Source organism: Mercenaria mercenaria, chromosome 5 (assembly GCF_021730395.1).
Source record: "Mercenaria mercenaria strain notata chromosome 5, MADL_Memer_1, whole genome shotgun sequence".
NCBI classification, from domain to species: domain Eukaryota; kingdom Metazoa; phylum Mollusca; class Bivalvia; order Venerida; family Veneridae; genus Mercenaria; species Mercenaria mercenaria.
The window spans coordinates 56,851,164-56,912,257 of record NC_069365.1 but is presented as its reverse complement, the minus strand read 5'-3'; the positions used below and the strand labels follow the sequence as shown (position 1 = coordinate 56,912,257).

General features: G+C 34.8%; 1 protein-coding gene across 1 annotated transcript; it reads left to right on the top strand.

Moving 5' to 3' along the window:
- The first annotated feature begins 12,080 nt into the window (after positions 1-12,080).
- LOC123559049 (uncharacterized) lies at positions 12,081-17,769 on the top strand. The gene is made up of 10 exons (XM_045350869.2): positions 12,081-12,237; positions 12,620-12,711; positions 13,342-13,444; positions 13,822-13,927; positions 14,302-14,415; positions 14,799-14,906; positions 15,203-15,288; positions 15,566-15,641; positions 16,267-16,347; positions 17,615-17,769. Exons 1-10 carry the CDS (start codon positions 12,185-12,187, stop codon positions 17,657-17,659), a joined length of 864 nt encoding a protein of 287 aa, XP_045206804.2. The 5' UTR covers positions 12,081-12,184; the 3' UTR covers positions 17,660-17,769.
- The last annotated feature ends 43,325 nt before the right edge of the window (positions 17,770-61,094 follow it).

Below are 61,094 nucleotides of genomic sequence, written 5' to 3'. Positions count from 1 at the left end.
AACAATTTCAAAAATATTCCATTAGCACCTCTATAAAAATCTCTTACACTATACGATATACAAGATTTGAAACAAACACAATTCTTCTGTGTGTGTGTGTGTGTGTGTCTGTGTGTGTGTGTGTGTGTGAGGGAGAGAGGGTTAGGGACTACAGAACTTCGAACATCGGTGGTATTAAATAATTTCTTATATAAATATAATAATTTTGACTTTTGAGTTATTTTTTCAGATTTTATCCAGATTTTTCCAAACATTGCTATTTGCATAATATTAAAATTATGAAAAAATATTTGACTGTAGTGAGCATACATATAACATCTTGTAAAATTAATGACAAAGTTTGAAGACAATACCGCTTATAAAGTAATGTTTACAATAATCACACATGTACATGTCAACTCATTCATTTCTATAGAATACTAGTCAGTTAGGTGTTTATCCGTCACGCAATTTCGTGTAAGTTAGGTTTTTATCCATTCCTCGTGTAAACTGAGTTCGGTTTTTATCAACTCAAAGTTAGGTTTTTATCCCTTTTCTCGCTGTCAGTACATTTGAACATGTATTGTGTCAACATGTAGTGGGTTAACAACACAGTGTAAACGGGCCTATAAAGCAGCATATCTTTGCTTTCAAACAACAAAATAGTCGAGGCATCAAAAGCATAGAAGTATTTTTAAAGATTTTTTGTAAAAGTTTTCATTGAAAAAGTTGCCTTGTTTGTCGTTTTTACACCTGAAAACACAAGGGCTGATATATTTAACATGATGCATTTTGAAATAAACATACACTTGATCAATGGAGATAGATATAACAACAGAAACATTCCTTTATACATCGTAATTACACAGAAAACAAAGTTGTATCGGCTTTACATCCGCCATGTTGGCACTGAGTTAGGGTCGCTGAACAGAGTTAAGATTATCCGGGTACATGGCGTGCTGGAAATATCGAAAAAACAAGACTATCCAGCTGACATTAGCCGATCGAAGTCGGCCGTTTCAGGTTGTTATGGACACATGTTTTATTTATGCATTTCCAGGGCATACAGAAACAGTGCGTATTTTGTCGAACGGACATTCTTGTTGTGGTAATTTCTTTAATATTAAATATATGTAAAATAAGCATGACTTCCCCTTTTTCCGATATATCGGTAGGAACTTTAGCTTTAGAGGCTCGGAATTATGAGAAAAGGGCATACACGGCATCCTGTCTTTACACAATTTGCAGGTGAGGTGCCGACAGAACACAATTCTGCTTGGTTTAAATTAAAGGTCCAATACTAAGGAAAGTGAACATTTTAATTTCTTTTAAAAAGCACAGAAACTATTTCATTTTATTGGAAAATGAAAGTTGGTATGTAGAAATTCGAAATCATGAAATCGCAGTACAGTATATGTACAATTATTTTTCTATGAAGTATGAAGAAAGTTAAAAAGACCTGGGGGGTCATTCTGTTGATTCATTGAAATTTCAACATAATACACATACATTTCTTTGAGTTCCAAAGACCTTCTGTAAATTTTGACCTGCCAATCTTCATTATTTAGTGTCTTGCAGAAGTCTATGCACTGACTATGAAAAAAATTGCCAACTCACTTTCCCTTAGTAATGGACCTTTAAATGTAAATATTATCGTTTAATAGAAACTGGTATCAATACCTATATTCTTCATGTCGTTAAGAATGAAATCTCTAGGCCTATAACTAGAAAATTTTGCTTTGCACCCCACCCCATCGCGATCAAAGACAAAGTTTGATAAACACAAAAATTTGAATTTTTCAAACATCGATATAATCAACTTAGATTGGATTTATAAACTCAAACATGGTTGGTGAGATCTACAAATAAATAAATACTTTCTGTTCATCAAATGTTCATTAACTGTGGAAAAATCCTTCAAACTTTACGCTTCATCATGTTTATGCTTTACATTACACACCATCACTGCATCAGTAGACTGCATAGATGTGTAAAGTAGACAAAAACATTTTTTAAAAGTTTTAGTGTAAGATTTAAAGTTAGCATGTCAACTTTCTCGACTCAAATTAATTTGGAAAACGAAATTGTATTTTTGTAAATTGTTGTTTGCCTATCATTTTCAGGGATTAAATCGCGGCGTGTAAACTTACTTTGAGTCTAATACGCGTAATAATACAATAATAAGGAACGTCAATTCAGTCCCGTATCAAGAGAGGTAGCGCTTATGCACCTGTCAATATTTTGCCCGCCCAGGGGGGGGGGGGGGGGGGGGGGGGGGCGGCGGGCCGACCCGGGGGAATTTGACATTTCAAAAAATTTGTTGTCTAAATCCCCACCCTAGGGACAACCTTTTTTGTCTAAATCCCACCCTAGAGCCTGGTTGGTACATCAAATGTTTGTCAAATTCCCGCCTGTCGGGAATGATCTTCTGTCTAAAGTCCCGTGTATGCCCGCCGCTCCCCCGGGCGGGCAAAATATTGACAGGTGCATTATTACAAGTTAAAGTAAAGGATATTTTTAATAAATATGCAGATGAAAAGATTTCATAAATCTCGGACCTTTCGACTTCGGCCAGAATTGATTCGGGATCCATAATTTGCTTACGTTGGACCCACAACAGCATATTCAAAACGTTCACCAACAGCGCGTGCTCACGAGAATCTCCTTGTTTGTACACGTTTTTTCCCTGTTTGTGCATGCCCAAAATCGGCAAAAAACAAAGGTTTTATGCAAGAATCAGCGTTTCTTCGTTATGTTTTGTTTTAAACGGAGGTGTCATGAAATGAAATAAAAATTAAAATTACCATGTACTCTTATTGTTAACAAAAAATGAGTAATTTATATTTCGTAAATATGAAGTTTCATTCAGTAAAACCGACATAAAGTCACATCCGACACTTTCATGCTTGACATTACAGTCTTCCTTTTATTTCGTAAAAAACCGAAATAAGAACTCGTAATTACGAAATATTGTTTCGTTTTTACGAAATAAAATAGCGTGTAATATGTACAAAAGGGGTTGTTGAATATGCTCTTCTAAATGCCTATTTCATATTAAATTTTGGCCTGCGATGCGTCTGCGGAGCCCATAGACTGTCCGTATCCTTCTTTCCGTGCAGCCTCCGTGCGGAGGCATGAGGCGGCAGTGCGATTTTCGTACGGATTCATGGGCTCCACAGCCTCTACGATTTTGTTTAACGAAAAGTTATACAAATTAGAAAAAATCATAAGCCTGTAGCCCGTAGACATGTCGTAGGTGGCATTGCACAATCCCCGCACGGGCATCGTTAGAAGGCCAGGCGCTGATCTTGCAGCCAACGCACGATTTTCCATGGACATGGTGCCCAAAAGAAATCGTACGGAGATTGTAGACTCGTGGGACGTTTGCACGGCCCTCCCACAGCTGCCGCAAGGTTGCCGCTCGCTGCCCGTGCAGTACCCGTGAAATCAGACGGATATTGAGCAATCATCGCGCGGCAACCCTACAGCGGCCGCACCATTGCCCGTTGGCGGTCTTGAGATGGGCAAGACATTTTTCAGATGGTTATATATATTGGTACGACTTCCGTGGGAAGGTTGCGGAGACTGCACGGCAACTGTACTGAAATTGTACGATTTCCGTATAATCTCAGAGCAGCGTCCGTACGGATTTCTCCCGGCCTTCCCCCGAAAGCCTGTACAAAAAGAAAATGGCACGATGCTCGTTTATAATGTGAACACATACGCCGTAGCCCGTAGCCACCTACGATGAAGGAAAATCGTAAACTAATTTATCGCACGGCGCCCGGGTCAAATATGAATTAGGCAAAAGTAACTGTTTTTATAGTGGTTGCAATGTCAAGGCGTCACATGATATACTTTGCAGAAATTGTCGGTGGAATGATTTGATATGATGATATATTATAGTGGTCCCTGTCCAAAAACTTTCCCTCTGCGCCATCGTCGCATTTTCTCTGATGATGTTACTGCAATCTGACGGAGGGGGAGAGACAGAGAGAGAGAGAGATGTCGCTTGAAGTCTGAAATATTATAAGAAATATGCCTTTACATGCATGAAATTGAAACGTTTCAAAAAATCGAAAACCAGTGGGGCAATTTTGAATTTTAAAGGGAAACAATATTATTTTTTTTAATAATGTTTTTCTTACAATGAATATACGTTTAGTAATAAACACAAATGTTTTCTGTTCAGTAAGGTAGATTCTATAACATTTAAAACGCAAAACATACGTTTACCTGAATGACGCCCACAGTATAGAAACTGCTGAAATGAGGGGTGTTTTGGAATCGACCCCGAGAAAAATAGACGTGATAATGAGAATGTTTACGATCGGCTGGTGGTTATAAATGTGGCTTTCATGTAAGAGTATGGCATTTTAAATGAGTCATTTTACTTCTTTTGTAGGTCCTATAGTTACACACAAAGTAGAAATACAATGACTTATACAAATTGTAGATTGATTATAACATGAATAATCAGTACAAAAATATGAGTTTGCATATACCTCGTCACCTAACGTACATAATACAAGGATAGCTTTTTAAAAAAAACTAGAAAGTGGCTCGCTTAGCTCTTGTTATTTGAGGGCAGGGATGGAGCTCAAAGTGATATGCCATTGAAAAGGTGTCTATGAACGTTTACAGTTTCGCCTCGGTACCTCAGTGGTAGAGCCACCACTTTGAATGTGCAAGGTCATGGGTTTAATACCAAAGACGTAAGAATGGTACCAGAAATTCCCTTGCTTGGCGTTCAGCATTAAAAAGGAAAGAAACAGGTTTCCCCTCTCTCAGACACTTAACGGCTATGGATATCATCAGGAATGATGTGCCGAAGCAATCTGAATCATTCTGCCTAAAAATGAATATAAACTTGCATCCAGTCCCTGATATATCTCCAGTGTTGAGATCCTAATGGCATTTGTTTCAAATACGCAAGCTTCTAAGTGCTCACCCAAAGTTTCCCTGATGTTAAGCTCATTTCTGCAATTAGGGAGACGCGATTGATGCAATATTCTACTAGCAATAGACTGGTCATTTGCATGTCATTGAGCTCTTTTTGTTCATTAAAGATGACCGCGGTCTTATGGGGCAATATGACTTTTGTAAGCCAGCTTTCGACTGGTCGCTTTTCATAAACGAAATGCCATTTTGTTTTAGATTGCTGGCTTGCTATTGAAAAGCTGGGAGCCAGGAATTGGAGATGTTCGGCGTTTTAGGTAGTTTTCATAGTAAAATCCTGTCGTAACAAGTGAATGAAGTATTGCCATGCAATACAAAGTCCCCTACTGGAAGGTACCTAATTTTCTCTACTGCACTATAACATTATGAATGATATCTGTCAATGATGTATAAACAATATTGTACTATATATACATTATGTTATAACAAAGCCGATTATAAAAAAAGTTATCATATAAGTTATTCATATGGGAAAATTAGACCCATCGTGAAAATCACCACAAAAGCCGATAATACGTTTGGCCAGGTAAATCGGCTGTCGAGACTGTTCGCTAGTTTTCGGCCTACTCCGTATTTCAGACCGATGTCTAACACTCCGTTACATTAATAGATTTAGGAATTTACAGTGATTGCAAAGAGAGATTAGAAAATAGAAACCTAAATGGCTGTTGGTGGTTTAATCAGAATACCATTTATAACGGTATTCTCAACAAACACATTATTATAAAACCAAACAATGACTTTCCAAAAGTAATTTCTACTTTCTTACAATCAGATGGAAACCGCTTTTATAATACTTTCTTTGATGTTCATGATTATGAAATAAAGATTTTAAGTAGTTTTTTTATGTAATCAAATAACTGCATATTTATTATTATGTCGTGAGCGGTGTCCAACTAGATTAGAATTTTATGCCAGCTCGAAGATCGAAATTCAACTTCATAACTTATCGAATTTTGAGCCTAAGCTACACCTGAAGATTGAAAAACGTCAAATTTCAAAATAGCTTTTAATTTCGGGTCAGCTCAATGATCGAAATTTATAATATTCCAAAAGCCAAATTTCGATCTCGTATTGAATGAACAGCCTGTTCCAAGGTTGATATTGTCAAAAGTCGAATATCGAGCAAGCAGTTAGTGTCGAACCATCTCGAAAATCGTACTTCAAATTTTGAAAAGCTGAATTTCAGTATAATACTGAAACTGCGATCTGCTGAAGACTGAAAGATTAAAAATCGTGCAAGATCGGATATATCGAAATTCAAGTTTTTATGCCCCCAGCATCTACTGATGCGGGAGGCATATAGTGATTGTCCTGTCCGTCCGTTCGTTCATTCGTTCGTCCGTCCATCCGTACGAGGTTAACCAAATGGGACCGTTTCGTCTAGCATCAATACCCCTTACTAGAATGACTTGATACTAATGCAGATGTAACCTGTGACCATTCCTCATCTTCAGACATCACCTGACCTCAGTTTGACATTGACTTTGAACTTGACCTCGTTTTGGACTTAGGTTGCTTTGTATCGGCAAGGATGCCACCGGGGGCATCAGGCGTTTATTGAACACAGCTCCTTGTTAAAAATCTAAATAGATTATTTTCGGTATTATATTTCAAGCATGCTCGAATTTTCAAAGCAATCGAATTTAAAACTGGTATTGAATGTGAAACTATCTTTTAAACAGCCAGCTTCCGGGAAAACCCAGTACGGGTGTCATGTGAGAAGTCATGGTCGTTACCCCTTTCACGGATGCTCGAACCCACAACCCCTGGGTTGAGCGGCCGACACATTATTCACTGGACGACCGCTCCCCTCAAAATATTTGAATTTCGGTCATCCTGCTGGATCTAATTTCAATTCTGCCTCGGAATTCGACGAATTTTTTTTATTTTAATTTCGATTTCCAAGTCTGTGCGAAATTCAATGTAAGCGAAATTCAACATCACCCTTTCAAAATTTGAATTTTGATTTTCTACTTTTAACTTGCCCAAAATATGCCGCCTAAAATTTCAACGTTTCTTTTTTAAATTTTGAACTTCGATCCTCAAGCTGTTTAAAATTGACTTTTGGCTGTAAACAAATCATATTATGAAGCGTCCACTAATTTATAAATCTGGACATGTGTGCTGTTTAGCGGGTGAGAAGATATCAGTCTTTACCGTTAAGGAGCTTAAATTCCGTAATAATTGACGGAAACATACGAGAATGTTCGAGTCTTTCCGATAAGGAAAAAAAACCTTTACTCATCTACAAAATGCTCAAAAAAGACCATTTTCTTCTTCACCTAGAAAACTGAAATTCGTATGAAACAATAGCTAAATGAATATAGATTACTAAGTCGTTTGCAAAGGTCTTTAAGCACACATAAGAATCTATTTATTCTTTGTTAAACAGAAGAAATTTCAACAAATTATCCATATTTTACTATATTCTAATTGTAGATAGACAGACATAAAGTATACGCAAAAAGACCATTTTCTTTTAAATTCATTTTTAAAATAAAATATTCATAAGAAAGACAATGCATTGAATATTATCACATCGTTTGCAAAGCTAAAATACCTATAATACTTTTTCCATGAATTTAAATAAAGTAAAGGGCTCCTTTTTTGCGCTATATAAAATATTTTCACTCGTGTGAAAAATCGATGGGTCTAATTTTCCCATATGCATAGTAACAACAAAGGGAAATTAATCCTTAAAAATCTATACAATATAAGTCCACAAGAAACTCTTTACCAGGTAGAGATAGGTCAAAATACACCTTAAAATTGGATGTAACATGCATGCTGTACCACAGAAAAGTGGTCTCGATTTTTCTCTACCGCCAGTAATAAAACAGTTACAATAAAATCTATTTATAGTAATAACAAAGGGACGTAATTCTAAAAACAAGGGTACCTCATGGTGGTGAACATTTGGTCCAAGTTACATCAAAATCCCTCCATGCATGAAGAAGAAATGCTCCGTACAAAGTCATTCCTGAATTTGATCTTTGACCTCTAAATATGACCTTGACCTTAGACCTAGGGACCTGGTTCTTGCGCATGACAATCCGTCTTATGTTGGTGAACATTTGTGCCAAGTTACATCAAAATCCCTCCATGCTTGAAGAAGAAATGCTTGTGTCTGACCTTTGGTCTTTAAGTGTGACCTTGACATTAGACCTTTGGCCTGGGTTTTGCGCCTGACACGTTGTCTCACTCAGGGGAATATTTGTGCCAACTGATATCTAAATCCTGTTTTGCATGACAAAGTTATAGACCGGACAGGAAAAAACTCCTATTGACCTTTGATCTCAAAGTGTGACCCTGACCTTTAAGCAAGGGTACAGGGTTTTGCGCATGACACGTCGTCTCATCATGGGGAACATTTATGCCGAGTAATATTGTAATCCCTTGATGAATGACAGAGTTCTGGATCGGACAGGAAAAAAACCTTATTGACCTTTGACCTCCAATTGTGACCTTGACCTTTGAGCTAAGGGTCCGTGTTTTGCGCATGACATGTTGTCTCATCATGGGGAACATTTGTGCCAAGTAATATTAAAATCCCTTCATGGATGGCAGAGTTATTGACGGGACAGGAAAAAAACCCTGTTGACCTTTGACCCCCAATTGTGGCCTTGACCTTTGAGCTAGGGGTCCGGGATTTGCGCACGACATGTCGTCTCATTATGGGGAACACTTATGCCTAGTGATATTAAAATCCCTTAATGAATGTCAGAGTTATGGACCGGACACGAAACAGACCCTGTTCATGCTATGTTAACATTTGACTGCTAAGTGTGACCTTGATCTTTAAGCTAGGGGTCTGAAAGTTGTGCATGACACATCGTCTTATTATGAGGTACATTTGTGCCAAGTAATATTAAAATCCCTTCATGGATGGGAGAGTTATGGACCGGACAGGGAAAAGCCATGTTGACCTTTGACCTCCAATTGTGACCTTGACATTTAAGCCAAGGGTCAAGGTTTTGCGCATGACACGTCGTCTCATCATGGGGAACATTTGTGCCAAGTAATATTAAAATCCCTTCATGGATGGGAGAGTTATGGACCGGACAGGAAAAAAAGCCCTGTTGACCTTTGACCTCCAATTGTGACATTGACCTTTGAGCTAGGGGTCCGGGTTTTGCGCATGACATGTCGTCTCATCATGGGGAACATTTGTGACAAGTAATACTAAAATCCCTTCATGGATGGGAGAGTTTATGGACCGGACCGGAAAAAAGCCCTTTGTGACCTTTGACCTCAAATGTGACCTTGACCTTTGAGCTAGGGGTCCAGGTTTTGCGCAAGACACGTCGTCTCATCATGGGGAAAATTTGTGCCAAGTAATATTAAAATCCCTTCATGGATGACAGAGTTATGGACCGGACACGAAATTGCGGACGGACAGAAGGACGAAAAAGCGCATTCCTATAGTCCCCGAAACTGGTTTTCAACCAGTAGGGGGCTAATAATAGACCGCCGAGTCGAGCCAGCATGATAGGTGTAGGACAGTTCCCCTCCCCCAACCCACTCCCGACTAAAAATTTGAAATTGGGACCATTTGAACATATGCGTTGGTTCTCAACTTTTTTGCACCAAAGCTTCATTTTCACAGTAAAGAAAGCACAATTAAGCCTATTTACGTTAAACATGTACATTTATGACAAGCTATTGACAAATATAGGATTGGAACGTTAGAATCACTTAAAATATTACATCTCCTTACAGAAAAGCCCATTTCAAGAGTAGATAGAAATAACAGTACACGGTTTTGACTATAATTGTCTAAAGTGCAATGGGTAGACTATTTTTTATTGTTCGATTGCAAATTTGGTTTGACGTTCCTTACGCCAGTGACAATATTGTACGGGCAATTTCTGTCTATTTCCGTAAATGTTTATTTTTTCTTTATCATCAATCACTATATAGGTGAACAGTTTATTGAAATCTGGATGAACAGTTTTCGGAAATCCAAGAACTACAATTAACATGTCATGTTATATATTTTAAAATAAACAGTAACTCGCTTTCATGTTTTCCGTTGTTGGCACCTGTTGTCTTAAAATTGTTAGGTCGTCCCGTATCTGCAATGTTTGTTTCATTTAAAGACCCGTCATAACCTAGAAACCTACTCCCCACTTCCCCCACCGCACCCCCAACAAGAACTTCATGGAAATAATTCTGATAATACTGTAAAGAATGTGTTGTCTTGGTAATTTTAAATCCTTTTTGATAATACTGTTGTAATACAGCTATACTACAAAATGACAGACAATAATTATATTACTGTGTTTTCTCAATATGACCTACTAATATTGATTAGATTTGTTTTATTCAGTCAGTCTTTATTTCAGCAAATTTCAAAGCTTTAAAACACAGCCTAATAAATACATTACACTGTAGAAATAAAGTATGGTATAAACTTTACTGGATATATCATGTATTCTGCACACTACTATATTGATTAAATAACATGTCGGAAGATATTGTGAACACTTTGTCTTACTAACTTTGTAGATATAAAAACAATGCGGATACTTGTATTTTTGATGCAACTCATGTGTAATTACTATAATGGAAACAAGTACAATTATGCTATGGCGGGTCTTTAAAGTTTTAGCAAGGTGCGCTTCGAACAGCGAAAATTCTCTATGAGATACCAAAAATTTAGATTTCAATCAGCAGCAAAATTGTATTTTCATTTTCTAAATATTTGTATCTAAAGTGACGGACTTTCAAAATTATGTTGAAACCTGTATAATACTGTACTGAATTCCATTGTATCCCCGTGAACACCCTAAAGCAAGATTTACATACAAATAAATGAGAATATCTTTCATCGTGGAAAATTTCTCCGTAAGTGCATAATAAAACGTTTCGACGAACGATAAGAAAAATATTAAAAAAGGCTATAAAATCAGCCGTAAAGGACTTAAAAAATAATCAATGTTAGCCGTGTCATGGATACCAACATAGTGGGTAATGGACCTGCATGGATCAGACCCAGTGGCGCTCGCGCAGTCTGGTCCAGGACCCTGCTGTCCGCTTTCAAAGCCTATTCAATTATGCGTTAGCGAACAGTCTCAATTCCTGCTTAACTGCGACGCATGAGCGCAGGGCTGGCTGGATCTGCTGGTCGCATACCATATGTTTGGTTTCCATGGCACGGCTATGTTATATTTGTCAAAAAGTTATATAAACACTAACTAAATCGGTTTTTAATGTAAAAAAATTAAAAACAAATTACCACTATTTCTCTGCGGAAAGTCAAAACAGTCTCCGTATATAAACCCTTTTCAAAAGCTGTCTCAAACACTGTTGACTGATGACCTGTCCCTAAGACAAGTAAGTTAGCAAATTATCTCCTATTTTATCTCCCCCTTTTCGTTAGAGTAGGGGACTTAACTGTGAAGCGTGTATGTGGTCGCACGGTCACATTTTTTTTCTATGTTGTTACCCTTTATATTTCTAAGCATTATTCAGTGGTATGTGTTCAATGAACATTGCTCACTGAATAGTGAGTACTTGTCACTGAGTAGTGTTCACAAAGTTGTGAGTACTACTCACTGAGTAGTGTTCACAGAATATTGCTTAATGAGTAATGTTTTCACATCGCGGTAAGTATTACTTACTGAAAATATACTACTTTCTGGTCTTTTTTAAACAAATCTGAAATTTTTAGTTTGTACATATCCGTCGACCATAACCAAAGTATGATCTTTAGTTCTGTGAAAAGGAGCTGGACCTATGGTTAAAATACTTTTGTGGTTATTAACTGCGCTCACTACCCATAATTATTATTGTTATTATTTAATATTATTGTTATTATTATTATTATTATTACTGTATAGTATAAATTGAAAGAAATGAAATACAACCAAAACACCGTTTACAAGGAATAATCCCGTCAGGCAATTGTGACTACGTTATGACGTCGATGCCGTCACGTTTAGACAACGACATCACGTCGTATTTGTTTCTTTAAACGAATGGAATGCAAAAACCTTTCTTTTTCTTTCAGTTTTCTTTGAATACATATTTGAAGGAGAATTATTTAATTAAAATTCCACGTCATTACGTTTCAAAACGTTTGACAATGCTCATAACCAAGTCACGTTTGCCGAGACTTGAAACGATACTTCACCCGACGTTGACGTCGTGTCTTAGCGACGTTTCATTGACGTTAGCCTCAACTAGCGAGTACATCTACACAAGCGAATTTTAAGCGATATTTTAGCGATTTATTCGAGATATGGAGATAATTTTCATTCCAGGAATATCTATATTGACGAAAGATATGGAAGTGTAAATGAATTTATTTAAATGTATCGATATTTTCATCTAAAAGTTTATTTATACTCAATTTAAACAGTTGAATATCTTCGAAAACATTGCAAATAAAAGCAATATGTTTTCTCTGAATTTTTATTTTGTTGAAGAATGTAAAAGATTCAGCAGTTGACATCCTTCTAAAGTAAATAACTGCAAATGTGTATTTTTTCCATTTCATAAACATTTTGTACAGAAATCATAAAATCAGTATTTTACAGACATTTCAACTGAAATGTTTGCCATGTTCATATTTCTTGAAGGTAGATCAAATACTAGGAAATAAATTAAAGAAAATCGACAATAAGTATACACACCAAAAAGATATATTCATTCTATTGTTTTATACATTTTTCAGATTTTCCGATCTTGCAAAATTTTCTGCCGTGACTGGTTATGTTCCAAGTGATATCCCGACATCAACTTTTGAGAACTATCCAAAAAAGAGTGGTATGTACATCATAAAACTGCATCTATTTTACTGACAGTATAAACAAAGTTTTGTTTTATTTTTCATTTAAATAAGTTCTATGTTTAGCTTTTTAGACTCCTTCCACCAAGATTTCTACACCTTCCCCCACCTTCCTCGGCTTTTCTCTCCTCCCTTTAAGCTAAGCCCCACCTCTCCCACTCCTTCCTCAGCTTTTCCCTCTTCCCTTCAAGCTAAGCCCCACCTCCCCCACTCCTTCCTTAGCTTTTCCCTCTGCCCTTCAAGCTAAGCCACACCACCCCCCCCCCGCCCCCAACTCCTACGCTTATTTCCATTTCTCAAATTTTCTGAACGCCGCATACGATTTTATACTTCATTATTTAGTCTCGTTCTCTCTATGTTCCCTACTGATTTGATTTCTTTTTTTTTCTCTTCATGTCTTGTAACTGTTTCAATTCCTCCTCTGACACGCTGTCGTTCTAAAATCCTATTTCCCATTCTTCTTCTTCTTGTTTTTATTATTCTTCTTTACATAATGTTCTATCTATATAATTTGTCCTTTCCTTTATGTCTTAAAATTGTTCCCTGTCTGAATTCTTTTCATTTTCTTTGTCTTAGAATTCTTCTCTCGTTTCTCTCTGTGTCTCTAGACAACCGACTGACAAGTTTCCTAAGTTCTTTGAGAAACTCAGTACTCAAGAAGTCAAGAGCAGACTATGAAACCATTAGCAATGACGAATTCAAATACACATTGTAAGGATCATTTCTACAACTTCAATCTTTCGTTAACTTATATCATGCTCTTCTAGAGAAAATTTAATGGTGTTTGCCTCCAGACTTATAAGATTTTCTCGAGATTTCGATTTGTCAGAAACAAAAACAATGTGATTCATAACCACTTGTATGGTCAGTACAGTTTGTAGCGTTATTTGCACAATAATTCTGATTTATAGTTTAACAACATTGCCTTTTTTATATAGACATTTTTTTTTATACTGCGATATGCCCCTTTGGAAATAATGCCTTATTTAAAAAGCTCTTCACCTCTTAAACCTGAGTGCTTTGTCATACGAATGTATTTCTTTCTGAGCATGATAGTCGGTAAAAATACATTTTATATATTTGAGCAGGTTTTCACCAGAGACGAGATCAGAGTTAAGAGAGCGCAAGAAAGCATTAGTTCAATTGGTTAAGAAACATGAGGCAGCGCTGTTAGCTTTGAGAGAAGCTAGAATGGTATGTTCTTTCATTTATGTATTGTAACAGTTGTGTAGTCGTGCACATTTACTGCACCCAATCGTAATTTCTCGACAATTTTCGTCAAACTCCGATAAATGTCGATTATCGATTACCGCTCGATGCACCTGACCACTTCGGTCTACGTATATTACTGAGGATACGGAAATAATCGATGTTTAACGATTTAGTAAACTAATGTGAGAATGTATTTCAAATAATTTTGGGCTTTTATGTCAATCATATTAGATCTTGACATGTTAAATGTATATCATTTTCTCAACTGATGTAGACCGAAGCCAGAAATATCTTTATTATTCGCACGAGTTTCTTGATAAGTTAGAGGATGTAGTCTCATTCAAAATTATTTACAGAAATGTTGGAAATCAAAGGATAAGATTGAGAAGTACAGATTGATATTAGAGACGCAGAGATCTGCATTGAAATACAACCAAGATGAACTGAAAATAAGAACAGCTGCTATAAAGGTCATTGTTGTGTTATGCTCCATTCAAAACAGTTTTTGTTCATCCCGTTTGCAAATCTTTCGAGTAAGACCTAAATCACGATATTAAATTGACTTGTTTAAAGTGTATTCTGAATTAAGAAAATGTAATCTAACAATATGATGTTAGGTAAAGTAAAGCAAAATCTTACTGAGCGCCAAGCATAGCTAAATTTGAAGTTGCGGTCGTTGTTTTCAGCTACCAGGCTCTTATCCGCGGCACATTAACACTTTTTTTTCCGCAACACAAACACTTTTTATTCGCGACACATTAACGCCTTATATCCGCGACACATGGACACTTCTTATCAGCGGCAAACACTCTTTATATATTTTGATAATAAACTTATATTCGCAATGTTTTAGGACATGGAAATTATGCTTGACAAATGGATGGCTATTCACGAAAAGGATCATATTGGATTTGAGACAAAATTCCTTGAAGAAATAAAATACAGAGAGAAAATACAGAGGGTATGTTTATTTTTCTTTATTTTTCATGATAAAAATTATTATGTTGTCACGTTTGCTCTTAATGATGCCCAAAAAGATAAAAGTTTACATTTCTTTTAAAGCTATTTTTCTCAATGCCCAATGGATCTGTGTAAATCTGATAAAACCCTAGCTTAATAGATTTCTTTTGCTTTTCGCCACACGTACTCAACATCTTAAAATACTTGTCTCATTCAAACACATTTTACACGGCGTAGATTTCTAAGCTGTAATTGTCGCCAAAATACTGTCAAACCTGAAATGTTTTTGCTCTGTAGATTTCCAAAGACATTGCAATTGACATACTTGAGATGTTGACAGAAGCAATCCGAATCATGTTGAATAATAACAAACAGCGTATAAGGTGAGAAATCTGGACTTACAGTGTCATTTTAAAGACGTGAGAAGTATCAGCTATTAGTTTTTGCTGACATTTTCTGAATCAGAAGAAACGCTAGGCCTGCATTTAAGTTTATAAAAGTATACAGTCTTTAACTTCGAATAAGACTAACTGTATTATTGGTGAGTGTCTTAAAAAGCATAAAACGGCATGAGGATACCAATATTTTCATAAAACATGTACTCACCAGGACCTCTTACTCATGTTAAAGTTATAGTAAAACAGTCTTTTTTATTTACAGTGAGACAGATATCAGAAAACTTTCCCAACAACTATACAGTCAGACAAGCCGTTCTTACAAGTTCACAGTAGCCCAGGTTTGTTTGTTCAAACATAATGTATATAGTCTTGGAAACAATTCAGAATGAGTTCAATTTATCGTTGTTAGGCAGTGATTGTAGAGCTGTTTCGTCTTCTGTTTTTTTAAAGTTTAAATTCGAGACTGTTGCCCATTTAGCTTCGTGTTTTCTTGTTTATATAATAGAGTTTTCATTGTTGGACGATAAAATCAGCGTTTTAAAATATGTAGCATTCAATAATCTATGTAGAAGTTGTTGTTGTACAATTAATGGTTGGATAGCAATTTATTACAGAAGGCCTCAATATTGATAAAGTGTGGTAAAATGAGGCATTTTCCGCCATATGTTGTTCTGTAAATTTCTATTCATTTATCATTTTACGTTCACTGAACATATTATCTATGTTTCCAGAATATAATCTTCTAGAGATTATGGTATGTCCCGTTAACTGTTCTGTGTAAAGGCCTATGTTTTTCGATTGACATGCTTAAGAATCAAGAAAGTTTCTGTTCTTGGAGACTCTGTACCTGAACTATCCCCAACTCAATTCAGTATCATTTTTAGGGGCCGCCAAAGTCAGTATAACAATATTCCATTAAACGCTTTAAGGTTATAAAATAAATGACTTGTCGTATTATTCCAGAACATACCATGTCAGAAAGTCTGGATTGAGAAATCACAATACGAAAACAGAAGTCTGAGTGCAGAAGATATAAAAAGAAAGGTAACAAATTAAATTATCTAACAAGGTTTATATCAAGTGCAGATTCCCAACTTGGTAGATATTTTTATTTTAATTGAGAATTGAATTTAAGGGACTTGTATATTACATAGTGGCTTGACAAACACCCTGACCTTAATATCAAGAAATGGTGAGCAGCGATAAAATGTTGCTTCTTTAAGGTAATGGACCAGTACTTTCAGTGTGATTTCGTATCCTGCGTTCTTCACTTATTACGGAAATAACCGGAGAATGCCGAAATCGCATATGGACAATACGTAAACGAACGGAAATTGTCGATTGTCATTACAGGTTCACTATCTTAATAACTGCATACCGAAATTTTCGTTTGTTTCCGGCTAGGTCCATAGTTCCCAGATGTTTTTTATGCCCCCGAAGGTGGGCATATTAAAATCGCACTGTCCGTCCCGTGTGTGTGTCCGTGCGTGAGTCCGTGTACATTCTTGTCCGGGCTGTATCTCTGCCATCCGTGAATGGATTTTGAAATAACTTGGCATAAATGTTCACCATAATAAGACGGCATGTCATGCGCAAGACCCAGACCCCTAACTCCAAGGTCAAGGTCACACTTAGAGAAACAGGATCTGTTTCGTGTCCAGTCCATAACTCTGCCATCCGTGAAGGGATTTTGAAATAACTTGGCTTAAATGTTAACCATAATGAGACAATGTGTCATGCACAAGACCCAGACCCCTAGCTCCAAGGTCAAGGTCAAAATTAGAAGTCAAAGGTTAATATGGTCTGTTTCGTGTCTCTGCCATTCATCAAGGGATTTTGAAATTACTTGGCATAAATGTTCACCATAAAAAGACGACGATCCAGATTCCTAGCTCTAAGGCGAAGGTCACACTTAGAGGTTAAAGGTTAACATGGTCTGTTTCTTGTCTGGTCCATAACTCTGCTATTTATCAAGGGATTTGAAAATAATTTTATTCAAATGTTAACCATATTGTGAAGGTATGTCGCGCTAATGACCCGGGTCTCTCAGGTCAAGGTCAAGGTCACAAAATGGTTCATACCTAAACTATTCTGGCATATTTTGCGCAGACAACTGTAGCATTCTTGTTCGCGCTTCGGGGGCATTTGTCACTAATAGTGACAGCTCTTGTTGTCATTTTAAATAACTCATTCTCAAGTATACATATAGAAAACAGTTTATCTGCAGATCCAAATGCCTTTATCAAACTTTTACAAAACTTTTAGCATTTATAGAAATACAATAATGAGCATGATTTCCCTTTTTTTTCAGATAAAACATCCATGTCAAACTGTTCCGGAAAAGAGGATAGATTGAAGACCGCCTGTGATCTAATTGTTTGTTACAGAATCTATTTGTAGTTTATATTTATTATTCTACTGACACAAAAAGAGAAAATAGACATAGATATTAAATATGTCTTTGGCTCAGAAGTTTGTTTTGTCTTATGAACTGATTCCTGAAGTTGTGTAATAGTTTAGCTTGATAACTTTTAAGACATGTATGTGCGCGTCTGCGTCAATACGTGTGATAAACCCCGTACTTGCACCAAATGAAAAGGAAATATTTTGATAGGCTTTTTTTTTACGTTTTATGTTAATATCCTGTCTTTAGGTAAGTGTAGATCTACTTGTAGTTTTTACCAGGGCGATTCCTGCAGAAGAATGTTAACCATTTTAAGTTTATGATGATCGGGCAAGATACAGAAGCTGCTCTTATTTCAGAAATTCCGTCCTTGTTCTTTAAGGTGTAAATCATCCTACACATGGCCTCGAATTCAAGCTAGAAAGGCTATTTTAATGGCCCCAAAGGGCGGCATAGAGTAATCGAACCGTTTGTCTGTCCGTCAATCCACCCGTCCCCACTTTGTTTGCCCGAAGTATACATTGAAAAGAGTGCAAAGGATTGACTTCTAACCCGGGCCCGTATTCATCAAAGTTCAAAATCAGATATTTAGACTAAGACTTTAGAATGCTAAATTTTCTTTTTGCACCGTCATGTGTTATGAAACCTTATGAAAGTGAAATCAATAGAAAAAATATCTTAGCCAAATTCCATTTCTGTCATTTTTTCTATTAAAAAAGTTATAGCAAATTGAACATTTCCCGTCTCATGTTTTTAAAGTTGATGAATATTGGCAATGGCAATAAGGATGTGTTCAGTTCAGTGCTTAATAACCGTAACACTAGCATCAGTATTTTTAAGATTTGTTCCTTTTGCATGGACTTTGATAGGTAGATTGCAATGAGAAGAGTGAAGTGCACGATAATCATTTATCACATATTTGACGTCGCGGGAGTGTAATAAAGCCATTACATAAAAATGATAATACACTAGACTATAGTGTAATAAAGCTTTGACGTCGACGTCGTTTATATAAGTATATACTTGTTTACATAGTAAAAGAAAGAAGATATTTTATGTTTCGACAGGAAAGCCTAACATGTGATAAAAAGAATACTACATTTGTGACTTTCCACATTGAATTTATTAAACTCGTTGAATAAAATTGATAAAATGCTCGGCAGAGCCTCGCATTTTATTATTTTATTCAACTCATTTAATAAATTCAATATGAAAAGACACTCCTGTAATATTCTCTATAACTCAAATGTTTATAAAAGGTGTTGCATGTCGTGTAAAAACATTAAATATGTATGGTATAAAAGTTTTGATTATCAATAACGAGTTTTAATACATTTCGAGTGAAGTCATTTTTTTCAACCATTTTGAACATTTCATTTGTTTATCAAAGGGTATCGTAAAATATTTAAACACAGTTTTCTCTAAGTTGTAAAGACAAATTAGCAAAGAAATAAAGTTTCAAGCTACTGAATAAACGATTCTAACACTTTTAAGATTTTCTTTTATGTAAACGAAAAAGGACTTTTCCATGTATTGGCTTGTCGATTAGAACACGTTTCGCAAAATGACCTACTCTTGGCAATTCCGGTTTACTCCATCGTATTTAAATCCGCATTTTATTCCTCCTGGTGTAATTCGAACGTGTTAGAATGGAAATAGATTTTGGTTTTGCGTGCTTTGTTGGCCAGTAAAACACGCTTTTTCGTTCAGATGCGTGGTAATTAATCACTCAGGCCTTCGGCCTTCGTGATTAGATTACTACGCATCTGTACTCAAAACCGTGTCTTATTTGCCAACAAAGCACGCAAAACCAAAATCTATTTCACAATTAAAAACTTAAACAATAAAGTTATTGCACACTTTTGATTTTTTTTTTTCGAAATGTCATTATAATTATATTTTCGTTCAATATACTTCTATTTATCTTAAAAGTTCGATGCTCGAAACGAAGTTTCCTCCTATTTAAAAAGCCTTTAAAGAGCTTTTCATTTTTGTTCTGCTATATTCTCCGTATAAAATATGTCTATTGCGTAGCTTAAAAGCTAAGGTGAAGTCCGTTCTCCCCGGAAATTCGGCGAAAGGCATCCGCATTTCGACTCTATTGAGAAGAAGCGCACACATTTTAAAGAAATTCTGCTAGGAATTAAGAAATAATTATAGCAAATCCGTGTTTTAACACTACTATAAAGTTTATACACGACAGACGGTTATACGTCGGGCGCATTAATTTCACGAGCGCGCAGTGTATAAATAGTGTTCAAACACGGATTTGCTATAAATAGACCATTTCACGAAGTATATGCGCATGCGCAAACTGATTACCGTTAATCCGTGAATTAACGTGATTAAACGATAAGAAAAAAACTGGGGGCTAAGAGATAGATAGATAGGTTATGTACAGCGTGTTTAGTTTGAGACAGTTTTCTTCAATTTTGAATCGAACTACGTTGAGAATAAACAATGAAATAGTCTGTAATAGATGAACGCTTAACTTAAATGTCTTACGATAGCTGACCAACCGCTGCGTCTATAGTTTGTTGACAGGTGTAATGAGCGGGAATTTCAAACACAAGTTGTGTCCTTAATACTTTATGCAAAGACTATTCCAAAATCTTTCTACGAAATCATTATTTTCGAACGGAATGACTAAGTAATGTGTAAAAAAAACTAAACTCATAATACAAATTTATTTTACTGTAAAATTAGAAATAAAATGCGGGGTCTCCGACTTTGTTTTCGCTGTATTGTCTTCAATTTTCCCCTACAGTCCTTTTCACGCGAGATTTAGGGAAAAATACAAACAACAACATGAATTGCATTTTAAGCGTACTTCAATTTTGTTAACAATTCTCCGATTTCTTTCTGATTTTTATTGTCACACTTGTATGCCTGAATGCATGTTACACACACAATAAAGCGTAATGAAAAAATGATACATTTTATTAAACGTTTTACTGCTCGTTCTCTCCTCCATAGTTTTTTAGAAATTTTCTGAAAAAGATCCCGAGATGTTTTTGAATAGAATAAGATAACAAAACTCCTTGACTACCGGGTTTATTTTCACTCTACAGTGCTATGAAAATTAGGAAGTTTAAGGAACTTTAAACATGTCTTTTCCCGCATTTTCCAACCAAGTTCACATTTTCTGTTTGTGGAATTTATTAATTTATTTGCAGCCATTATTTTACGGCTTGTAAGGTTATTAAATAGTTTTTTTGTTTTGTTTTTTTTTTCGTATAAAGTTTGTCCGTTTCAGCTGTTTCATAAATAAATAAATGCGGTTTTCTCCGGAATCTGGAGATGTTAGTTCGGGCCCGACCTCCTACAGCACTGCATGAAGTGGGGAAGATGTAAATTTCTTACGGAGAGTACCTACTGGTTAGAAAGTATAAAACAGGTTATGTAAGCAAACCGCCGTGACAAGGTTGTTGAGAAACGGCGTAAACCCAACACAAATAATGGACATCAAATGGGTAAGTACAATAATCTATTTAGTTCATGTCCGTAAATTTTTACGTCTGACATTAGCTTCATGTCGTTTTGATTGTGCATATTTCGACCAACTTATAAGGGAAAAAATATTGTTTGTTTAGGGTTATACACCCGTTTTCTTCAACATATTAATTTTTTATTTATTTTTTGCAAGCACTATACTATTTCCACAGTAACTTAAACTTGTCTCATTGATAAATAATACTTACGGATAGAACAGAACAGAACAGAACAGATAATTTATTCAGACTTGTACATGTGTACATCGTCAAATATACATTGAACATAATAAAACATCAATAAATAAAATCACAATGATCGAAGTTATACAGGATGTTCACATTTAACAGATACAGAGGATGAATTATTCTGTAATAATTGCTGATAAAGATAATCTATGTGACAATGCAGTTCTAAGATATAGACATAGATTAATTAACATCTATTCTATTTTCTGTCTTTAACATCTCAATAAACTTATACATACTGGGTCTTATGTAATAACATCGTTTTATATATTTTTTCTTATATCAGTGTAACAGGGACATATTAAAATAAAATGATACTCGTCCTCAACGTCATGGAGATAGAGTGGCCGTATCAGACACCAAACATGTGATAGCTCGATTGACGGGCGAACGATCCAACAAGTGTGTAATTCGTTCCGGGCGGGGGTAATTTTTGACTGGATGAATTAGACAAAGACTATTTTTAAGAGTCGTTTGTATTTGATGTTTCAAAACTGGAATTATTTTAAAATCTGAATTGCACGTATTTGTTAACAATGGTTTAAGATGTTCATTTAAAAAGATGAATGTTAAATTGTGGGAAGGACTTATATACCGGTCATTTGAAATAACTTGTAGCCTGACCCGTTTTTTTTGTTTGTTTTTGTTTTTGTTTCATTTTGTTATGTGTTAAAATGATATGCTTGTATTATTTTATGTATGAAACAAAAAGCAATCAAATATAATGATTAAAATAAGAAAATGAAATGAGCATGTAATTGTTTAAACGCGAAAGTCCATTGTCGTTTTTCTTTGCCTTTTTTTCCTTTTTGTTAGTGCTTCTTAAAAACAGACTCTTAGTGGTGACACGGGTTCTTAATTTTTGCATAATATTCACGTTATTCAAATTTGATAAAAAAGAAATACACATACTGATAAAAACGGTGGAAGGTTTTATCTAAGTGTTCGATAAGAATACGGTCAAATGCTGACAAAATCATAACCATATTTTTACTCTAAACAGTCAAATAAGACTTCAGTTTTCCTATGTCAATATCAGCCGAATCAATAAACCACCGAAGTGAAAAACCTTTTTCACCAATTTATGCATCAGGAAACTTCGTTGCAAAAATCGATAAATAACTGAAGAGGCCCCAGTTTCTCAAATCTCGTTGCGTCTCGAGAATTCTCGCTTAGAATGCGTCTACCGATCAAGACTTTTCCAATACTTAGACGCTTGCCGTGAAATGGTCTATTACTTCTAGATCAAATACACATATAATAGAACTGTTTCTTCGCGCTTGCATGGCGCCAAATGGTAGGTCGTCACGCTCCTTTGTTTGGAAACCTGATAACCACAACAAAATTTTGATAATCTCTCAATGATTAAAAAAAATTAAAGGTCGTATTTAAAACGGTTATACTCGGATCATGGAAAACAGGCGTGAATAATGCACCGCATGCAGTAAAGAAATCAGCATTATATACTGTCATTATCATTAAGCAACGAACTTTTAACATCATCGTGGCTACAATACTGTGCAGCTAGACTTTCAAAGTCAAAATTTCAGCCCGATTTCAGTAAGAAAAAATACGTACATTTATTTTTGAAATATAAAATTTACAAAACTGAAATATTTTTCTTATCGTATTGTTTGGTGAATAAACATTAGTTGACAATGTGTTTTAAAAAAAACTGCGAAATAAAACAAAAATGATTTTCTTTTGTAGAAAATAATACTACGATTGTCGAAATTCAATTAAACAAAGTTGGTGATTGAAAATTGGTAATAAAAAAAGAATTGGTAATAAAAAAAGAAAATCTTGCCTTTTCTCACAAAGTTTACTTCCACAGCCAAACTGTATTTTACATTATTTCTGTCGCTTTGTAAAGTGACAAAATTTCGAATCAATCATTTTATTGCACCAATAGTTTCTGTCAAACCTACAATAAAATTGCTCATTTTTGCACTTCAACTGTCATAAAATTTGAATTGTCTCTGATCTTACCAATAAAAAGACATTTCTCAACCTTTTAACAATGTAAAACATTTTATAGTTAACAAACATTATGAAAGAAGAAAGGTATGGAAGCCCTGGAGAGAATTCAAATTTCTGTACTTTTAACTTCCAACTTCCTTCCTTTTAATTTCCAAATTGCTTAATTTTAACTTTCAACTTCTTTACTTCTGATATAGTTTCCAGCTCATTGTGCCCGTGTCCGTTTTTTCACCTTAGTTACAATCGTATGCAAATTTGTTAGCATTTGTCTGTTGTTAAGGCACTTGCCTCGGTCAAGCTTTCTCCCGCCTTTGCCTCCTGAATTGCCTCGTTTTCTCTTTCTTAAAAGCATCTTTAAAAGTACTTTTATGCAAAAACAATGCGCCACAGTGCATTATTTCAGTTAGCATTAAAGGCAGATACTCACTGCGGCGGCAGTACTTTTACTTCGGAGGTTTCACGATGCCCAAAATTTACAAGTTACACCGACCGCTGTGCGCAACTGCCTTTTAATTACTTACCGACGGCCTTTAATGTTAACGCATTATTTCATGTCTAATTCTATTTTTTCCGCAATCCCACCGACGAGGAGACGCAATCATATTCTGACTTTCGTTGGCGCATAGCTCCGAAATGAATGCTTCTGGTATTCAAATAACTCTAAAGACTACAAAACAATGCCTTTCTGATTTGCCTCGGTCAAATTAAGCATCTTGTTATGGCCCTAACTATGTCCCCCTTCAAAGAAGGAGGGGAATATTGTCGGTCGGTAGGTATGTCGGTCGGTCCCATAGACCAATCGGTTTTCGGATGATAAATCAAGAACTATTGGTCCTAGTATCATGAAAGCTGATAAGGAGGTTGGTCATGGCCAGCAGATGACCCCTATTGATTTTAAGATCAGTAGGTCAAAGGTCAAGGACAAAGTGACCCGGAACAGTTAAAACATTTCCGGACGATAACTTGAGAACACTTGGGCCTAGGATCACGAAACTTAATAGGGAGGTTGATTTTAATGATACTAGTACCTGAAATAATGGGGCTTTTTATCAGTCCTTGCAAATCGAGTGTAGGAATAGTCCCTCTCGAATTTATCAGCGGGGTATAACGAGGAAGACACTGTTCATTTTGAAAACGATATTTGTTTTTGTGTTAGAGATTTTCAGAAACTGATCGGCATTCCTCATTGACAATAACGATATTGTCTTTTGGAAGTCTCCTATACAAATAATTGAATTGACTTCGTGATGCCAAAGGACGAGAAAAATACTCGAGACCAAATACAGAAGATATTTTACGGCCGCCACACGACAGTTAAAGACATTATTATTATTATTATTATTATTATCATTATTATTAAAAGTGAGCAGTCCACCAGACGATTAAATATTTTAAGGTTAAAATTTGATCTTGAGGAAGCCTTTAAAACATTACAGTAGAACTGACATAAACATGTTTTAACGTTCAAGCAGAAATTAGGTTCTATTCATACGTATCTTAAATATTCATGCAAAAGTCAGGTTTGTGCAAGGACAAATAATAAAGCATAGCCTCTAAATACAATCTACATTATTTGTGCAACAATATCTCGTTACTGTATTTCATTAAAAGTGGAAAATAGCCTATTTAAAACAATGTCGACATGGAGGTGTCTATTTAGCGACACGAAATATAAATGAATACCACACAGCTTGTTTCTTTCTCGCAGACTCTACGGTACCATTTTTAGCTCGACTAAACGAAGTATGGAGAGCTGTCCCACTCGACCCGGCGTCGGCGTCCTTCCTTGTCCGCACTTTGCATGCCATGAATATGCTACCACTTTAGATTCCCTACAGTTTGTTAAGCTACAGTCACACATACGGATATGTCCATGCGTTGAGGCACGGTGCGGATGGGATTGGTCTGATGGGGGCGGACACGGACAAGTACGGAGAGCAGTACGTCTTAGTACGGGAAAAGTGGTAGGAAACGAGGGACGCAAGTAAGTACTACGTTGAACTACGTTTTACTGCGCCTGGCAATTAAAGTAGTTTTCTATATCATCTCCTACATCTTATGGCACAAGGCCCATAACTCTGGTACCAATATTTAATGAGTTATCTCCCTTTTACTTAGAATTTCAGGTTAAAGTTCGATGCACTTTCACTATATCTTAGTTTTTACTAAATGGATTTGATTCAAACTTAAAATAGTTCTTCCACCTTATCACCCACATCATTTGACACAAGGTGCACGACTCTTGCATCAATATTTTATGAATTATGCCCCCTTTTTGCTTAGAATTATACTTATGTAGTGTTAGTTTAAGAATATTTTATTGCAAATGTTACACAAGATACATTCATACACATACAGACAGACATAACAACACAAGCAATAGGATATTGACGGAAGTAATGAAATACTTATCGAGTCAACCTCCGGAAAGATAATATTTACAATACTATGAATGGCTGTTAAACTAATGTGTAACACATTCTTAGTTATTCATGAAAAGGAAAAAAAAAGCAAAATGAAAAACCAAAAAGAAAAAGGAAAAACAACAAAATGCTCAGAAATGGAAGGTAAAGATGAAATAAAAGTATTAGTACATCGCTTTTTTAATATTTAGAATATTTTAGCAAAATTAGGTAACCATAATGGTTAAAGTATGAAATAGTACATAGAAGAACTATATTCTCTAGAATGAAAAGGGAAGGAAGAAAATATGTAGAGAAAATGTTCAGCTGCCCCAAACCACTCCTAGCTTTATATACTTAACAGTCTTGTTGTCTGGAGATAATGACAGTGTGAAACAGTATAGGGGTCAGATCACAAGTCAAGCGAACCTATGGCTTCCAAGGATAAATTGTTGGACAGCTGTGAAGATTTGTCTGTTGTCAGTATCAGACAGAGAAGTAGTGTTTATGTAGTGTTTTGATACACTTTATCTTTACCTCTTTTATTACTTTATATTTTTGACAAAGACTCAAGGTATTGTGCAATATCTTTATCGACCATTGGAGTCATTAAACACTCCAGCGACAGCTCCAGTTTCCTCAGATGTGCCCGGTTTCACTATCCAGCATCGAAATGGCCGAGCGCGCTGTGCGCTGTGACAGCTCTTGTTAGTAATCGTGTAGTTGAAATTACCTCGAGCGGCCCCAAATATAATCCAAGCCTTTCTATTCTAGTAATGTAGGCTTCGTGGTAATATCTCAATCTTATTGAGAGGTATTGAACTGAATTTTTTTTTCTGTTTTAAATATTACTATGTTAGTGGAGTTTATATCATACCATGAATATACTGATATACATTTGTACTGTGTTCAAGTCAACTTTATTTAATAATCTTTTTTTTATTGAATAACCTTCTGTTCTGTTCTATTTTAAGTATTGGCGACATTGACATTGACCCACTAGCTTCTACAGCAGCTTGCTATATACATAGTTTGGTGACAATTTGTCAATTCGAACTTAAGCTTTAGACTGGAAACCATCTGCTCTGCTTGATGATTCAATTATTGAGCGATTTTCTTCTATTTTTAGTGTGACATTTTGACTTTGACAGCATTTATCCTAATGCTATCAACACTGCCAAAACAAAGTAAATTTCCGATCAGGATTTTAGCAACTACTCTTCAAAATTTCTAAACGTAGAAATTTTCTCTAGAACAGCGCCTTAGATCCCTGCACACAGTGGAGTTTTTCAAGCACAGCACATTTAGTAATGAACCTTCTGGCTGCAAACACAATTCGAGCTTTGGTTTATCTTGAAGCTACCTGTAGGCAAGGTGTCTTTCTAATAGACATTCATTGAGAGGACACATTTAAAAAAAAGTTTTTAGCAATAGTGATATTGACATTGAATCTAGCGCCCAAACACGATCGCAAGCTAGGTCTCCAAATGCATTTGCTGTATATACCACTAATCGTGCAAATTTGCCAATCTGAAAAGTTGTTGACCAGAACCACCTTACCCCAAGCATGTTCCTATAACGCAACTATTCCTGTCATCTTGTGCGGCATGCAACCTTACTGGGATAAACATAGTTTCATTAAAATGCATTTTAATATGTAATTATATTTTTTTAAAAAATGGCTTAAATTATTGCAGTGCAAGAAAGGGGATAAAATCAAAATTGAGATATTGTTACCATTTAATAACTATGACTGTAGCACTAATGACGTCACAAGATTTTATAAAAAGTGCATAATGCATAGTAGTACTGTTTTCCTAAACTAAAAGGATTAAAGCCACAAAGATATGTCTGGACTGCAATTCATGAAAAGTTTGGACTGGTTTGCTAAAACGTTATGATTTATAATTAATACATCTTTAATTCAAAAAGAAATGTATGCATATTTAATGGATTTGGTCCCCTTTTGCACAACCTTTGCTGGCCTTTAACACATTCTTGCGTACCCTGAATTCTGAAAAGTGGGTTTTATGAATACTTTATTCAAAAGGGCTTGGTACGGTTAGATACCATAGTCTTTTAAACAGAAGCAGTATATATAAAATAGCATCACATTAAAAGTTTTTCACGAACATGCAATTATATCGGATATATTTATATTAAATTTTGTCTTGTCTTTAAAGGGAAAGGAATTTTGTTCTTTTGTTAAGTCTGTCTGCTGGGGTTTCTTAAATCATTGACAGAAGTAAGAGAATTTTCAAAATCGGCATAAAAATGAGAAAGTTATGAGCATTTCAATATTTGACCAAAATGGCGACCATTTTGTTTCGATGGCAACGAAAAACAAAATTCCCCGGAAAGGATTCAACAGATTGGGCGGCTTAGAATTCCACTGCAGAAGGCTGTTATTTAATCTACACACGCACAGAGAAATAAAAACTTTATTGCAATGAAAAATAAATATGGTAAAAACAGAAACAGTGGTGATAAACTGTATTATTAAGGTTCTAGGTGAAATGGTTCTCCAGTTGGTCGGAAATGAATTGTGACGGACGGGCGGAGGGAAGGACGGTCTCCCTCAGTGGGGGAGGGGGGACATAATAATTCAGCAGTGTGTAAATGACGTCATAAAGACACTAAAATGGCTGCCTCCATGATCAGCCATTTTCTTAAATTTTCAATAATGGTCTGATTTTATAAATTCTTTCAGCGTTATGAAAGGCTTGAGTATGACTTACATATAAAATTAACTTACTAACAGGCATTCATTGCCCTTTAACACTGACATTGTTACAATTCAAGTACTAATCCCCAATGATAACGTGATTCTCAATCTGACTAAAGTACATCTCCAGTAAATATTACGCTACGCTTAGGATCTGAAGACGTGCTATTGATAGCCTCGTTCTGACTACCTTCCGCTAGTTAATCAGAGCCTTGCTTACAACATTTGGTATGTGAAAGTAGAAGTTTCAAAAATCTATATTTAGCCTGGGTTTTTCATATTTACAATTCTTATGACGGCCACATCACGACTACGCCCTCGTGTTTTGAGAGAAATTATATGTCACGGTACGGACATGGTCACGTAAAGTGTCAGACAGCCGGTTAGCTCAGTCGGTAGGGCACTCGCCCTGTAAGCGAGGGGTCCCGGGTTCGAGCCCCGGACTTACTGCACATTTTTCTCACGCTTTTACATTCGACGCTATTTTGATGGTTCAGCCAAATGCTTGTTGAAACGAGTCGTCTGATTGGTTCGAATAAAAATAGATTTGCGAAAATAAAAATAGCAATTTCGGAAATCCAATTATAGAGAAAGATGAATGTGAATGGGTCATCCTCAGATCTTTGTTTAGAAGATCAAGTACTTTAGTCAGATTGCGTGATTCCCGACGAAACGCCAGGACAAGTCCATTTTATGATAACTGAGAAAACAACAATTCATAATGCTTGCACATTATCTGACAAGTTTATATTAGTATTTGTTTCATTTTACCTGTTCAGTTAGTATACCGCAAGATACCTCAGTCGGGTAAAATGCAGATAACAATTGGATTAAAGCAAATCGTTTTGTGAGTTCGAATCCTCATGAGATTTTTCTTCTTCAGATTTTTGTTTTTGTTTTTCCTACTTGTTTTCATTTTTGTTTCTATATTTTTGTTTCTTTCTTTGATGATTTGTATTTGCATATTTGTCTTTATATAACATAATATTATGTTCATTATTCGCTTAAGGGCAAGCATTTAATTAATATCATCTTTGATATAATGCTAAAACTTTCTCATCTGCCATATCGGCTTTAGATATTTCTCTGTCGTGTTGCCACAGGGCACATAAAGGAATCTATTTTTTTTAGGCAAAAATGAAATAAAAATTAAATGTCGATGCTGAGTTTCGAACCCACATGGCAAAAGATTTGTTTAACATGGACAGTATGCTTTAACTCTGAGCTACTTTGCAATTGGTACTAAAACTAGAAATATTTAGATTTTAACTTGTTAGAAAAATGCAAGCATCAAGTTATCATTGGGGCATAGTAATTTCCTGAATGCCGATGGTTAAAAATAATTAGCCAATTTATTAACGGTTAATGCGAAAGCGATAATATTACACACTAATAGCCACACGAGAACTACATGCAGATATAGACTTGCCATAGTACGCTTATCAGCGCCCACTACTGCGGGAAATATAAAGTGGTAGTATGAGACTGGAAATTCATGGCATGTTAAAGTTTTGATGCACTTTCACTTTATCTCTGTAGTTACTTGATGGATTTGTTTAAACTTAAAATGGTTATTCCTCATCATCACCCACATCATATGGCACAATGACCATAACTCTCACACCAATATTTCATAAATTATCCCCACTTTTTACTCAGAATTTCAGATTAAAGTTTTGATGCACTTTTATTCTATCTCAGTATTACTTAATGGATTTGATTCAAACTTAAAATAGCTGTTCCACCTTATCAACCACATCATATGATACAGGCTCCATAACTCTGGTACCAATATTTCATGAGTTATGGCACCTTTTACTTAGAATTTCAGGTTAAAATTTTGATGCACTTTCACTTTTTCTCTGTTATTACTAAATGGATTTGATTCAAGCTTAAAATAGTTATTCAACTTCATCACTCACATCACATGACATAAGGACCATACCTCTTGCACCAATATTTCATGAATTATCCCCCTTTTTACTTAGAAATTCAGGTTTAAGTTTTGATGTACTTTCACTCTATCTCAGTTATTACTAAATAGATTTGATTCAAACTTAAAATAGTTGTTCCACCTTATCACCCACATCAAATGACACATGGTCCATTACTCTGGTACCAATATTTCATGAATTATGCCCCCTTTTACTCAGCCTTTCAGTTTAATTTTGATGCATTTTCACTACATTTTAGTTATTTCTAAATGGATTTGATTCAAACTTGAAGTTGTTATTCCATATCATCACCCACATCATATTACACAATGTGCAAAAATCACTCTTGCATCAATATTTCACGAATTATCCCCCTTTTTGCTTAGAATTATACTTATTTAATGTTCTTTATCTCTCTTATTACTTAATACTTTTGACACAGACTCAAGCTATTGTCCAATATCTTCAATCTTATTGGAGTCATTAAACACTCTAGTGACAGCTCCAGTTTCCTCAGATGTGCCCAGTTTCACTATCCAGCATCGAAATAGTCGGGCGCGCTGTGTCCTGTGACAGCTCTTGTTATTCTCCTATTTTGTGGTCTTTTTGACAGAAATATATTTCCTTAATGAACAAATCTACATTTTCTAAATCTATTGTTGGAAAACTATTATGAGCTTCATTTGAACATCACTTGAATATCTAGAGTTTGGGTAAAATCGTCAAATATTGCCGTTAGTATCTCAGAGTGTTACAAATGCCTGTCATCTTTAATACACACGTTTATACTTCCTGGTACAATGGTCTCATACCAAAATAAACATCTGTGAATTTTTAATGAATAAAATAGGACGTTACAATATACTACAATATCTATTAAATTCAAACAAGCAGCTCCGCGAAGTAGGAATATAAAGAGATTTATTTAATAGTTCTGACAAGTTGTTATACTCGTATCTGAATAAATGCTACATATAAATAAACCTGGACGAGAGAAAAGAAAAGATGTACAATGTAAACAACAAAATAGATAATAAAACCGTAAAGAAGAATACTGACTGCAAACTGAAGAAAATACCACTGAAGTTGAAAACTTCTTTGGTACGTTAGGTGTATCAAATACGTTAAAGAAATAGAGTGTTACGTTAGGTGTATTAAATACGTTAAAGAAATAGAGTGTTACGTTAGGTGTATTAAATACGTGAAAGAAATAGAGTGTTACGTTATGTATATTAAATACGTCAAAGAAATAGAGTGTTACGTTAGGTGTATTAAACACGTCAAAGAAATAGAGTGTGACGTTAGGTGTATTAAATACGTCAAAGAAATAGAGTGTTACGTTAGGTGTATCAAATACGTATTGTACGTTATACGTTGTTGTAGGGTTAACACACGTTTTTTCGTGTTATAACATCTGCAGAATCCCGAGGGATTGGTTGGTGCCCGAGTCCGGTAGGGAGAATGTACCAACATATCCCGAGGGATTGTGAAGTTGTTATACATGGAATGAACATGCGCTACCGCTATTCTAGCTTAAAACGTATAAAAACTAATAAATGAATAAAATGTTCCTCAACGTCGTCATTAGCCTAAATATCATTGGAATACGCGGGAATGTCGGCGATGTTTTATGACGTTGATGCCATTTCCCTTTGAATTATCCGTTTTGGGGCCGTAATACGTTAACGCTTTGCCACGGAACGCGCGTATATAAAAAGGTGCTTTAACATTACGTGAGCGCGAGAATCTCTCTGTTAACACACGTTTATTCTCATATTAAAACACCCCTGTGACAAGAACGGCAGTTTTATGCTAGAATGATGCATAAACGATCAAACAGTGTCCTTGTTTTTCAAATGCATCTATGATATCATCCAGTTCCTTTGCACATACTCATTTTACTTATGTTTGTTGTGTTCGAGTTAGTCGATTATTGCTTCTAATTAGTGCCTAACATTTTCGTTATTATTCAAATCTGTTTTAATTTCCATTCCTGTCTGAAGACTAACACTTTTGGTGCCAGACTTACGCCCAAAGGCTTATAACTTCAAAGCCTTTCATACATAATGCATGTTTCCATTAGCTGTTTTCTATAACTGGAAGGTATTTGACTGTCTTTTCGTCCTTGTAGAATTGACTGGGGAATAATCTTGCTTTCTTGAAATTATCGGGAGTTAACTATAACTGTTTATGATATGGATGGAAAGAATTAGTAAAGAGTTTGTAAAACTGAAACAAAATTCACTGCAAATTACACATTTAACATAAAATACACACTTATTTAAACATAGATAATTAAACCGATCGCAATTTTGAAAGATTATCTCGATATGACACAAAATATGCAATATCAAACAATACTTCCCTAAAGTTGTTTTCCACATGTTTTAGTAAATGATTGAGTTGTTTCAAAAGCAGTATAAGAAATCTCAATTTAAAATTTCAACACAATGCGTTCCATAATATGATTTCTATAAACTATGGTATTTAATTTAAGGTTGGCGTTCAATAAACCTGTCCAGTCCACCCATTGCTTTGTTTTTCCTGGGCACTGATCAGTCCGAGTTTGTGTCCCTATTTTTCATCCTGCTATTTGTCCGTGCTGTGTGATTACTTACCAGTTATTACCAACAGATGCACCACTGTCATCATCAGACTATATGTCATGGTCAGTCACTACAAACATGGTTTTTGTACTACAAAGATTGTAATCTGAGAGATTTGCAAAAATGAAGTTCTATGAATTGGAAAAAGGAAAGTTTTATTTTTTATAATCAAAGTTTGTTGTCCTGATTAACATTATTAACGGCTTTAGCTTTCCTTGTATGTAGAGAGAGTTGCGAGTTTCCTTATAGCATTCCATTCTTCCAAGATTTTATTTGACATATACAATTATTTAGAATAAATCAATATATACTTTGAAAGAACAAAATGCTTCCAGGCAACATAATAGCAGTCTCATTTTGATTAAGTCTGTTCATGAGAGGTAATGAGAACTACAACATACTTCATGCCCACGAATATTGGTTTAAGCGGCGTTCTTTTACACAAATAATGAATGGACTCCGATGCCCTAAAGGACCAGAAAATTTAGCAATACTTTAAGTCCAAGCATGGGGAGACTTTTACTGCCGTCAACTGATGTTGTGATAACAGATAAAATCTATATAAGAAGACAATTCGAAAGCATAGAATTGTGTCAGTACATTCATTTCCGCCAATTTGTCATGGAATGCATATATGACACTAAAACATGATTAGCTATATAGGCGGAAAGTTGGTCTACAGTTTGCAGTTTTCAGTACGAACTGCTTTGCTTTTTGCAGTTCGAAATACAAAATTGATTTCCATTTTGCAATACAAGATGTATATGATCCATGATTTGCTTTTCAAGAAAGATGTTAAAGTTTTGCGATTTTGAGACATTGCAAAATACAAAACTCGATTCAATATATGTATTGAACTGCATTGCAGTTTCTTAGAAACATGATATTGTTTGGGACTTTGCAGTTCGAATTTCAAAACGAATCTTTATTTTCCGTTTCAGTATTAACTAGTCCTTTGCGCTTTGTAATTTGAATTGCAAACTTAGTTTCTTAGAAACATGATATTGTTTGGGACTTTGCAGTTCGAATTTCAAAACGAATCTTTATTTTCCATTTCAGTATTAACTAGTCCTTTGCGCTTTGTAATTTGAATTGCAAACTTAGTTTCTTAGAAACATGATATTGTTTGGGACTTTGCAGTTCGAATTTCAAAACGAATTTTTATTCTCCGTTTCAGTATTAACTAGTCCTTTGCGCTTTGTAATTTGAATTGCAAAATATTTTGCATTTTTGCAGTTCGAATTGCAAAATGAATATTAATTTTCGATTCAATATGTGTACTTAGCTGCGATGAAGTTTCTCAGAAACATGAAATTGTTTGGGGCTTTTCAGGCTTAAATCTTATATTTCAATCTTATTTGCACTTGTAATTTGAATTGCAAACTGCAAACTATTTTGGATTTTGCAGTTCGAAATGCACAATAAATATTTAATTTGCGTTTCTGAATTCAGGATATCAATGTCCATTGCGGTTTGTAATTTGAATTGCAAACGGCAAAATATTTTGCATTTTTGCAGTTCAAATTGCAAAATGAATATTTATTTTCAATTCAATATATCTGTTGAACTGCATAGCAGTTTTTTAGAAACATGGTATTGTTTGGGACTTTCCAGGTTTGAAAATTTAATATTTCAATCTTATTTCTGCCTTGTAAAATATTTAGCATTTTGCATTTTGAATTTCAAACTTCAAAACGAAATTTTATTCAGAAAAATCTTAAGTCCACAAAGCATAAAGTTACGCCAAAATACATCTAAAAATTGGAGGTACCATCCATGTTGTACCACAGAAAAGTGGTCTCAGTTTTTCCCTACGGCCAATAATTAAAAAGTTTCAAAATAAGCTATTTATAGTAGCATAAAAGGGAAGTAATTCAAAATATTTTTATTGTAAGTTAGCAAAAAAGGGATATGGCAAATTAAAACAAGAGCACTGCAATGCAGAGCAATATACACAAAGCAAAGTCATATATGATCTTTGACCCCTTAGTGTGACCTTGACCTTGAAGCGAGTCATCCGAAACATGCACACTGTACGTCGTCTCGGCGTGGAGAACATTTATGCCAAGTTTCTTTGAAATCCTTCAAGCAGTTCAAGAGTTACAGAGCGGACACGAAACAAACTGATATGATCTTTGACTCCCTAAATGTGACCTTGACCTTGAAGCGAGACATCCAAAACATGCGCTCTGCACGTCGTCTCAGTATGGTGACCATTTGTGTCAAGTTTCTTTGAAATCCTTCAGGGGTTCAAGAGTTACAGAGCGGACACGAAATTGCTAACGGACGGACGGACACCGGTGGGTATAACATAATACGTCCCTTCGGGCGTATAAAATACTGTTCTATGTTTTATAGACATAGGTAAAGACATTAAGAATCAGTGTTGAAAAGCTTTTAAAATAATTTGTAAGTTCTGATTTTATTTCTGCCAGTTTCACAAGTTAATCACAGATATAATTTCATATAGTCATAGATCTATGTATATTAGTTGGAAATGCATGTGGAATGCTAGCAGGCCCGTGTTGAAAACAACACATGGCTCGCAGAAACTTCATTTTTAAATTTCTCCAACTATCGTGCATGTAATTCTCAAATCTGTTTTGCGATAGGAGTTTTCAAAGACATCTATCATTAATATGATTACAAGTTACCATTGTGGCCGGAAGGTTAAGGTAAATGACCTTAAACCTTCTGCCCCATTTCGGCCGTGAATGTGTCCTTTCAAACAGTACACGAATAATATTTCTCTTTAAAGTGGCTCTTCACATGCTTGCTATAAATATGCACAACGTGACTGTAATCAAAATACTCTTGCTTTGCATGTATTACTGTATAAAACATGCATAGTACAACAGGAATCCAATATCAACGTTAATTAGAAATGAGAATTGTTAGTTAGAAATTCAAATCAAGGACATGCAGAAATACTGCTGTCCCTGTGGAATAAAATTGCTTCATTTATTGTTTTAGTAGCCGTAATTCGTTTTAAATAAATAATGTTGGTTTCACATAGAAAGTATTTCACTTTTTTCGTATAGAAGTACATTTAAATAAAGCACGAAATGAAATTATAAAGATAAATAACAACATATAAATTCTGGTTTTGTTCTACCATCTGCAATGAAATGCTATGTTATTTTCGCATTTCGCACAATAACATTTTTTTTGATTCCAGAAATTTACCATAGGAAACAAAGAAGAACGATCAAGGTATTTGATTTTTTTCTGTACTTTTAGTAAAAAACAAAATAATGTACGAATCTACTACATTTATACATAGATGCAGCGCGTTATATGTCATCAGGGTGTGAGATGGAGTTTTCCATAACCGAGAAAAGAACTACCGTTAGGTTATGCAAAAGTACCATTTTTTGGCGTACCAAACAGGTTGAACATTTTTTTAGCTAATAAATATTCTCATGGAGTCTTGCAATGACCTTTGCAACAAATGCATCTGTACAAAGTATTGAAAAGCAAATGTAGGTCTTTATTTAAAAAGTATTAATCGTTTTGTTACTGATAATAAAACTAAACCGGAACTCTGCTTTTGAGTTTGTTAGAAACACAATGACGTCATTTCTATTTACATTTATCTGTTCTTTACACAAACCATTGCATATTACTTTCTTTTTTGAAGGCAAAAATATAGTTAAAAGTGAAAATAACTACCGAGATTAAAGTAAAGTACATTTACATTGCACACACGCTTATATCTAATCCCATAATACTTGTTTTTATGAATGCAAATGCACGCAAGTTGCTTCTAATCTATTAGAGTAGACAGCCCAGGAATGTCAACAATATATCAGTTTTTAACCAAAGAATGATCCAGAATAATACGTGGCAGGTGCTTCTGAATACCACACGAGTGTCAGAACATAATGATATATTACAGAAATGATTGTATAAGAATCAGGAAGTTAAGTCCAGTCTTTTTGGCTGTTTCTTGTGACTTTCTTCAATTAAAAAAATATTAAAAAAATTCTAAATATATATGAGCTTAATAGCACAGGTAAAGCTAGCCAAACAACAATGGTTGGAAAACTATAGTTTACTGCATTCTTTCATTAATTGTATTGTGATAGATCCCTTGATTTTCTAAATGAATTATACATCGATAGTGGGCCATTTCAGACCATTAGGTCAAGAGGTATGCCCCTTGATTTCTTATTTTTATCTAATGATCAAAACAGAGTCACAATTAACTATATTGAAAAAGGCAATAATTAATGTTATGTATTGTTTGTTTGTGTTTTTATGATTTGTGTTTCAAAGAAAGAATATAGTGTTTATTGAAACTGTGCATTTACTCAAAATGAGATAAGATAAGATTTATTTTGAGTCGGCAAGGCTACAACAAATAAACATAAGCTCTTATGAGTTTTTAAAACCGACTATGAATAACAAAGGCAAACATTGTTATCATCTTTTACATATTTGCCTTAAATTAGGAAAAATAGGTATTTATTTGTCATAGCTTTTTAATCTTTAATCAAGTTAAAAATGCAAGGTTCTCGATTAATATCATAATTTTAGATATTTTGTGTGATCTTTAATTGCCAGAGTTGTAGACAGTATATATTTATAAAACATGTGTATAGTCTGTAAAATACAATTATATAGAAATCCTCTCGAAGGTAAATGTGGCGTAACAGTGTAAAATCAATAGAAATTAAATGCAGTTTATATATTATTCCGTAACTTACATAATGTGTTTAAGAAATAATTTATCCCATACAGTTACTTGTCTTTGAATAAAGTCTTTGTTTGGAGTTCAGATGCGATGGAATTACATAACAAGTGCGCGGCCCAAGTGATACAATGATACGCATTTGAACGCAAAATAATAATTATATTCACGAGCAGATGATTGTTTAAGCGATGTAACTCATTGCAGAGTTGGAGCGGTCTTCTGCGCATGCCCGAAAGTGGTTATCAATTGTAGTGCACGGCAAAAATATGCATATTTTTGCATGTCCGCACGCATTTAGTGTACAATATGCATAAAAGTCTGACTAAAGGTTATGGTTAGTATCACTATGGTTACAAAATATATACATTTAAGATATTTTTCGTTCAAATTCAGTTAATCCGGTATGTACCGGAGTCTGTAATTTATACCGGCGCTCCAAGTCTGCATTGAGTCACAGTCTTGTTTGAGATATTTATTACGATTTTACTAACACATTATCTAAATCTTTAAGGATATTTTTGTGGTTTTCTTTTCTAGCACGCCGCTATGACGTTTATTAATCGTGACTTTACAAACAGAACTTGTGTTGCATACTAACATACAATTTCAGTCTTCTTTGTTTAAGGTAACTTGACATGAACAACCAAGATGGCGTCACGAAATTAGGGTTGGTCACATTATTTACCTCTATAGACAATATGCTGCTACAGAGGTCTAAAGATGCATTTTAATCATTTAACACACACATAAACAATTGTAAAAATGCATTTAATTTTTAAAATTATAAAATAAAATTTTCTGAAACTCACCATGAAAAGTAGTCAATTTTTGTGCGCATTTTGCGGAAAAGTTATGTATCCAAACTGAAAATAATTTATATCATCATATGTTTGAATATGTCCTTCAGATGCTCCACCAATGAACAAAAGAATTTATCCTCTGAGTTTTATGCTATTTGCTCTGGAATTTCATCAGTAAATTATAAATTTCAATATTTTGTTGCAAATAAATTCAGTAACAAGGGGCTATGCAATTTCAAAAATATGTTTATTGTAAAACTCACCCAGTCCTTGGGTATATTACATTATTTTTTATGACTCTTCATGTTCAAATGAAGAAATCCTTATCTAAACTGTCTCTATATTTTTTGGGAAGCAACAGAAAATCAAGAATATGTACTTTATCAATTACATTAAACATATATTAATTTAGTATGGCCTAAGATCCATGCTTTCCATGAGATTTCCATCCAAGTCAGTAAAGTTTTGACATTGAGGGTTATTCAAACAGTAGCAAACACATTTGAACTAGGACACAGATTGAAAAGATTGTAAATGTTTTATAAAATTTAAATACAAACAATGTAGAATCACTAAGAAATGAACACATCACTCAAAACTCTTAATATGTGAGGATGTAAAGTCTCAGAAATAAGGACAAAGTAAACTTACATGTACTTTGAATTTTTTTAACGACCCTCATACTGCCAGCAGGTTTCAACATTTTAGGGTGTAAAATATAGAAATTTATAATTTACTGATGAAATTCCAGAGCAGATAGCATAAAACTCAGTGGATAAGTTATTTTGTTCATAGGTGGAGCACCTGAAGGACACATCCAAACATATGAGGATATAAATTATTTTCAGTTTGGATACATAACTTTTCCGCAAAATACGCACAAAAATTGACTAGATTTCATGGTGAGTTTCAGAACATTTGATTTTATATTTTTATAAATTAAATGCATTTTTACAAGTGTTTATGTGTGTGTTAAATGATTAAAATGCATCTTCAGACCTCTGTAGCAGCATATAGTCTATAAGAGTAAATAATGTGACCAACCCTAATTTCGTGATGCCATCTTGGTTTTCCCTGTCAAGTTACCTTAATAGGGAAATAAATAAGAAAGTGTTTGAATTATATTTTATTTTATTTGAGTCTCATCAATTTTTAACATGTGTTCTATGATTCTAAAGGATCTCCTGATAGATTGTACTGACTTAACAAATTAGCAGTAAGTTTTTCTATAGTTGTACTGAGTAAGGTACTGTTCTTTCTGGTATTTTGGAGTCAATTTGCTGTATTTGAGGAGTTAGGGGGCGAGATGAGTGTTGCACATTTCGTTACCTCTAATGAACACTCATACAAACAGAGTCTAATGTTGTTTTTATTTATTGTGTTCTGTGTCTCGCGGGGTGGGGGTCTTCTTATAGATTTTATTTTAATGTTACAGAATCTATACAGTTGAATATAATAAAGAATATTTACATTCACTGTTGTTTTAGTATAGAAAGAAAGGGAAAGGTCTATTTTAGTTTTATCAACATCCGTGTAATAATATCTAGGGCGACAATTTCGCACGATCTGACACCATCCACAAAAATAAACAAAAACGCATCCTTCAAAAATTAAAAAAAGAAAGAAAGAAAAAAAAATGAGTTGAAGCTTAAACATTTGGGCTTCTGGCAAATCCGATGCATGAGTTTACATATATACATGTATACTGACTTATTGATTCGCTAAGCATATTTACCAACTGGCTGACTGACTTGCCGGCTTGCTGAATTACATTCTGACTGACTGACTGAATGGCTTATCACCTTGCTTATTTACATTCTTGCTGACTGAATGACTCACTCACTCACATACCAGGAAAGTTATCTGATTTGCACTACAAGACAGTATGATGAAAAAGTTGTATACAATATAAGACGAAATTGATGATCGCTTGTTCATAAAAGATGCAATGAACAGAAAATTACGATTTACGTCGTTATCAGCGAAGAGGAAATCAATGCCTTATCAGATTATGTGTGCACATCATATAGATCTAGATGCAGTCTTGTTTATTCGCTAAATTACGTAGGACTGACATACTAGTGTCACCCCCATCCCCCTCTGGATCCACCCTTGTCTTTAGACTTTAAATTTTGATGGATTCAGGGTATGTGTTGTGACCATCGCTGAGCACGCATGTTTTGCTTTATTTACGTTCAAAAGTGTTATGGCAGAATATAAAAGTAAATGCCGTATTTAATACCAAACCACTTGGTAATATTACTCCCATAGGATACATCAATGGCTGATCTCAATTTTGCTTAATGCAACAAATATGACTTATCAATGAATATTCGTCTATACGATCAACTATAAGGTTTCAAAGAATATGAGCTGGATGAAAGCTTTCATACGAATGCTTAACTTGGAACAATATCATATCTTTTAAAATCATATTTGTTGTTTGCCAGTTAATTTTGTATAACTGAACTTAAACAATATTTGATTTTCATTCTATCGCGAACAACATTTACCTATTTGTGTGATATATATATATAGAGCTCTGAAGAAAGGTATTCTCTCACAAAGGTAATGTGTTTGACGGAATACGAAAAACCCATAATTTGATCAAATGTATCTCGCAGACATCTAAGAGCTTTTTAAGTAACACGCATTTTCTGTCAATGAAGACCGTTTGTTTCCATAGTGCAAAACTAAATTGCTTTCTTTGTAACAAATTAAACGCGTCTTAAGGAATAAACCAAAACACAATGTTCTATCAAAATAAAGAAACTCAAATACCCATCTCTAATACTAGTACGCTACCGCAAATATTCGCACGGACGAATTACAAGCAAAGCTTTGTCAAGGCACTAATTGATGCATCGAAACAAAAAAACTAACTATGCGTGTTAAACTGAACAGTTAAAAAATAAAAATCAATTTGAGAGGAGTATATAAATTACAGAAAACAAAATGCATTTGTAATTGACTTACGTAATAAATCACACTCTAAATATCTTTTGATATACTAATAAATCACACACAGAACTTGAATTGCCATCTGAAAAACCATTAATAAGTATAGGGGTGGGGATGGTGGAGTGATATATTCTCAACCTTCATAATCAATTATTAAAGTCGTTTAATGTTGTACTGTATATCATAAAAGAATGACAGGGATCCTATTGAAATAGCTGTGGTCTAAGAAGACCTTCTAGAAGCAAACCCGCAAACAGTGTGTGTATGAAGATTTACACGATACTTACCCCCAAAATACACAAAATAAACAAATATACAAGGTGTAAACAAACACAATGTGAAACGCAGTGGGACACCGTCTTCAAACACCACTTGGGAGTTCACGACAAACCTGCACTCCTTCCAAAGTTAGCTTAACGTCTGAATATACCCTTTAAGTATCACTTCATGACATTTATGTTATAATAGATGTATTGTACATGAATTATTACACCTATTAGCATTCATAAAGTATCTAACATTATGATATATTTTCTCCCCATTCAACTGATTAGTAGCTTCTCTTTGTATTCATCTTGACCAACCTTTATCATGTGTTTCGTGGTTAATTAAGTTTAATTACGTTAGGTTAATTTCGCTTTCCATCAATCTAACAGCCTGAAACTCTATAATCAGCGCTAAACTTAGTTACAAGCACAAGCAATACGATGAGACGCATAGTCCGAATTTGGACATGTATTGATCGGCAAAAAGGTGTCCTCAAGAGAAGATTACGTCAATTTTTGCTTGTCAGTCAGGATAAAACAAGATTGTACGATCTTGATCAAAACATTAGGGAATAGATTAGCTATAACTATTTTAATGACAAAAGGCGGAAAAGCATTTGAAACTCAAGTAATGACACGTGGGAATTTCTAATTAGAAATGTTAATGAAAGTACATTTTGGAATTATAAATGTTAATGAAACTTCATTTTTTAAAAATATAAATGTAAATAAAACAACCCCAAAAAACACATTTTTAATTTTGATACTGTGCCGCCAATTTCATATATTTAAAGATATACTCCTCGGTGTCGATGGATTAGGAGTTGTGTATTTATGAGTAATACAGTTACTTTATGCACCTCTTGTGGTTTTACTATTACACAAAACATGATTTTAAACAGACAAAGACGAATATCCAATACATACACACGTTCTTTCCAGACAAAAATATTTTCAAATCATTCAAATCAATGCTCTATCGGGACAATGTATTGATCGAAAACACGGCTATTTATTTATTTTATTTAAGAACTAGAGATGCTTTAGAGAAAAGCGCATGTCTCCCACAACTGCCTAATCATCTAAATAGTAAGTCAGTCTTTATATACTGTTTACTGAGAACATAATGTGCATGCGCTTTTTTGACACCAAAAGGACCTCTATACTACTTTTAAAAGTAGTATAAGCACCGGTTTGAGGTCAATAATCTGAGTGTTTTTTGGTAATTCAAGGGCCATAATTCCGAAGTGCCTGGGCCAATTTGGCCAGCTATCGAACTTGGCCGAGGTCTTATAATCAAACACATTTTGTTCAAGTTTGGTGAAGCTTGCACTTAGAGCGCACATAAAGTGCCCCAAAGGGACTCCTATACTACTAATGATTAGTAGTATATGGGTCGTTTTAGCTCCCAAGACGTGAGCATATTTCGGTAATTCAAGGGCCATAATTCCGAAGTGCCTGTGCCAATTTGGCTAGATATCGAACTTGGCCGAGGTCTTATAGTCAAACACATTTTGTAAAAGTATGGTGAAGATCGGATGAGAAATGTTCGACTTAGAGTGCGGACAAGCTTTGTGACAGACACACAGACAGACAGACAGACACACAGACTGGAGTAAATCAATATGTCTCCCACACCACTGTGTGGTGGGAGACATAATTACAACAGAATAAATGGCACATGAACATATCTTTGGCGATCATCCATCACTCCATTCATACGTAGGTCTGTACCAAGGGCAATTGACTAAAATGAAGATGATGTTACAAGACATACCGCTCTAGCGGACAAAGTCTCATCACAAAAATACAAACCATATAATTCCACATCTAAGCTGTATTTAATAGTCGTTAACACTTTTATTTTAGAAAGACAGCTACATTAATGGAATTGTATAATACAACTTAATAAATAATACAATATACCGGCTATATTTATTTAAAACTGAAATGTTCGGCGATGTTGGTTCACGGCTATGTGCCGGGCTGACGCAAAATACAAATAATTAGCCCTTTACTCTACTGAATATCCAGTTCAAAACTCAATTATATAAAACATTAAAGGAAACGAGTGGAATCCTAGGAAACATCGATATGGCTCGAAAAGTAAGCGGCACTGTCAGATGATATCGCATTGTGGCGAATCTTCTACTTTCAACTGAAGAATTCTATATAGAGCGGTTCTCTTTCTGTATAAAAAAACTAGTGCCTAAAACTTAGTACTAATCATTTTGTAAGGACTTCGTCAGTTTCATCAATTGTAAGTTTTGTTGGACAATGAGAATAAAGCTAACAAAAAGATCGAGAACATTTCTTAATACTCTGATAATGCTTTGACAAAATGTACGGCGTTCAATTAATCTTTAGCATATAAACTAGAAGGACCAATGCATATATAATAGGACTTTCCCTCTTTTCTGCTAAACACCATCTTTATTTTAAATATTTCTGAATGTAATACACATGTAATGCTTAGTATTAGAAAAGTAACGTTTGCTCCATTGACATTTAATTAGATTATTTTATTACTAAATTGGGCATTAATGATTAAGTAATGTATTATTAATGCATTGGCATTCTCATTAGCATTGCAACAATCCTGTCTGGCTTACGAGAGTTCAATTATATTGTTCTAGGAGACAGATCGTCGAATCAACAAACACCAACACGACTCATAACATACATCGGACTTAATATCGAAATATATCGATAACGTAATTACTGTAATAATTGTATTTTTTATTATATATATTTATATATAAGACATATGGCATGATAACTCATTTTACATTCGACGTTATCGGTCATTTTATATTTAAATCACTGTTTAATTAACTGCACTTGTTTTAATTAGTCTAGCTTTTATATTCATTTGCTTCTAAAGGTGTAAAAATGAATTCATCTTTACCTTATGCAATACCTGTTATTGATTGATTTACAATTTCACAAGGAGAAAAAACTAAGGCCCTCCGTCTACTTTGTCTTTCATTTTAGTTTAATGTAAAATGTTGAACATTATTTTCGTAAGTTTGTTTTTAAGTGCTCCTTTCCTATTTTGAATATGCTGTGTTGCAAAAAAAGAACTTAAATTGATCTAACATTAATAAAACTGGATTATCATTCAACAATGCCATTCACACCGCAGTAGATGACCGTCAATGACACTTCGGTTAAGCGACTTCCGGCATTTTGGGTCATACCTACCCTTTGTTCAACCATTATGTGTCTTAACTCAAAACCTAGAGGCGCACCTGTGGATTTCCCACCATTAAAACCAGAAATATCGCAGTATGACATAATTTGTGTCAGCGTGTCTTCAAACCCAATAAAACAAACAAAACGATTCACATTTACTCCATACTGCAGACACTGTTTTGTTTATACAAGACAACACTCTTGTTTTCTGTGTTTTATGTCGAAAAGTGTCATTACTGTTCAGCCGGACATCTTTATTTCCAAATTTTAACATTGAAACTCTCTCCCACAATGATTTTAACATTTCAGACAATAAGCTTTTCGTATGGTATGCAAGCAAATGCACAACTTTCTTTTCATAAAGACATCAGTACGCCAAGGGTATCAAAGTAACATCATTTGTTACAGGCTGTCTCAAGAATTAATAAACCATCTAAATACAGACATTATAATGAACTCTTTATTTAGTTATAGACGCAATCTTCCAGAGCAACAAGATGGTCTCTATTGCAATGTATCGATCAGTATCATGGTTCAACTGGTATTTCATGCTGATAAAATCGACGGTTTGAAATTAAGTAACAATATTGTATCCTCCGTATACATTGATCTAATCATTATCCTTGTGTTTTTGGCATCATTCTGTCCAGTTGTTTGGCGCGTCTTGGATTTTAAATTAGTTTTACTGAAGTACTGCTTGAAGGAATCTTAAATACATAATATTCATGTGCTGTAACAATTTGATATTTTTTTTGTAATATTGTGTTTCTAACTTTTACTAAACATTACTTAGTTGAGCGCGTTCGACAACACTGTCAATGAACAGCGAACAGTTAAAGCTTTGTACTTTGAGACATATACTTCTTTGAGCAATTGTATATTAAGATAAGACATCTTTATTAAGTCTGGGTAATTCATCTTCTTTAATTCGAAATGAAAAGTGACACGAAAGGCTAGTGACAATGCATAACCAATACATGGTTATCCAGCAATATGCTTTTATCATTTCTGCATATAGTAAAAATAAAATTTATATTTTCCCCCACTCAATGTACGCAGCCTTTCCGTTATAACCAATTTGATAAAAAGAAGTGGCCTGGGTCCATTGAGGATATTCTGGAATACATATTAAGGGAATATCTACATATTACTGTTTTGATTGGACAATATACTGGTATTTGTGGCAGAATTTGCAAATCAAAACCCGTAGATTACCTCATACTGGCCGACAGAAATACTAGTAAATAAGTGTATTGAAACTTGTAGGAGAGGAGATTGTTTGACATCTATCACATAACACTAAGCAGGAGCCTATGCAATATCGGGGAATTGTGAGCGTTCAAAACAAAAGAAAGGGGGATAATGGTTCATGCAGTTCCTTCTACACAACCACAAATATGAAAATAATCATATTGTTTTGTAGGACCTGTCCATAAAATATCACACCATTAAATCTTAATGCGGAGGCCGTTCGTTTGTTTTGTTTGTTTGTTTTGGGTTTAACGCCGTTTTTCAACAGTATTTCAGTCATGTAACGGCGGGCAGTTAACCTAACCAGTGTTCCTGGATTCTGTTCCAGTACAAACCTGTTCTCCAAGTAACTGCCAACTTCCCCACATGAATCAAGGGTGGAGGACTAATGATTTCAGACACAATGTCGTTTATCAAATAGTCACGAAGAACATACGCCCCGCCTGAGGATCGAACTCATGACCCCTCGATCAGTAGACCAACGCTCTACCTACTGAGCTAAGCGGGCGGGCCCGTTCGTTTGTATATTCTCGATTATATTTCATACTCAAATAATATAGGTTCTACTCAAGTTTTCTACAGTTATTTAAGTAAGGCTTATACCATTAATTTTGACAATAACATGAGTCTTACATACAATTCTACGATTTGCCATCTGCAGTTCCCGGCATTTCTTTTGTCAATAGACGGCATGAACTATCCGATATATTCAGTCTGATGAGGAATTTGATTTAAACAATGTCGATCAAGTCGGATTCAAACTAAAACACTGATGTTTATCGGTAGTCTCTCTCTCCTGATCTGAAATTTCTGGACAAACTATAGCAAGTGTCATATACCCTGTAAACCTTGTAACCTGTAATATGTAGCAATGTGTATCGAGAAGTTAATCATAACTTCTAAGTAAGAGCAATATCGTAAGTAAATGGGTAAATCAAAAATGAAGTTATGAGAGAAACGTTGAAGAATCGACACAACTTATTTGCTATTTTTTGCAAGCGATACTCAGGAAAAGAACAAAGTCACCAAGAAATCTTTAATTGTTCAAAAAATAGGAAAGAGCCAAGTCTTTAAAGGTGCGAAAGTCTTTAACAGGATCCAGACTCACTTCCACATTACTCGAATTTTTTTTCCATTCATAAATGCTTTTCAATGTAAGCTGCCTCCGATCCTTTTGAAGTTGTTTCACTCTGGGAATATATTCAACGAGAAAGTATCTGTTCAAAATGAATTGTTCATACTTTACTTCACTTCACATTATTTGTTTATTCTGGACTCTCGTTTAGATTTATGTGATTATTATTGTCAGGGGAAAATACAATTTCCCTCGCAAAAATGAATACAAAGCAAATTGTTATGCATTGCATGAAATTTTATAGATTTTCACCATCTTTTCATAAATTTTATAAAGCCATGATGGTGCATAAATTATCCACAATATCATGTTTAAAGTAAAGATTGTAAAACCTGAAATTACATGTTCATCAAATATTTAAGGCGTATAAAAATTGCATGTACAGTAAAACCTGTCTACAAAGACCACCATTGGGAGAGCTAAAATGTGGTCTTTATTTAGAGGTGGTCTTTATTCACAGATTAAGATACACTGTAAATTTTAAAATGGGAAACACACATGTGGTCTTTAGAGCCAGGTGGTCTCTGTTCAGAGGTGGTCTTTAACATAGGTTTGACTGTACTGACAAAAATACCTGAAAAGGTCAAATGTGAGGTGATATGGCTAAGAGAAATCTTAATCACCTCTAATGATGTGTGTCTAAGAGAAATAGCGTCGACCAAATATATTGAAGCGCATCCAAATAAATTGATATATACACATTTTCACATAAAGATGCTTTTGAGAACAAATCAAGAAAATGCAATTTATGAATGATGGTTCGGCAAACTCAATAATTAGAGCGCAGATGTATGGCTTTTGGGGCGAGTTGTGTGTTCTTGTTGCTGATTTGATAGTAGAAATTGTGTCTGTAGCAATTCGTACTTAACCTCTGATTCATGTTGAAAAGTTTGCAGTTACTTGCGGAGAACAGGTTAGCACAGGCTCAAAATCTAGGAACAATTGTTAAACTTACTGCTTGTCCTCCATATAACACAAGTGAATTACTGTTACAAAACGGCACCAAAGTAAACTCAAAACAAACAAAATAAAAGCAAATCTATAAAAGAAGCCTAAAATATTGACAGATCTTAAACAGCTGCTGCCAATATGATTTCGTTTATTCTCATCTATTTAAAAAGATAAAAGTTTAAGGTAGATTTCCCGAAAGCACAGAGAACCCAAAACACAGGCAGACAGCCACTCATTGCAAAATAGACTCGCAACTAGAAGAAACTGTAGTGGGAAGAAACAACAGACAAAAATTAGTATTTCTATTGCCGATAGTTTTAAAGTTTATTCATGATTTACTCAGAATTTCTTATAAACAATTTGTTAAATGAGGCACAGGGGCCCGCATCTTATTGCAAATATCCCACATATTTTTGCCATTTATCAAAAAAATAAATCCGCTTTGGAATGACAATTGTAAATGGATTCAGTCATGTTTTGTTGAATCATAAATTTAGCCGCTTAGAATTCTTATTGACAGGCCCTTTGTGGCCGAGTAGTTACGGTGGTTTACGTCGAGTCACTTGCCCTTGCCACCTTGGTGTGGGTACAGGAGGAAGCAGACCAGCTGGATTACGGAAGGTCAGTGGTTCTACCCGTGTGACCACGAGTGTCGCAGATAATGCGATCAAAAGCTGGAAATAAATAGTGACCTACAGTACACTCCTTAATATTTTCATTAAAGTGTTGCCATAAAGATGGCACAACTTTTACAATATTTGCAACTGTACATATTTCATGCAAATTTATATACATATAGACAATGAACATTTTTGCTGAAACAAATAATGACTAAAATCTGACGTTTGATGCGTTGCTCTATTTCCATTTTAAATATATCTTCAGCTCGAAAAATATATGACCTCCCTTGAGCATCTGTTTTAAATAAAACAAATGACTTTTCTCAGGTTTAGTTTTGTTATGTTTAAGTCAGACAGAAGACACACAATCTAATGATGTGATAAAATGAAGAGTATAATGTTTTACTTGTTTCTACAAAATACATAAGTGAACGTAGAGCTGCTCTTTTCTATATCTTTGCAATGGCAAAACTAATACAGAAACTTCTCCCGACACAAGCGGGAGTGCCATAAATGATGCATAAATGTATGATTCTATCTAGTTCTCATTTCAATAAATACTGATTGTATTTCTTCTGTCTTAAGGAAAACACGTTCGTAAGAAACCTTTAAAACTCAATTCTCGCTCAAACAAACACAGCAAAATATTTTCAGTTAGCTAGAATGTTCCTTCCAATGCTGGAATTTTTCTACCAATACTCGATTATTCCTTATATTTAAAGAATGTTCCTTTAAGTGCTAAGATTTTCTTATAAATGCTAGATTGTTCCTTTTATTCCTAGAATGTTCCTTTCAATGAAGGAATTTTTGTGTCGATGATAGAATGTTAAGATCATCGCTAGATTGGTTATACCATTGCTAGAATTTAGCCATTCCTAGAAGTCTCGTATCATTACTATAATATTCTTGTCATTGCTACAATATTCATTTCATGTCTATAATATTCCTTTCTATGAAATTGCTTGAATGTTCATACAAAAACTGCTGAGGATCTACAGATTGATGAGTGATCTTAATTTGGTTCTGCATAATAGGCAATCCACTCATACAATATTAATCAAACTCTTCCATAGCTGCTGAATTACGTGCATGTTTAGTACATCAAACATTTTAATAGCAACAATTCGTATTGTGGCGAAAGTAATTTAATTTACTCAGTTTCTGAATGTGATTTGTAACCAACTAATGATCCCTTCATTAAAGTTTCGTCCATCAACGCCGAGTTGCTAAAATTGATTCAAAGAACCAACATTCCATGGATAAGACAGTCTTATCTTAGCGGCCTTTACCTTGCAAGACATATCACTGAATTCGGTGCTCAAGGTACTATTATTTGAAGAATACATGCTGCTCTTTTTGACAATTTCTTATTTTGTTATAAATTCAGGAGATGCAGATTATGGAGAAAATTATAAAATGGAGAGATTATAGTAATACATTGACTAACATAATGTGGTTGTCTGGTTTACAAGACTGGGTAATATTTGACTATTTACTTCACAGAATGTTCATGACTCGTTTCTGTGCATGACTTCCATGTAAGCAGGTACTTGGGTCATGAGCAGTGTAGGGAATCACGTGACCCAAAATGGTACGGAACACGGAAATCAACATGGCGGATTTCTGACTTTTTTACCAATTTTCAAAGGTTAATAAAAACTACAGCATCTATTTCGCTCGTATTATAGCGCAGTCTATGCGCATTTTAATGCTCTTTCCAGCGATGTATGTGTCTTGTCTACGTTTCTTCTAGTTTCTGAGTTACCTTCGAGGTTTTGACCGAACCGAGGATAATTTTCTGTAAAAACGCAATGGTACGATACACGTAATTACTCTTTGCACACAAAAATCTATGTAATATGCAGTTTTTCGTACTTGTTTCAATCTGTAACTGTTAGATCTTTATCATATAGTAGCCATGCACAGTGTTTCTTTATGATTTTTCGTGAATTCATGTAAACGATCGACAAACTATTGAAATGGTACGCGACACGTGCTATGATACGCAACACGTATTAACTGTTGACAGTGTGATACGCAACGCGTGCATGTGTCACTAACGGCGATTTAACTTCCAATTCGCGTCATAATTAATTTATTGAACTATTTCAAACTTGGTTTTCAGTTTTTAAAATCGTTCAGAAGCACTGCAGTCTTTATTTATGTTTAAACAGGTCAGCACGCTAAGACTTTCATGTTTCAAAATTACATAAAATCTATTAATCTTATTTCAAAATGGCGCAGTTGTTTAGTTTTCTAATCTTGTATACTTTTCTTCTACAGAAATGGCAAAACCTAAGAAGAAACGGAGTCTGACACTTGGGAAAAAGAAGTGGATAAAAAAGCAAAACAAGAATATCAATATTAAACTAACTTTCCAATTGCCGCAATGCGCCAGGAAATCACCAGCGAGAACACCAACAAAAAGACTGCTTACGCCATCTGAATCCCCTCTACAACTAATATCCAGCAAACTGAAGAATTAAGTCATTTAGGTCACCTGTCGCTTGCAAAAAACAAACATACAATAACTCGTGATTAAAATTAAAGTCTTCAAGAACACTTTTTTGACCTGTAGAGGAAAGCAGTGATATATACAGACGATGTAGAGCACTTCTTAAACACTGGATTGCAAGTGTGAAGAGCTGCATAATACACACAATGTAGTCCCCGTTGATGTGGCTGATGAAGCAGTTAATGAAAATCTATTGTCAGAAATTTTCTCGGTATTATAAGAGGAAGATGGACTTGATGAATTAATGATAAAATTTCTAAAATTGTTTAAAGATAAAAAATTCCACTGAAGAGTATAGCATTTTTTTGTGGTTGGAGGTTGTTTGTTGGTTTAGGTGCACTAATACAACACAAATGAGATACTCGAACAAAACTAAGATGTTTTGGAAACTTTGCTGGAGAATGTTTGGAGAACGGTTTATTCGTTTTATGAGCGGATACAAAAATAGGGAAGACAACGTATTGGGAATGTCAGATCCAGGGCTGGCATCACCCTAAACATCTTTGATAAACATTGCCGTACCAGATTTGCTAGTGTTTATACCATTTAGTTACAAATACGTTTTACAAAGCTGACTTTTTTAATGAAAATCATATTAATTATCGTGCTAAAATCATCTAAAATTTGAACTAATTATTGAACTCTAAATAAATGTTACTATATACCTTTCTGACGCATTTTTAGTCGATAGTTTCGATAGTTTATTCATGGAAACATTTAACAGAAAACGTTTTATTTTGCAGTATCATTGAAAAAATACTACATTACATTTTGTATATGGGGTCTTGTAATCCTACCCCCCTTGGCCAGGCCAACATTATCTGCTACCCACTGTACAGTATCTTTTAACGTTATGGTACATCCCGAGATATAAAACAGTCATACAAACTAAATAGTCTTCATCGGATCACGTTTTGAAAAGTTCACCCACCACACTATGTTTGCGAACTGGGTGAGCTTTTATATTATGTACGACTGTTCTATGTCTCGGGATGTACAATACTGTATATGGTCGTAGCTAATATGGGGTTCTGGCCAAGCGGGCATGTTTTTCAGACCCCATGTGTCTGTGTGATATTTTTGGAGCGAAAAAAATCGTCTTGGTATATCTCTAATTGTTTCATAATACTCTACTCGCGATTTTATGGATTTTGTGTTACTATGTTTATAGTTGGCATTTTTATGTGACGGTATCACCATTTTGACGTTGTTTCTAGTTTCAGTTTTGTGTGTGTATATATATATATATATATATATATAGTGTGTGTGTGTGTGTGTGTGTGTGTGTGTGTGTGTGTGTTTGCAATTTGCTCAAGTATTATTTATGTGTGAGTAAAGTGTAATTTAACCAGGAGTTCAAGTTAAATAAGCATTTTATATTTACATACAAAAGATGAACAATTAATAAATAATTATAATAATTTATAATTTTGTTTTTTGGTGGCTATATTGTCCATTGAAACAGTATTCCAGATACTTAGAAGCGGAAAGAGGCTTTGGAAGAACCAACACAAGATCCAAACTACCTAGTTTTCTCCTATAAAGAGGCTGTTATTAGTTGGGCTCTAACGTAAACCCTCTATCGTTTCAATTTCACAGTGATTAGAAACATGAGTAACAGTTCGGTTACTTCTTTATTGCAATTAAAAACATAATTAAACAAAGTTATGTCACAAAAACATGTGCAAAAAAACCCATGTCATTTTTTTCAATTGACAAAAAAGCTATCAAAGCTCATTTTCATTATCTATACAGAATCTATACAGCAAGCTTCCAACAATTAATTAAAACAAAATCAAAGAAGAACACTGTCATTAGAAATTTCTTTTTCTCAATGTCATCAAGTCTTTCTATTCCCATTGAGTATGCAAATTTATATCACATACCGGTAATATCCTTTTGCATAAAATTTAGCCCCATGATTGTACTCACACTGTTTTCACATTGTTTACTGAATATATCAATTTTTTCCTAATGTTTACTATTAAAAACATCGGTTCTTTCTTCACTCAGTATCTATTTCACTTCCCGTAATTGTATTAAATTCCTCGTCTCATTTAGTGTAGATTTATATCACATTCCTTTTCACATTAAGTACTCAAATATTTTTTCTTTTCTCCAATTGTGTTTATATCCTCCTCCTTTTATTTTCGGTACTGATATCGTAACTATTTCTTTTCTCGTTCATATGCACTTCTCAGTCCAGTCCCATCCTCTTCATCGGTAGCATTTTAGATTCATTCGTCCTAGCCTTCTCCCACCTTATACACAGAGCTCCTTTCTGAACTGCTTTCCTTGTTTTCTTCTCACAGGAAGTCTCTTTCTCCTTGCAGTATCGAACATGTGATTTCTTCACATTTCTTCACACAGTAATTCAGTGTTTAAGAAGCGTTCTACATCGTCTCTGGTATCACTGTTTTCCTCTACATGTCCAGAAAGTGATCTTGAAGACTTTCATCGGGAGTTATTGTAAACTGTTTTGTTTTTTTGTTTTTTGGAAACGTCAGGTGACCAAATTCACTTTATTTTTTATTTGCTGGAGATACGTTATACACAGGGGATTTAGATGGCGTAAGCAGCCTTTTCGCTTGTGATTTCTTGACGGATTGCGGCAATTGGAAAGTTACTTTGATATTGACATTCTTGTTTAACTTCTTTATCCACTTCTGTTCCCAAGTGTCAGACCCGGTTTCTTCTTAGGTTTGGCGATTTCTGTAAAAGAAAAATAAACAAGATTAGAAAACTGCGCCATTCTGCAATAAAATAAACATTTTAAGTAATTTTGAAACATGAAAGTCTTAGAGTGCTGACCTCTTTAAACATAAATAATGATTGCAGTGCTTCCGAACGATCTTAAAAACTGAAAACAAAGTTTGAAATAGTTAATAAATTAATTATGACTCAATTTTGAAGTTAAATCGCCGTTGGTGACACATGCACGTGTTGCGTATCAGACTGCCAACAGTTAGTACGTGTTGCGTATCATAGCAAGTGTCGCGTACCATTTCAATAGTTTGTCGATTTTTCGCAAGAATTCGCGAAAAATCGTAAACAAACACTGTGCATAGTTACTGCATGATAAAGATCTAACAGTTACAGAATGAAACAAGTTCGAAAAACTGCATATTACATAGATTTTTATGAGCAAAGAGTAATTACGTGTATCGTACCATTGTGTTTTTAAAGAAATTATCCTCGCTTCGGTCAAAACCTCGAAGGTAACTCAAAAACTAGAGAGAACGTAGACAAGACACATACATCGCTGGAAAGAGCATTAAAGTGCGTATAGACTGCGCTATAATACCAGCGAAATAGATGCTGTAGTTTTTACTAACCTTTGAAAATTGGTAAAAAAGTCAGAAATCCGCCATGTTGATTTCCGTGTTCCGTACCATTTTGGGTCACGTGATTCCCCACACTGATGAGTGTTTTTGCAATTTTCATAACTTTTATGAACAAAACGTTTGTACTCCAAAATATCTTTTTGTTGATTATACAAAAATTGAAACTATCTTAATATATTTTAAAGAATATTGAATAAATTTCAAGTAAATGCGGGTATAGATCATTGTAAATGTCAGCCAAATTTAATAAATTAATTAATTTGACATTAATTATTGGTGGGGTGTTAGAAAACATAAGAGATATAATACTTAGCATCAGAATAAGCATTTCTGTGTACATAAAATTGCTGATTTATCAAAAATTCATTTGTATTCCCTAAGGATATTATTCATCCCATAGACAATTTTAGGGATCAGGCAAATCACTAAATGTTTCAAACTAACAATCTTCAATTAAAAACAATTAGCTCAAACTCCTCTAGGCTTGAGACTCTATACTTGACTGGTCTTTTTGTTGAAGTTCCCGTCAGACAATGTCTTTGAATCAACAACATACGAGTTCTGTCGCATAGATGCTCGGCCTCTGTCCTTTCAACTCTATATGATTGCCCTGACTCCTGGATGCTCAGCGCCTATGTGCTATCATATGTAGCATTCAACTACCATATAGGTATATCCCCGATGCCTTTTCTGTACTTCGCCAATAACGCTGAACCGTCTATAAGCTGGAACTCTCCTACTATCACAGTAGATACCAAACTCTGGGTCTCTGTCTCAGCTTTCCGATGCTCAGCCTGTATCTGCTATCGTCTACAGCATTAAACTACCCTTAAGGTAAAACTCCTATGCGCTGGCCCTATAGCTCGAAACCTTGTTGAAATTCTGCAAATCTTCTTTAGTCTATGAACTTGCAAAGTCTTCTTTTTAATAATTTATCCGCCCTGACAGGGTAACTGCAATAGTCTCCTTATCAAGGTACTGGGATAAATTATTAGTTGAATCCTCGATGTGTCTTCTTCAACCGCTGGATACCGAACGCCCTCTCTGTCATCCATCTACCTATTTATACCCCAGCAGACGTGCTATTTTTAGAACTTGTTTCTGATTGGTCCAAAGTTAAACATAATGTTTTACAACGACTACTTGCTCTATCAAGTATCTGGTTCCCTTTAACTTTTGTATATGACATAATGTGTGAAGCTGGGATCCAGCTATCCACATAATGAACCCAAATCAGCCACGAATGACCCAATTTCTATTATTTAGAGCAATTCAACAATAATTATAGCAATGACAACCTGAAAAGGGAGTCAAGCACCATCTGTGCTTATGTGTTACGTTATCAATATATTAAATATACAAATTATTCTGACAATAACCCCCTTCTCAAGAAAATACTTTCAGTTTTTCAAACAATAAAGGAATAATTTGTGTACAAAACAAAATCGCCTATTCTTTTTACTATTACTCGATTTTTACAAATCATGTATCACTGCTATCATTAACATACATTCAGTAATATACTTATTGAATAAGTATCAAAGATCAAACATCTCTAAAAGACTCAACATAAAATACAAATGTATATGATTTCAAGAATATCATACAAAGTTCATCTCATGATCTTTTCATTTTACTATCATCATGAATGATATTCATGTGTTTCTCTGATCGTAAGAGTACTTGTCATCTTTTCTGTTGACATAATAATTGTTATCACCAAAACCTTCTTTTACACGATAGCTCCTGTCAGACCTACGTATAAACCCTTTACCGAGATCATCTCTCATGTCATTTTGTCTCCATGACTTCTTATGCTCAGATTTATTTGGGCCATGGTCTTTATAACCCCTATCATCTCGTCTGTTAATATCTCTATCTATGCCCTTTCTGTATGCCAACGTGATCCTCTGTTCATGTACTTAATAGATGACCTCACATGATATCGGTTTAATCCTTGATCATCAAAATTGTGTGACTCTGGTCTGTCATCAGATTGTCTCCAGTTCCTTTCTGTTCTATCATGATGCCTATATTCTTGCAAACCATGTCTACCGTAACTGATCTTTGATGCCAGGTCAGTCTTTACTTTCTGGCATACATCACATGACCGGCAAAACCTTGTTACTTCATTTGTGATGCCTAGCCAGTGAAAATTCGTTCGTATTTTATCAAGTGTCTCTTTAGCTGATAAGTGCCCCCCCCCCCCCCTGGCTATTGACTTATGAGCTAATGTCATAACACTTCTCCTGAACTGGGCTGGGACTACTATCTGTTTAACATCTCTGTCCCTTTTCTTCTCAAAGATTCTTTATAATACGTTTTTCCTCACTTCATAATGATACCTGAAACCTCTTTTTGCTTTCAGCTTCGATTTATCTGTAGCATAAGTCCTAAGTTTCTTTAACGTCTCATAATCTTTCTGAGCAATTTTCATTTGCTCAACATCAAACATTTGCTCTTTGACTTCGCAAACCTCAGAGGGTTCCGTAATACACACATTTATTGCATGCTGGGTTTCCGTCATCCCAGTTGCAGCAATATCTTCGCCGGATGAAGACTGTAGTTTCATCTCGGGTTTTCCAGTTTATGTCTGGCTTATCTGAAACTCTCTTTATATTACCGATTATCAAATCGCATGTCATGTTCGGCACAACCATTGCCTCAATTTCACCTTTAAAATATGGTGTATCAACCTGTATCTTTGCTGCAGGAACTGTCCTTGGACGTCTATCGATCGCAACCATAAGGTATCTAACATTTGATTCTTTGACACAAGATCTTTCTTGACAGCTGCCAATTCACACCCTGTATCTCTCAAAACCTAACTTCTTTATCACCTATATATCCTTTCTTCAATATCAAGTTCCTTTCACCGTTTGTTGAATCAATGGTACAGGTGCTTGTTATAACCGAAATGGATTGTCCATGTACTAACATAAGTCGTCCATCTTCTATGCAGTCTTTTAACCGTTTGTCATCTAATGATATTGCTGTAACTGAGGCTGCAACTTTTTTGTCATCCGACTGTCTGTCTTTCTGCGCTTGGCCTTCCTTTCTCCAGTCTTTGGGTGTAGACTCTTGCATTCCATGCCTCTTCCTCTGTCTTTTCTCATAAGAGCCCCTACAAGCTAAAGATGCACCTCTAAATTTCCTTTTGGATAGGTCTCTGCATTCTCGTGCTATATGACCTTCCTTATTACATATGAAACATACTGGCTTCTTAAAAGCTGGCTTTTCTCTTTGTGTAGGCTGAGACACTGGCTGAACCTCTGTCGAAGGCTTTGGCTCCTTGCTGCATGACAAATTACTTCTGTTCATCTGGTTACATGTGATACAGCCACCATGAGCTTCAATATATTGTTCTGCCAACTGTGTAATCTCAGCTCTCGACTTCGCAACTCTTTCCTTTAAGAATAAAGCAAGGTCCTTGGAACATGTTTGGATGAACTGTTCTCTGATAATAAGGTCTTTCAGCATTTCAAACGTATTGTCAACTTCTGCCATCTCTGTCCATCGACTGAAATATCTGTCCAGCCTTGCCATGAACTGAAAAACAGTTTCACCACGCCCTGGCTTGCATTCCCTGAACTTCAATCTAAAACCTTCCTCTGTTAACTGATAACGCTTCAGAACTACTTTCTTCAATGCCGTATAATCATTGGCTTGGTCTGGAGGCATGCTTGTGTATATGCCCATGCCTTTTCCTGGAAGTAATGAGCTGAGGCTCACTGCCCATGTCTCTTCTTTCCATCCCTGGCTTTGCAAACCCGTTCAAATCGATCGAGGTATGCATCCATATCATCTTCACTTTCCTCGAACTTTGGGAGCCTTGGCCGAAGTGTTTTACTGTTATGACACTCCGTACCTTTATCATCCGCCAAAGCTCCGGCTTCAGCCTTTATTTTTAACATTTCCAACTCCTGCTGTTCCGTAGCCCGTTCTTCCTCTTTTAAAGCTCGTTCTTCCCTCAAGCGTTCAATCTCAAACAACCTTTTCTTTTCTGCCTGTTCTTCTTCTTCTCGGCCTGTTCAAGCTCAAACAGTCGTTTCTTCTCAGTTTTCTGAGCATCAAACCTCCTTCTGTCCTCATCTCGTCTAAGTATACGTTCCTCACGTTCCGTGTACTGCTTCTCTTTCCTATCCACATAATCGCTCAGCTCTGTACGTTATCAATATATTAAATATACAAATTATTCTGACAATGAAAAACAGATAAAATGGTATAAAATACAATCCCGTGCTTGCCCAAAGTAATCATTTTGTACGAACTGATCTATACATATTATACATGATAGCTTAGGCAAAAAGGAAACAATGTTCTGGATCTAAAAGACTTTAAAATGATTGTGGTAAAGTTAAATGACTTGTCTGAACACATTTTGCTAGAAGATAAATTGTAATATTTCATTCTTACTAGCACGCATATATAGATATTTTCATGTTAAGCAAAGCAGCCTTGTGTCTCTTAAAAAGATTTTGCCGTTAAAGCATTTCACTATTGGATTTGACTGGACTGCTGCCAAGCACCATGTACTACAATTATGTTTTATGTGGCATATGTAATGTTACATAGCTTGACCTAAATGACAATATAACATGATTTGGTCGAAGCTGAACAAGACCACACATAGAATAATGAAAAGTACAGTGTGATTCGAAATAAGATATAAATTATACTTTTTAGGTCTGAAAATACTTGGGCAAATTTCAACAACTTTATGGCTTTCTGTGATGCATAAAAATGACAGCATCCTCAGAAACCATAAAATTGATAGAATTTTTTTTTGTATTAGAAAATTGTGACCCTGGACCTTTTTTACTGGAATTATAAAAAATTTAAGTATTTTGCCAATTTTCCTACTTGTAAACCATCAGTTCTTAAAATGATATCAAGGTTATGTATTTTCGATCACGACAAATAAATATATACTTTCAAAAAATTTGGCAAATTTTATAGAAAACTGTCATTGCTATGTCAGGTTGTAAAGATATTTGCATGTTAAACTTGCAATAAGCAGTTATTAAATTACATGTTTATTGATTGTTATGAAGACAAGGAAATGACTGTTTGTCGTGAAAAGTATGTTATATTCAAGATGTTGATAAAGTATTAATTACCTGTTTATTACAGTATGTTTTTTTTGTATAGTCGCTGTGATTTTTAATATGAAACATTATGAAAGTCTGTGGCTTACTTTTAAATTAGTAGCTCTCATATCGTACTGCTTACAACAAATACTTTGAGGTAAGACTTACTCTGGATAGAAAGAAAAACATAAGTGAATGGCACAAGAGTTTGCACCTTTACGTTTAGGATTGTTTCATTTATATGAAACTTTGGTATTCATTGATTAAGTACCTTTATCACTGGCTCATAAAAATGTGTTAATGACAATATATATGCCAAGTAGAAGTACGTTATGTTTATTCAAAAAGTAATATATAGTTTGTGTTATTTTGTTCTACATATAAATATTTGTAATTATTTGAATATCTTCAGGCTTTCCTTTTCTACAACTCTCTCTACAACTCTATAAGATCATTATTTTCAACGCTCAAGCATGCTTTGCATTACTAAAAAGGTCATCAAATAGCCGAGCAGCACATACATCAAGGACTTACATTTGAAAGAAAATATGGACGAGTCGAATCAATGAGTTTAATAGGTAATATTGGTAACACGGAGGCCAAATGTTGAGCTGCTTATGCAGTTGTTTAACAGAGTCAGCGACACAAAGACGTGAGCATTAATTTGATTTGACATTTGGTGGACGGTGTCGCCGGCAACGTTATAGGCGTAAAAGCAAAACATACTGAATAAAACATATCCTACTTTTGATTCCCAAAGTTAGATTATCTCCATGTTTCACGTCATTATGTTCGATTGAGGAACTGCATAAACCGCACAACGATCGGCCCCAGCATATTCTACGATAATGTTGTCAGTACATAAATGTTACAGATACTATTTTGCTTCCAAAGGAATTGTTTTCGTCAAGTATATTAAGCTATACGATATATGTCCCAGCGGATATTGCTGTTGTTACTTCTAAGTTTCATTCGTAATGAAATAAGACACGGATAGCAAGTTTTATGGCATGATCAATACCAGCTTGTCTGACTATACATATTAATCTTTTCTAAATACGGTATTAAACCTGGTATTATATATAAATATTCCTTAATACACAAGAATCATATAGTTTATCTCGACATATGTCACAAAGCGCTTAAATGTCTTCCGCGCCTAGTTTCAAATTTTAA

Excerpts from the sequence above, each read along its gene's own strand:
- LOC123559049 (XM_045350869.2), top strand. The coding sequence starts at position 12,185 with ATGGAGATAATTTTCATTCCAGGAATATCTATATTGACGAAAGATATG. Across the intron at positions 12,712-13,341 it reads GAACTATCCAAAAAAGAGTG|ACAACCGACTGACAAGTTTC; the intron begins GTATGTACATCA and ends CTGTGTCTCTAG. Across the intron at positions 14,907-15,202 it reads ACAGAGAGAAAATACAGAGG|ATTTCCAAAGACATTGCAAT; the intron begins GTATGTTTATTT and ends TTTGCTCTGTAG.